At 36.0% G+C, this 71,058-nt stretch overlaps 6 protein-coding genes and 2 long non-coding RNA genes across 13 annotated transcripts; 6 read left to right on the forward strand and 2 right to left on the reverse strand.

Annotated features, from left to right (window-relative positions):
- Window positions 1-6,409: 6,409 nt before the first annotated feature.
- LOC103965198 (nuclear pore complex protein NUP58) lies at window positions 6,410-10,515 on the forward strand. Of its 2 annotated transcripts, none has more exons than XM_048571384.1 (6): window positions 6,410-7,017; window positions 7,354-7,468; window positions 7,744-8,214; window positions 8,390-8,860; window positions 9,651-9,691; window positions 9,952-10,515. In XM_048571384.1, exons 1-5 carry the CDS (start codon window positions 6,698-6,700, stop codon window positions 9,669-9,671), a joined length of 1,398 nt encoding a protein of 465 aa, XP_048427341.1. In that variant the 5' UTR covers window positions 6,410-6,697; the 3' UTR covers window positions 9,672-9,691; window positions 9,952-10,515. The 2 variants fall into 2 exon arrangements, with proteins under 2 accessions (XP_048427341.1, XP_009376485.2); XM_009378210.3 differs by having other exon boundaries at window positions 6,416-7,017; window positions 8,350-8,860.
- A 9,028-nt stretch (window positions 10,516-19,543) lies between these two features.
- Window positions 19,544-21,787, forward strand: LOC103965199 (salicylic acid-binding protein 2). The gene is made up of 3 exons (XM_009378211.3): window positions 19,544-20,019; window positions 20,647-20,781; window positions 21,316-21,787. Exons 1-3 carry the CDS (start codon window positions 19,645-19,647, stop codon window positions 21,589-21,591), a joined length of 786 nt encoding a protein of 261 aa, XP_009376486.1. The 5' UTR covers window positions 19,544-19,644; the 3' UTR covers window positions 21,592-21,787.
- Window positions 21,788-27,796: 6,009 nt separating this feature from the next.
- LOC103965200 (salicylic acid-binding protein 2) lies at window positions 27,797-29,769 on the forward strand. Of its 2 annotated transcripts, XM_048571314.1 has the most exons (4): window positions 27,797-27,913; window positions 28,336-28,706; window positions 28,906-29,043; window positions 29,220-29,769. In XM_048571314.1, the coding sequence occupies exons 1-4, from the start codon at window positions 27,898-27,900 to the stop codon at window positions 29,499-29,501; spliced, it is 807 nt and encodes a 268-aa protein (XP_048427271.1). In that variant the 5' UTR covers window positions 27,797-27,897; the 3' UTR covers window positions 29,502-29,769. The 2 variants fall into 2 exon arrangements, with proteins under 2 accessions (XP_048427271.1, XP_009376487.2); XM_009378212.3 differs by lacking the exon at window positions 27,797-27,913 and having other exon boundaries at window positions 27,920-28,706.
- Window positions 29,770-31,195: 1,426 nt separating this feature from the next.
- LOC103965201 (ethylene receptor) lies at window positions 31,196-36,536 on the forward strand. Its single transcript, XM_048571401.1, is given in 9 exon segments — window positions 31,196-31,297; window positions 31,299-31,422; window positions 31,425-31,488; window positions 32,126-33,065; window positions 33,594-33,962; window positions 34,067-34,333; window positions 34,429-34,556; window positions 35,086-35,283; window positions 35,841-36,536. Coding segments are annotated over 9 exon segments (2,535 nt in total). The 5' UTR covers window positions 31,196-31,210; the 3' UTR covers window positions 36,199-36,536.
- A 552-nt stretch (window positions 36,537-37,088) lies between these two features.
- LOC103965202 (pentatricopeptide repeat-containing protein At3g50420-like) lies at window positions 37,089-39,268 on the reverse strand. The gene has a single exon (XM_009378214.3). It carries the CDS (start codon window positions 39,248-39,250, stop codon window positions 37,133-37,135), a length of 2,118 nt encoding a protein of 705 aa, XP_009376489.2. The 5' UTR covers window positions 39,251-39,268; the 3' UTR covers window positions 37,089-37,132.
- A 2-nt stretch (window positions 39,269-39,270) lies between these two features.
- Window positions 39,271-43,961, forward strand: LOC103965203. Of its 4 annotated transcripts, none has more exons than XM_009378217.2 (11): window positions 39,271-39,482; window positions 39,562-39,672; window positions 39,733-39,819; window positions 39,947-40,033; window positions 40,128-40,718; window positions 41,336-41,815; window positions 41,983-42,044; window positions 42,130-42,235; window positions 42,383-42,462; window positions 43,206-43,448; window positions 43,590-43,961. In XM_009378217.2, exons 1-11 carry the CDS (start codon window positions 39,417-39,419, stop codon window positions 43,630-43,632), a joined length of 1,956 nt encoding a protein of 651 aa, XP_009376492.2. In that variant the 5' UTR covers window positions 39,271-39,416; the 3' UTR covers window positions 43,633-43,961. The 4 variants fall into 4 exon arrangements, with proteins under 4 accessions (XP_009376492.2, XP_009376493.2, XP_009376494.2 ...); XM_009378218.2 differs by having other exon boundaries at window positions 39,754-39,819; XM_009378219.2 differs by lacking the exon at window positions 39,733-39,819.
- A 3,183-nt stretch (window positions 43,962-47,144) lies between these two features.
- LOC125471205 lies at window positions 47,145-47,503 on the forward strand. The gene is made up of 2 exons (XR_007253515.1): window positions 47,145-47,205; window positions 47,346-47,503. It is a non-coding gene; the product is annotated as an uncharacterized LOC125471205 (long non-coding RNA).
- An 11,801-nt stretch (window positions 47,504-59,304) lies between these two features.
- LOC125471204 lies at window positions 59,305-60,562 on the reverse strand. The gene is made up of 2 exons (XR_007253514.1): window positions 60,262-60,562; window positions 59,305-59,585 (listed from the first exon to the last, which is right to left on the reverse strand). It is a non-coding gene; the product is annotated as an uncharacterized LOC125471204 (long non-coding RNA).
- Window positions 60,563-71,058: the final 10,496 nt, after the last annotated feature.

The raw sequence follows: 71,058 nt of genomic DNA on the forward strand, positions 1-71,058 counted from the left end.
GTTTTTCATTTTCATTTTTTGTTTTTTTTTTTGTTTTTTGTTTTAAGTTAAAAGTAGTTACCAAATAAATTTAAACAAAAAAAAATAAAAGGAAAATTAAAAACTTTCAAACTGAACAGCTCTACGCTACATGGTTTCCTACTCCAAAGGGAAGGCAAAATAACGTTGATTAATATAAGTAAACAATAATGATATAGGATTCTTCTAGACTTCTGATGCAGGAATCCAATTGTGCAATTATTGATTAATATAAGATTACCGCAAATTAACTCCAATCTAAAATCTTTTTGCACACCACGGAACAAATTAATTATGGTTTCCTGTTTTCTTGTTTACAAATTGCATACTTTTACTATATATAAAAAAAAACTCAAAGTTTCATACGTCCCCTTAAGTATTAGGCTTAGCTACGTCTCCTAGAATTTGATTTTAAGTTCATTTTGTCCTCTGTAACTCAAAAGTCGCAACTTTATTATGTGAAACTCAAAATTTGCTCCAATTCGTCCCCTGGAACTCGATTTTTATGCCCCCCTGAATCTCAAAAGTCTCCATATTACGCTATAAAACCCAAAATCCACTCCACAGTCCCTTAATTCTATTAATTCTGCTATACGGATTTGATTTCGGTGTACTAGGCTAATCAATTTCTTTTTATTTTTTCCATCTTTGCAAATCATGCACAGCAACCCAAAAAATTCCAATTCTTAATTTCTTCTTTTACACTTAATATTTTTTTTTATTGTCAAATGTTAATGCACAGTGGAGATTTATAATCAAATTCATTAGCACATATGTTCCTGGGGCCGACTTTTGAGTTTCAAAGAGAAGAGAGAGTCCACAAGTCAAAGTGAAACAAATTTTGAATTTTAGAAAGTGAAGTGATGACTTTTAAATCACATGAAGCAAAATGAGATCAAAATCGAGTTCCAAGGAGGAACTAAAAATAACCCTAAGTATTAGTTGTTTTAGTATTGTGGTTGGTGGTCTCCTATTTTTCTTCAAACGCAGTACTACATCTTCAACTTTGCAATAGCTTTTAGCTTCTTGTCATTGAGTTCCAGAGCTATGCTGGTAAATACTTCCTCCTTATATATAATTTTTGATGTAAAAACAATATAAATAATATACATATATATACACACATAAACTCACACGCATATATTTACGTATACAAAGCTATGTCAGATTTAATGTCAAGTTGCAGGAGCTCAAGGAGTTGGAGTTAACCCGCCGGACAAGGTGATCGAGTTATGCAAGTCCAGGAACATTTAGAGAATTTATCTATTAGTGACCTGCTTGAAAAGAATGGGCGGGCACTCTCGTATTTCAACCCCACACGATTCATAGTTGTGGAGCCGTCCAAGACATATACCACAACATGGAGGTCGACCTAATTCATGTGACGCACGTGAACAAAAGGTTTGTTAACAAGATGTTCTGCAGGCACTGAAAGGGTCAGGAATACAAGTCCTTTTAGGCACGCTCAACGCAGATGTCCCAACACTAGCCAATGATCCAGCGTTTGCTAACGTTTGGCTCCAAACCAACGTCATTCCCTTCGCTTCATCCGTGAATCTTTGATGTATTTCCGTTGGAAATGAAATGGTTCCAAGTGAGAATGCTACCATCGTAGTCCCTGCCATGCGAAACCTCAGAGCATCTCCAATGGGAGTCCCTGCTTGGGGACTTCCACCACCACCTTTGAGGACTCATTTCTGAGTTTTAAAGGAATATTCGAGTCCCTAAGAGAATATTGTCTACAATGAAAATTCCTTATAGTATAATCATTAAATATAGAGACTAAAATATTAAAAAAATTATTATTCATTTCATTGAAATATTTGTAACCATTGATAAAAATAAAAAACTATCTCTACCTTTGATTTTTCAAGAATTAAAAAACAAAAGGCAAATGAGAAGTTGTCCCACTTGGGTGGGTTCAAAAATACAAGGAAAAGAAACATAAAAAGCAGCACCATTACCACTCAAAATTAATGTAGAGTCCACTATTTGAGTCCTTATATGTAGTCCTTATATTTGAGAATTCTTTTGAGGTATCCGGCGAGTCCCTATGTATTAAGATACTTTGAGAACTTCAATTCCGGCCCATTGGAAGCCATTTGTCCTTATACTTAGGGACTATATGATTGTAGGAACTCCATTTAAGGCCTCCGTAGGAAATGCTCTGAGAAATGCCCTAATTGCAGCCGGCCAACCCGGATATTCCTCTATCCACTGCATTGTTCCAAAATGTACTGGCATCACCATATATATCCGGCTTCTGCCAGAGTATGGCATCCTGATGCAGCCTCAATAATGGTTCCTCTAGCATTTGCAAACCCCACCCACCCCTCCCCCTCTTTCTCTTCAACGAATATTCATATTTCCTACCAATCACCCGCAAGACATCAGGTTAGACTATGCATTGATGAATGCCAGAGGTTATATGTTGTACAAGATGGAGCATTAGGGCACACGAGAAAGTAGGGGCACAAAATGTTGAGGTTGTCGTTGGTGAAACAGGTTGGCCTTCACAAGGAGAAGGAGAAGAGCCTGCAAATATTGAGAATGCTGAAGACATATATTAGCAATCTGATAAAGCATAGACAAGTTGGGACACCAAAGAGACCAGGAAAGGGATTGGAGGCTTCCATTTTTGCTTTCTCCAAGGAGGATCTCAAGCCCAAGGGAAGTGATCAACATTGGGGATTGTTTAATCCTGATATGACTGAGGTTTACCATGTTTACTTTTTATTTTGATTTTTCATCTGAGGTTACTCCATTAGCAAAAACATAATTACATAATTAGGGGTCCAAATACAATATCCACACAAACAAAACATAGCTTTGGCCGCAGCATAAAAAACTTTCTTCCAGCTCTTCCGCCGATATCGCCGAAGCGGCAACCCCGACGATCTCGAACCGCCACCACCAACTTTTACCAGGAACCAACACCTCAGAGGATCTGCAGGGATCGAGAGATTGGTGATAGTTAGGGGTGAAAAGGCTACGGAAAAAACAGGAAGAAAAGCAGGGGAAAAGAACAAAAAAAGAAAAGAATAAGGACGTAGAGGGAAAGGCCATCGACCCTAATCGGAATTAGGGTCGGCAACAAAAGGAAAACTCTAGGCTTTGTTACTGCTCTTACTCACGGAGAGAATAACTCTCATTCTCTCTCAGAGATGGGCTCTCACTCACGTCGAGAAAATTTCTGCGAACCCCACTCTTTTCAGTTTTTTTGACTTTTTATTTAGGGATGTAATATTTGTTGGTAGTGTATCATTTAGGAAGAAGAATTGTTACTTTGCTAATGGAAAATTTATATAATTTAATGGGAGAGTTTGGATGCAGTCCCTGATTGTTAATTTAATGTTCTTTGATCGAAATCTTGATTTTTATTTTTTAATCGAAATCTTTGACATTAATGTAATCCTTAACATTAATATAATAATATTTTCTGTGTAGGTTTTATACTTTTAAATTAAAAATTGAAATTTATAGTTATTTATATTAATGAGATTTAAATAAAACCTATAGTTTGTGAGATTAAAAATATTAAAGGATGAATTTTACTCTCCAGTATATTGTGTGTATATAAACATGAATACATTCATCAAAATTAACAAAAATATTATTGTACCAAAACATGGTTACACTTTCCAAAACCACAAAAAAAAAAAATTGCCCTAATACCATTATTAAGTTTCTTCGTTTAAACTTGACATGGATATATTTTCAAATCAAAGAAAAAGAATGTACCTATATAATTTAAAAAATAGATTAGAAAATTTTGAACTAATTTATATAAAAAATAGGTACATTTAATATTTAAAAAAAAAGGTACATTTTACATATAACAAATTTGTATATTTAAGAATGGGTACATTTATGATTATAAAAAATTGAAAAATGCTATGAAAGGGTACATTTAAAAATTAAAAAATTGAAATTTTTTTACACAAAAAAATAATGTGTACAAACTTATTCTAATTTTTTTTTTTTTTTGCAATTTTTGAATTGAAAATAAATTAGGAGTTTAATAAGGATTGAGTTTTAAAGCTCTAAATCAATTACTATTTTTTATTTTAAAATTATGTAACTAACATGTAAAATCATTAATACATTAATGTTAGAGAATTCGATCAAAATTTAAAAACTTATAAGATCTCAACCAATGAACATTAGTAATTAGAAGCCATATACTAATTTTTCCTAATTTAATTGTTATTAGCTCCAAGTTAATTATGAAATCATATATTGTTTGTTAACTAGAAAATGGCCGTAGTACAAAATCTTGCAAATAAGAATTTTATGTTACTAGATTTCTAATGGGGTTGCCATCGTCATACTAAATACGCATTTTCTATTAATAGTGCAATAGTATAAAATGAGATTTCTCCCGACATTATTCAAGACGTCTTCTTTCATGATCTCATTTGTATTTGAAATTCAAGTTGAATGTCATCGCTTTTGCATCACAAAAAAAGGCCGAAGTACAAAGTCTTGGTGTCAAATTGGAGCAATTCTCGTGTCCACCTCCTGGACCACATCATTAATACATTCACACATCAATGTAGGCGTACTTTGTATACTAAGTTATCAGTTTAATTATTTACTTCTAATCATGAATAAAATAGTAGTTACGTATTAATTAAACTTACCGACGATCTATTTCCATTTTAAAAATAACTACTTCCTACTTTATGCGCAGACTTCAATCTAATTTTTCATTTTTCTTTGAGGAAAAACATTTTTCTTTTTCCTCCTAACATTTTTCTTTTTACTTTACAGGTATGCCTAATCACATTATATCTTGCTTTAAGTGTCCTCATAAACTAACTAGTCAATTGAATAAAGACTATAGACAGTTTTTCTAGGGTAATGCCAATAAATGTAATCCAGTGAGTTGGAAAAATGTTTGTAGACCTAAACAAGCTGGAGGTTTAGGTATCAAAAACATTGAAAATTTCAATAGGGCTTGTCTTGCTAAGCTGGGATGGAAAGTTTTGTTTGATAAGGATAACTGGTGGGCTAATATAGTTAGAAGGAAATATCTTAGAATTGATTCCTTTATGGAGTCTAGAGCAAAGCAAAACCACTCAGCTGCTTGGAAAGGCATTCTAGGATCCAAGGATATTCTAAGGGTATGAGGTGGGTGGTCGGTGATGGCAAGGAAATTTTGTTCTAGACCCACAACTAGGTTTTTCCTTACCCCCTCTTTCACCTCATACCAGAAAACCAAACTCATCATATCCAGTGGGATAGCAAGGTTGCTGAGTTTATTGTTGACGGTTAGTGGGATAGAAACAAACTAACTCATGTAATGGATAGTGACATTGTTAACAAAATCTATGACATCCATCTCCCTCTCGTTGGCTCCATGGACACTGTAGTTTGGGGCCCAAGTAACAATGGCAAATTCTCGGTTAAATCTGCAACTTGGCTTCAAATGGAGGACTTGGGTTCCTCTTCATCACAAAAGCTTTTGAATAAGATTTGGAAGCAAGTAGTACCGCCAAAAATTAAGTTGTTTGCCTAGAGTCTTGTTAAGGGTAAATTACAAACTAGAAAGAGACTTAGCAAGTTTGTAACAAACTTAAATAACCAATGTCCGTTGTGTAACAACCATGAGGAGGATCATGATCACCTTTTTCTCCATTGTTCGTATGCTAAACAGGTTTGGAACTGCTCAAATGATAATTTATTTTCAAATATGGACAATAACCTCAAGGTGAGTGAATGGTTGGGTGGCTTGCCACACCGCGATAGGAATATAGTGAGTAGTTTAAGCAAAGCTTTAGTAATTTGTTGGCAAATTTGGAATGATAGAAATGCAAGTATTTTCAAGAATAAGAAACCCTTTCATTACAGATCTTTTACTCGAGCCATGACTATGGTTAATGATTATTTCAAGGATAATTCAGGTCACTTAGAGGAAGCAAGAGCAATTGCAAAAGAAAACTTGATTAAGTGGCAATGCCCAACGTCCCCTTATGTTAAAATTAACTTTGATGGCTCATTTTCAAACTTTGTGGCTGTCGGAGGTTTTGTTGTTAGAAATTGGGATAGCAAACCTATCCTCACGGGAGCTTTGAACCCGGGCTTTATGACCATCAATGTTGCCGAGGCTCTTACTTTACGGGAAGCGTTGATCTGGGCTAGGAGGAGGAACTTGAAATACGTGGTTGTGGAGAATGATTCCAAGTTTGTCATTGATGCGGTTCGTGGCGCTTGTGATGTGCCTTAGAACCTAAGATCCATCATTGAAGACATCATGTGGTAGGCTACAAATTTCCATGATATTAAGTGGAGGCATATCTTTAGGGAATCAAATTTTGTTACGGATGCAATTGCATCTGTTGGGCTTAAGAGAAAGGATCTGTGTATTCGGGATGCTTGTCTCCCAATGGAAGCTAATATGGCCCTTCTTTTCGATTGTAATGGCACTGGCTGTGTTCTTCTCTTTAATATATTCATTTTTCTAACCAAAAAAAAAAACATTATTTATAAGTTGTGACGAGAAAAATTGGAGGCAAAAATAAGATTTCATTCAATTTTTCACTCCAAGTCCAACACTGCACAAAGGACGGGTCTTTTTTCACGATCTTTTTCCCTCTCTAGGGTTTTGAAACGGGTCTCTTCGTCTTCCCCAATTTTACGACCCCCAATTCCAAAACGGCCCACAAAACCCACAACAATGGCGTTCTCGTCATTATTCTCCACGGCGCAGCCCCAACAGCAGCAGCAGCAATCGCTGTTTCAAACTCAACAGGCCTCGCAGCCTTTTCAGCAAAGCAGCTCCTTTTTCTCCCAACAACCACTGCAGCAGCAGCCGCCGCTGTTCCCACAGCCGCAATTTCAGCAGCAGCAACAACAGCAGCAGCCACTGTTTCAACAGCCTCAATTTCAGCAGCAGCAGCAATTGTACTTGTTTACGAACGAGAAGACTCCGGCGAGTTATGGTACCAAGTGGGCGGATCTCCATCCGGATTCCCAGAAAGTTCTTCTGCAAATTGAGTACGTTTTCGGAATTTCTGTGAAGAAATTTTTAGCCTTTTTCTTGATTCGCCATTGTGATTTTTTAGGGGTGTTTGGCTTGATTGGTTGCTGAGAAAATGCAGGGAAAGAAAGTGAAATTTTGAGTTTGTTGTGTCAAGTAGTATTAAGAAAAATTGCTGCATTAGATTCCAAAAAGCGAATTATTTTTTTCACTATATTTGTTGGGTTTTAATTAAGTTCAAAACTTGGGTCTAGTTTGTATTGAGTTCCATAAGATTAGTGTATAGTTCACAACTTGAGTTTTCTTTCTTACTTTTATAATTATCAGCTGAGATAACTATTTGTTGCTTGCAGGGAACGGATACTGGGATACAGGGATGAAAGCCTGCGGCTGGATCAGTGTAGTCGCCTCTACGATTCATCAGTTTCGAATGATGCTTTTGAGCATGACGCAAGTCGTATTCTCCAGGTTTGTTTCTTGAACTGATCAAATTTTCTAATAGCGATTACTGTTTGTTTTTTCTCTGGTTGCAATCTTGTTATTGTGAGTTGTTCATTGCAAGCAAACTGCCTTAGTTTTAGTGGATTTAGTACTCTTGTTTATATACGACAACATATACTGCGGGGCTCAAATTAAGATTGATTTGTGATTTCTGCAAGAACATTTAGAGTCCTGGTAATGACAACAGCTGCTATCAAAATTCGCCTGTACAGGATTTTCAAATTCTTATGTTATCTTTACAGGAACTTGGGGGTATTGGTACTTCCATGGACCGAGAGAAAGCTGTTCTGCACGAGCTGATGGCTATTGTGAAAGATATGTTGCGGAACAGCGAGGTTGCTGTTCGTTCTTTCATGATTCTACGCCCAAGGTTTCTTCATCCAAATGCAGGAGGTACTTCAAATGCTACTGCCCCATCACAAGCTCCTGGAGCAACAGTACCACCAGGTTCAAGTAGTCAACCAACAACTACTTCTATAGTGCCAGTTTTTGATTTTTACAACGGGATTCCAAGGAAACCATCCCCCTTCCTACAGCAAACAATTGCAAGATTTGAGAAGTATCTTGTTGAGTGTAGCCAGTGGATTGAAGAATTAGAGCAGCTGCTTCTGGACTCAGAGAGGAACTCTGCCAATGATAGATCCTCATTGTTGCAGTCTCTTCCAAATGTTATGAAAAATGTGCATGATTTTTTTGTTCACGTGGCAGCTAAGGTGAACAAAATGAATGATATTTTGTTTAGTTAACGTTATTCATACAGTTATGCAGTAAAATGTACTTCATCATGGATTTTGTCAGCTAAAACCTGCAAGTATGATTACTAATCAATGATATGATATGTTTTTTAGGTGGAGAGTATTCATCAATACGTTGTGTCCATGAAAACAGCTTATCTTGTTAACCAGCGCCGCCAAGGGGATGGGAATGATCCATTTCTCGAGGCTGATCGGCGGGAAACTGCTAGGCAAGAAGCTGCTGCTAAGAGGGCGCATCCAACTTTGCATTTATCTGCAACTTCGCAACCATCAACCCAAGTTGCTGGGTTGTTTGCCAGTTCAGGAACTCCTGGGACATCGACTGCCCCACAGACATCTGCGGCTACCATTACAGCTTCATCTGGGAGTGGACTTTTCAGTACCCCTTCTGCTCCATCTGCTTCCACGTCTTCCTCTCTGTTTGCTACACCACCCACTTCGGGTCCTACATCTTCTCTTTTTTCAACACCGTCTGCTACACCCCAGGCATCACTGTTTAGTTCTTCATCAGCGTTTGGACCTGCTTCAACTCCCTCTCTGTTTTCCAATCCTACTCCAGGCTTCAGTTCTACTACTCCTATTGGAAGTTCATTATTTACTTCAGGTTTCTTCTGATTCTTCTTAAACCTACTTCAGGACTTCTACATTTAATGAAAAAAAATTATTATTCCTTATAATTTTCTAATTTGAGAACAGAAAGATGGTTTTGAGGCATTGAATGCGTTAAAGGGAAATCTCTCTTTATGATAGTGTATGCTAGAACGAATGCATGCAGAAGTCTTTTGGTATAAAAATTTATGATTTTACATTGTTCCCAAGATTGTCATGGTTCTATTTTTGTGTGCGGAGGTGAAAACTTACCAAGGAGCATTTTGTATGGGATTAGTAGTTGAAATTGCATTATGTATAAGCAGTGTCCAAGACAGCATGCATCTCCTTGGTTTGTTATTGTAAATTTATTAGTGGCCACCATATAGTTCTCAACTGTGCACACTGTTTTGAGCTATACAGTTTGGGAGATTCAGTTGTTTGCCCAGTAGTTTATATAGACTGAGGAATTCTTCTGATTGGTACCTATACTTTATTTGGACTTGTTCTCATTCACATGACATAGACGTAGGTGAGTTGTTTTTAAATATCATTTACAATATAAGCATGAAAACTTTGATATAATTCACCATACACAATTATACAATTTTGTTTACCATAAAAGATTCTACAATTATACAATTTTGCTTACCATTAAAGATTCTACAGTGTTGTAAATATGTAAAATTGTACATCTTGTATCTTGACGTAACTCAGTTAACTCTGCTGGTAATAGTTGTTGGCACATTTGTGAATCTTTTGTCCTAATTTAGGCTTGATTGACCAATGTTTTAATCACTTTACAGGTAGTGCTGGATCAGGGCTGAATTCTAGCTTTACTTCAACGGTGAGTGAATTTTCTTTCAGCTCTCTCAGTTCAGACACATTGCACTTGATGTAACTCAAAATTTGCTCCCTAAACAAACATGAGCTTCGAAGTTATGAAGCTAATGCTTGCTAATTAAGTTTTTAGTTATTATGTTCATGTACAACAATAGCTCTATACTGCAGATGGAATTAATTTTCCATCTCTAGTAATATAGTTTACTTGATGCTGCCGCATACATCTGCTGAATATCTTTCTTCTCCGTATTCTAACTATTGCAGAAATCAGCACGGCCGAGAAGTCGGACTGGTGGCCGCCGTTAGCCACAGCTGTTTCAGGGTCATGAAATCTGGAGGAAAGCAGCCAATTATTTGTATTTTAAGTGTCGACAATTGTTCTCTTTGCGCAATGCGCGACTTGCATGCGGCTTCTTTTGCTGTGGAGTTCATGGATGTCGATAATTTTCACTGAATCCACGTCCTAAGAGAATCAAAATTTCGTTTGAAATACTGCTCCGGCATGTCATCTGCATACTCGGCTCCTTGCTGCAATTGTCTTCTCCTGTTGGAAGCTGACAGGCCCTCGCTGTTTTGTGATGTTGCAACGTGAGGTTAGAACATCTGTCCGGCTCACTGTAAAATTTAGGGTAGAATATTGTTTCCGTTTTTTCGTAAATGTGTTGACAAGAAAATTGCAGAGTCAAATCCTTCGTTATTGCGAGAGACATTGTTTACTTGTGGTGTCAAATGAACACACTCGATTGCCCGAACTCATGAGTGATCAAGTTGATATGACCCCCATTGTTCGACAATTTTTACCATTATGTATTTGTATCTTGTATTGTCCATGATTTTGTTGGGATAACAATTCTTCTCGTGAGGATCGTGTAAGCAGCGTGCTTGAGGAATGAGAAAATATACGCACACAGCGGTTTTTTAATCTAGGGGTAGAGTCGTGTGCTCCAGCCTCTGCACTTAAGTTCGTATCTCTTTTTCGTGAAAATTTAGTGTAGTTATTCTATTGTTTGTCATAAAGAACTTTAATGTGAAATCGTTAATAATATTAATAAAAAGTTACAATATTAATAATATATCATTAATATTATGTTAATTATAAATAAGTTAATTATGTATTGTGATACTTAAATATATTTAAGATAAACAAAAATTACAAAATTTGCCATTACAGCTGGCATCCACTTAAAATGACACTCTTTTTTCATATTTTTTATATTTTAGAATAAGTTAATACGGATTTAGACATTGCAATGCTATGTCTCTTTTATGCTTTTGGTTTTATTGGATTTAGACGTTGTGTTGCAGTGTCCATTTTCTAGTTCTATTTTTTTTCATCACTTACACGCCTCTTGTACTTAACACCTCGTGCGGCTCCTAACTTTTGCATTTGAATTCAAACATTGCAACACGCTGTTCGTTTACTGTTTCTGTTTTTTATATTTGGATTCAAACATTATAATGCAGTGCTTGTTTTCTTGTTCTGTTTTTTAATGTTGATTCAGACATTGCAATGCAATTTCTAGTTCAATTTTTTAAAATTATTTATTTATTTTTTTAATTCAGCCACCGCGTTGAATACTAATGGTGTTGTAGTTTTGGCATTTGGTTGTCATCTGATGGAGAAAATGACATCTTAGCAAGTTTGAAGACTAGAATAATGATATTTCTTTAATTATATGGATGCCCATAACCAAATCTGACCCGAATCGTATAATCAAACAAGAACATAAAACTAAAGCCGCTGTCCCCTACATTATGATACCAATCCAACCCATATAGTTGAATTTCTGTGCGTTGAACATGCACCTTTTTAAGAATAAATCAAATCTGTAAATTACGATTATTTAGACCAAATACTTGGTATACATCATGATGAAGCGATAATTATTTCGGAAATTATGAAAAAAAGAATAGTTAATGAGTAAATTATCGTCTGGGTCTTTCATTTTAAAGTTTTGAAATTAACATTTGCCGAAATAAGAAAAAAGATGGTATTCCACACTTTTTTTTTTTTTCTTGTTTTGATAAATGTTGGCTTCGGTACTTTAAAGTGAAAAAGCCAACTAACATAGATCACGTGAATTTTGATAACACATTGGACACTTAGCAATTGTAGAAATTAAATTAATTAATGATATATGTATATATATAATGACAACCCGTCCCTAATTTTACGATTTTATAAATTTAAAAAGTGTGAATTGACTAAAATGCTCCTTTAGGCGAATTGCTGACTTTCGTTGACCGCCTTTTCTTGACATGTACGAGTTACTATTTTATCGTATTCTCGAAGTACTCGATGGTACGAACGCGTAAGCGTAAGCGGAATTAAAACCAGAGTTATGATTAAATTTTTGCGGACTTACGATGTTCAAGGGCATTTTGGTAAATCAATAATTCTAGATAAATACCCTTTATTATTTTAATAATTTTTGTAGGATTTTTTGCATGGTGGGACCCACCCATGTGTGTAACATCCCACATCGCCTAGGGGAGTGGATCTTGTAAGCCTTATATGTATATTCTCATCTCTACCTAGCAAGAGGCCTTTTGGGAGCTCATTGGCTTCGGGTTCCATCAGAACTTCGAAGTTAAGCAAGTTCGGGCTGCAGCAATCCCAAGATGGGTGACCCACTGGGAAGTTCTCGTGTGAGTTCCCAGAAACAAAATCGTGAGGGCGTGGTCGGGGCCTAAAGCGGACAATATCGTGCTACGGTGGAGTCGAGTCCAAGATGTGGTAGGGGCCTTGGCCGAGATGTGACAATTTGGTATCAGAGTCAACCCCTGATCGAAAGTGTGTCGACGAGGACGTCGGGCCCCTAAGGGGGGTGGATTGTAACATCCCACATTGCTCAGGGAAGTGGATCCTGTAAGCCTTATATGTATATTCCCATCTCTACCTAGCACGAGGCCTTTTGGAAGCTCACTGGCTTCGGGTTCCATCAGAACTCCGAAGTTAAGCGAGTTCAGGCGAAAGCATTCCCAGGATGGGTGACCCATTGGAAAGTTCTTGTGTGAGTTCCCATAAACAAAACTGTGAGGGCGTGGTTGGGGCCCAAAGCGGACAATATCGTGCTACGGTGGAGTTGAGCCCGGGATATGGTAGAGGCCCGGGCCGAGATATAATAATGTGAGTCTCCTATCCCTCTTGTCCTCGTGTCCTTCATTCCCGTTATCCCAGTTATCTCTCTCATATTTTTTTTTCAATCTTTCTCTCTCACTAAGACTCTCTTCCTTTCTCTCTCGTATTTCATTCCCCCTTTTTCCCTAATTTCTTTGTTTTTGCAAAGACCAACAAAACACAACCACTCGCCACTCCAGCGAGATCCCTATCACGAAACTAACATCGACGATAGCCACAAGTTGTTCCCCATCTTAAACTATCTAAAACTCTCTCATCTAAAACTCTCTTTGCACTCCCCGTGCACAGTAACACCTAACCACCACCACACGACTACTTTGGCAAGTTAGACCATCAGACCACCACCACACCTTGTCCTTCCTTATCTCGGTTAAGCTTAAACCCTGAACATCCAACCCAAGCGTGGAGCTTGCACTGCACAGTGGCCATTGCCACTGTTCATCATCTTCTCCGATGAGTTCTTGTCGATTCCGACCAAGGTAGGCCTCGGGAACACTCTCTTTCCCTTCATTTTCTATGTTTGTGGAAGATCTTAGGGTTTTAAACTTGTTTTGCTAGGGTTTGGTGACTGAAAAGACAAAATGAAGTTTTTCCAATTTTTTGGAATTTGAACCGTGGCTATCCGACCACTTTTCCGGCGAACTCCGACTATGACACGACCTCACATGGGTTCAGATTTATTCCCTGCATTCCTAACCTTATTTAGGTTTTTGAATCACATATTTTGGTTGAGAAATGAGCTCGTTTAGAGATTTGAAAGTAAGGCCTGCAACCTACAAAAACTGCCGGTTTCGGGAAAAAGGCGCGTGGGAAGCCACAACGTGGTGGCGTGTGCAGCGATGGGAGGAACCCGAGGTCCCTCCTTAGGTTTCTCAACGTGCCGAATTTGAATCCGCCCTTCGTTTTTCGAAATTCGACAATTTTAAAATAGTTCTTTTATTAGCCGTACTTTGTATGAAAAACGCGTTTATACACTAGTACGTCATATATTTATGTTAATGGTTTCGTTTCTAGGTGAAACGCATTGTAAGGATCTTTGAAACCCGCGAGGCTGATTCGACCTGACGACATGATATGTGAGTGGGTCTTTTCTTTGATATATATGTATATTTATTTAGTTTCCATATATACATATAAATGATCTAATAATGAATTTTCTATACAACTGTCGTAATTAAATTAACATTTATAGGAAATGATGTAACGATGAGAATTATGAAATCACTATAAATCTTACGGGATGCCTTAATTAAGTTTACGGCTATGAATAATATTATGTTGGCTAGAATTATCGAATCACTATGGCATGACTACATTTATGTTATCTACTCATCGTTTGCTGCACCAGTGTTAGTACTTACCCGGGCCAGGGTCAGTCTTTCACATGTATGTGCACATCGCATCGTATGCTCACTTTGGATCCATTGTAGGTGACAGTCATTTCCTAGATTGCTATAGGTAATTAGGACTCGTATGTGATACGCATAGCGCCAGTCTTCACGTGATTGTAATACTAGAGCGTATATCATTGTTACACCCAGTCCTGTTCATGTTAGAATATCTCTGCATGAACTCGTGTGTCAGTATATGTCGATGAGCACTAGACATGATATGTTTATTTATGCGAGAATATGTGATTACGGATGTCAGGTGTTTATTTACGAAAGTTTGTGACATATTACATTTCTTGAGATACTGCTGGCTCTGGTAAGTATTTTCATACTATACGTAGTATGTATATTTTAGAAATTATACTTATTTTACTGCGAGGGATTATAATGTTGTCAATAAAGTTTTTATAAAACTTTATTTTAGGCCTACTCACCCTTGTTTTTCGCCCCTTTAGGTTTTAGTGGCTGAGCTTTTGTGTCGACGAGGATTTCTGGTAAACTGTCGTCGTGGGAATACTACCAACAGTATAATTCCTCTTTTACCTTTACTATACTTTACTTATACGAAATGGGTTCATTCATGCTCACATGCACACTCTTATATTTAGACATTTTTAAGTTTAAATTTATTCATATTTTCCATATCACTACACTTTATAGCTTCGTCACCCTCCTGGTGTCGACCAGCACAGCTCGATTCGGGACCAAGTGGGCATCCCAGGTTGGAGTATGTCATATATATATATATGAGGAATAAAATAAAATGAATAGAGAATGGTACATAGTTATTTTCTAACTAGCTCAAAGCCTTACACCTATGTGGCATGCTTCATTGTCCTATGCATAATTGTTATAAATATTTTATATATTATTTCTAAAACAAAAATTGGTACATATGGCTAATTAGCAAAGATTTTATTGATCTTTGACTAAATTATAAAAAGTGACATTGTTCATTAATTCCACGTCCAATCTCATTAAACGACTATATTGTTACCTATTGTTATTCATTAGGTGGTGCTATTTATACATTATTTTTTACTTTCTATTCTCTTATTAACTTTTATTTATTGATCTTTATTAATTCATTTAATTTGATAGATAAAAATTAAAAAAAAATGTTTGAAAGATAAAAATAATTGGACAGCTAGCACTGACCTACTCATTATTATAGTACGTAAATTGCAGAACTATATTTGACACATGTTACAGTGTGATTGTCAGATTGCAGAACTGTATTTGATACATCAATATTATGTAACAGTATGAGTGTCAGTCTGTCTTATTCAAGAATCCCATCGGAAAGAAAGGAGGGAAAGAGAGAGAGCCAAAGCAAAACTGCCTTTCTTTTTTTTCGTTTTTGTTTTTGCGTTAAAGCCTTGATTTGAAATGATACAGCTGAGCAATTGGCCCTGCTTTTGCCGTACGTGCACTTATTTCGTCTTCTAAGGAAAGGGATCATTCATCAAATTCATGTAATTATTTAATTTAAATTTTTGAAATTTGATTCAATAGATAAAATTATTATAACTTTTAAAAGAACAATTTGTTTGTAACTGTTGAATCAATTTTCAAGAGTTCAGATTAATTGATTGAGTGTATTTGGTGGAAGGGGTCCGAAGAGGATCCCTTCCAGTCTTACAAAATAAATTATGTTTCACATAAAAACCACAAAAAATCTGCACATTTAATTGTTATTGTGCTTCTGGAACACAAATGGGTATATATGTAACAAAATTTGGGTAATGTTATTCATATTTTTTTATCTCTTATACACTTTATTAATTTGTATTTATTAACATTCTTTAATTCATTTGTTTTGATGATTAAAAAATAAAAATTTGTGTGGAAAAAAAAAATATGTAAACAACATCACCCGCAAAATTCAAGTGAATATCTCGTAAGATAGACCATCTGCTACGAGATAAACGACATGTACATCACTATCATCACATTGAGTCTTCGTGGATGGTGGACTATCGCGTCCATTAATGGTTCCTAATCCAGATTTTGTACAGATTCTTTTTTCTTCAATAATTCTCGCATGTTATGAACGACTGAACGTCCATTTCTGGGCCCCCGTTAATTGACGCACGCCATTGCAATTGTAACAATTTGAGAGGACGTTTTGTTTCTAGTTGTAATAAAAAAAAATATATGATCCATTTATTTAAATCTCGTCCGTTTATTCTATGGTCCATTTAATACAAATTGGTATTGACACGATTAAACTTTGACACATGCCTTAATTAGTTTTGGGATAACACTTGCATCCTCCTATGTGGTGATGCACATATTTTTATATTTACGAATAACTTATTTTGATTGAATAAAAACAACGATTAGAATTATTTAGTTTTTTAATCTTTGTTTGAAAATCATTTCTATGAAACATTATTCGAATTGGAGATCATTTAATCATTAAAATGTGTCAAATAAATGAACGACTTATCGTGAATATGTTACTTGATACCTATAATGTCTGTTTGTTTTATATATTTGAATGACTAAATGGTCTTTAATTAAAAAGATTTTTTATATGGGTAATCTATAAATGAAGATTAAGAAATTGAACGATTTTGATTATGAAATTCGAACTGTTAAGATACGTTATTCGCAAAGGAAAAAAGAGCTCATTCCCTAGGGGGTGCAAGTATTATCCTTAACTTTGAGTCTAAAATTGAGAGTGGGTTTAAGTTCTTTTAGTTTTCTGGCCAACGCCTATATCTGAATATCAACATTTAAAATTTGGTTTTAACATTATGTCTAATAGAAAAGAATATAGTGGAGTCAAAGCTCAAATCTTATAAGTTTAATAACATTTTTTCTGTCAGTGTGGATTTCACTTTGAACTTAAATTTTTGTTGACGCTCAAATGTAAATTTCAGCATGACAAAAAAAATTATATATAGGATTTAACTTTCTAATGCGTTAGGTAAATAAAAAGGTTATATTTAAATTCAAATATAAGATTTGAGTTCAAATTTTCTGGCACATTTGAAATGACCTTATCATTTTTATCTTCGTTAGTTAACAATGTACAAACTAAAGTTGACGTTGTTAGAAATTTCTCGGAAAATTTGAATTGATAGAAAGTGAGTCATATTATGTTAACAAGACTAACAAGGTTGGGCAAATTAATACACAGAAACATAACTTTTAAACTCGTGATCTCATAAAACCACAAGTTGTAAGCCTCTCAATTCAAATTTCAAAGTAGGCCAGAATATTCAGTTTAATTCTAATTTCATTAGAATCAAATAGAATCAAACTCTTATAGTGGGTAACCATGGGAACAAATTAAATGCCAAAAAATTTGAGTTTTAAAGAGTAATTATAATTTTAGATTTCAATATATTGAATTTGTAAGTAAAATCAAACTCAAGGTATTTGATTCTTATATATAGAAATCAAATTCACGCCACTTAGTACTACGGTCTAGTGGTATTCTTCTTCACTTGTAAGTGAGCGATCTTAGGTTCTATTTTCGCCAAAGGCGAATTTAAATCACATTATTGCTAGGCGATTGTGAAGCTAAGCTAACCCTCCTCCTCATTAGTGTAGATAATATCGTTAGTTAAAAAAAAAAAAAATTTAAATTCACTTAAATTACTGTGGAAGATCTTACAAGAAACATTAGACCAACAATGTACATGAGAGCAATGGCACCCATTGCCTTTGGGGAAGGGCAATGGTTACTCTCAATTGTCCAAAACAAGGAAAAAGTGCCTCCACCGGTCCCGAAGGAGGGCAAGTGGTAGACCACACGAAGTCCGACCCAAAACCAGTGCAATTTTCACTTCTGCCTGTTGGCTGACGTCAACCATGTTTTTTTTTTGTCTAGCGCTTGCAATTTACACACAAAGAGGGAGAGCGAATAAACATGAGAAGCTGTTGTGGAGACCCTAGTGGTCAAATTCTGAAATCTACACCTCATGAGGTTGAATTTCAAATTCTTTTGTGCCTGACAACCTAAATTATGACTTAAAATTTATGGCTTTTTATTTAAAATGGTCTCTGAGATTTGCATAAATCTTCATTTTGGTCCCTGAGATTTGAAATCAATATAAGGTTCTAAAAGGCTCTAGACACTAGTCGGACGGCGAGTTGGGATCTAGCGTCTAGGCGGGGCTTAGGCGGGCACCTAGGCTTACTAGGCGAATTTAAGTAAATCTATTATATTTTGTGTAAATAAGTGTATTTATACTTAATATATATATATATATATATATATAATTTCATTTTAAACTACAAAATAGAATGACATATATATTATGAAATATTGGAACATAATTAAAACATAAGGAACATGCATATAATGTGTATTCATTTAAGCATTCAACAAGTCTTTTACAATTTATTGAAAAAATTAAAATGCAAAATGAAAGTTATATTGCAACCTAGGCGGCGCCTCAGCAGCTCTGGGCGTCATTTCTTAATTTTCAAACGCCTAGGTATTAATCGAGGCGGTGACCAACCGCCTAGCGCCTAGGCGGTGCTAGGCGGGGATTTTTAGAACAATGAGAATTGGTCCCTGAGCTACCATAAATTATTTTGGTTATTTCGTAAAAAATCTTCATTAAATAAGGATAAAATAACAAAAATACCCTTAATTTTTGTCAAATCATTTTGTTTTATCGTTTATTAAATTGAGGTTAGTTTCATCATTTTAATCTTTATTTAACATAACTATTCACGGAATGATCAGAATGATTGATGGTGAACAATTAGAGAAAACAATAATGAATAAGAAAAAAATCAATAACATATCGTTAAAAATATTTTCTTTTCAATTCCATATTTGACATTCGTATGAATAGTGTTTACAAAGATATTTTAAACAATTTTTAAGGTTGTACTTCATTTTAATATGCATTTAAAAAATAAATATATAAATATATTTTTATGAATAGTAATCGTTCTTACTCTTGTTCAACATGTAAAGTTGCATAAAGATAATTTCTTTTTAAAGTGAATAGTAATTTGCAGGTGGTTATTTACTACAGTGGTGGAAATAAGTTCAGCGCTTGCATGACGGCATGATTTGGGTGACTAATCTAACAACAATTCTAATAAAATATATCGTTGGACAAAAATAAAGTGAATGGTAACTTCGAGTGGGCTGCCCTTGCCCTTGCTCAATATTCAACATGTGAAATTGCTCTCAAGTAAAATATATAATTAAAAAAAAAAAAGACAACGTAAATAAGCTAATAATAGAATGACTAAAATGACATTTCACCTTAGAACAATCCTTTAAAACTCACGAGTTTAAATTCTTTCTCTGCTGTTAATGTAACTTAAGTAGAATATCATTTTTAATAAAAAATAAAATAAAATTCACCAAATCGCATTAATTTTTGTTGGCGATCTTTATATATATCCCCCAGTATTCCAGATGATAGCGAATAACCAAAGAAGAAAATGGCAGCTGCACCAAAAGAAGAGAAACATTTTGTTCTAGTTCATGGGGCGTGCCATGGCGCTTGGTGCTGGTACAAGCTCAAACCGAAGCTCGAGTCCGCCGGTCACAAGGTCACAGCGCTGGACCTTGCAGCTTCCGGCGTGGACGCAAGGGCCATCGCAGATGTTCGCTCATTGGCAGAGTACTCCGAGCCTTTGTTGCACTTCATCGAATCACTCGGTCCGAAAGAGGAGGTGATTCTTGTAGGTCATAGCCTTGGAGGCATGAACTTGGCCCTTGCCATGGAAAGGTTCCCGCACAAAATTACTGCTGCTGTTTTCTTGACTGCCTTTCTGCCAGATACCATTCACCAGCCTTCATATGTTTTGAATAAGGTATGTATTACGGGAACCAAATCCTGGGGATCTAGAGATCCGTACCCTTGAAATTTGATCTAATAGCTACAATTATTATAACTTTTAAAAGTACCTCCTGTTTGTTTGTAGTCGTTAGATCAAATTTTAAAAATCCGAATTTCTTGAACTGTAGAATTTAGTAGAAGAGGTCCGGATGAGATCTCTTCCCATGTATTACCATGATCAGGTAGCTAATTAGCCAATAATAATAATTGTCTTTTCTAATCACATAGGCATTGTCCTTCAACTTGCGTTTTACCAACTGAAGATCAGTGTCTGATTTCATGTGTCGGATTTTAGTATTATTCAACAAGCCGAAAGTGGGGTTTTTTATTTTTATAATTTTTATTTATCAAAAATAGTATTTAATAAAAAAGTTTTTTGTTTTTATTTGAATAATATCTAACTTCCACGAATCTGGCAGTAGGTGGGCTATGCACGTTTCTTCTTTTCCATACAGTAACAAATTAAATTAGTTCTAAATACCATTGAAGAAAAATTGTTAATTTTCATTTCAAATATTATTGCAAGTTGTTTACTTATTTGAAAAACAATTAGATTTCAGAACTTTGTTTTTAAATTTACTTTCTGTATACATGCGAATAGTTCACGCATAAGATGCCCGCGGAAGCATGGTTGGACACCCAGTTTGCAAATTACGGAAGTGCCGAAGAACCTTTAACATCAATGCATTTTGGTCCAATGTTCTTAACGAGGCTCTATGAACTCAGTCCCATTGAGGTATATATCCTTCTCACCCTCACACAATTGAACTGCAACTGTAAATGGGTTGATCATAAACAAACTCAAAATGCAACCCCAAAGTTAATATAAATTAGAAAACAAAACGATTTTCTTGACTATGTTGCACATATATATATATATATGCGCTTAATTATGGTGTTAAACAATGAATCTGGACCGCACATTTAAAGAAAAATGAACTTATTAGTGGTTAAGATCCACGACCAGTAAACAAAACATATTTTGAGAAGTGATTTTTGCACTCTCTTTCCTCCTCTTTTACTACTACAATTTATTTTAGCATTTGAATTATATTATTGAAGAATCAAGAGATACAAACACGTAAATAAATGCAAAAAATGAAGACGAGAGTGAAAATCGCTTTCTTGATTTTTTTGCAAAAATTAAAGAAAGCTTGTTTTGTCTAATCTGTGGAAAAACGGTTGGTCTTAAAAAGTGGCTTGAATAAAATGAAGTCATTACAAGTATTAGTTAATTTAGTGCATCTGATGAATGTTGCATTATTCAAAGGATCTGGAACGTGCCAAATCCTTAGCGAGGACAAGTTCACTATTTCTTGAAGACTTGTCAAAGATGAATAATTTCTCGAACGAAGGATTTGGGTCGGTCACTCGAGTTTACATGGTCTGTAACGAAGATATTGCAATACCAGCTGAATTTCAACGGTGGATGATCGAAAACAGTGGTGTTACAAATGTGGTGGAGATTAAGGGTGCTGATCATATGCCAATGTTTTCCAAGCCCCAAGAACTTTGCAATTCTCTGTTGGAGATAGGAAATAAGTAAAAGCATCTGCTATGCTTATTTATGTATTTTCGATTATCTGGGAGTCGTCAAACTTGTTTATCATATAATGTATCGATACGTCCGTTCGTATCTTACTTGTTCAAAATAAAGAAGATTGTGGATGCGCCTATATTTAAGTAAAGGCTGCTAATAAAAAAGTTCATTCAAAGTTCCATTAGAACCATATATTCAAACATATAGATAGCCACTATTTACTTGAAATGTGAATATTTTGGTGGTCATGTATATGCCTTAGTGACGTACTAGTCAAGTATTTAGGGTTGCGGATTGAGAACATGAGAGATTGGAAAATGAAATCACAATAGAGCTAGAGTGAGAGAGATTCTCTCTCTCTATAGTGTTAGCTCAGTTTCTCACAACTTACACTTAAGATTACGACATTTATATACCAACCGCTCGCACCATTTTCCATTTATTAGTTTTTTTTTCTCTTAATGTAACCAAGGGCGTGAAAATTTTAGAATAAGTCAATGAATCAACCATAATAATTTGATATTAAACTGGTTAATTACATCAAACACTTTTAACTTACAAGTGAAATGAATATCAATAAATCATACCATTGAGTTGCTCGGCATGTACAAATTTAATAATTGAGGAGTTCACAATTCTCAAATCGGTAACGATCAATAATTGAGAAGTTCACATGTCCCATATCGATCATGATCTCAGGAAGAAGTTTCCTGAGCTAACGAAGAAGTTCTGGTGGAGTTTTTGAGCAGATGCAGAAGGATGAGACGATGAAGAAGGGACGATTTAGGTCTATGATTAGGGGTATTTTGGTGTTTCCGAAATCGTGTGTCGGTATTTCGGGTACAACAAACTCGACATTGTTTCATTCTCGACCAATCCGAGCTTGCCTCTTCGGATTTCGATTCCGTTAATACAGTAATCGGACTCCTGGTTGCGAGTCCCGCACTGATTTTCTTCCTCATGGGAATCAAAGGACTAATCCAAAATGAGAACGACTTCCTTTCCACCCTTTCCCTTTCTGGCTCATTCATTTAGTATCCTCTCTTTGACTAGTAGGATTGAAACGTAGGAATGAAGACCACACAAGTTTATTCTGCATATGCCAAACTGGCACATGCCTATCTTGTCAAACTACTGACTCACGAAGCACTAATTTATCCCCAAGCCTTCAATTTTATTTAGGTTTTTTAATAGTTGGTGTAATTTTTTTTATTAGTCGGACTACTAAAGTAATGCAACCAAATGAGTGATTAAGATTAAATTTTGGATTTTTATCACAAGTGTTTCTTGAAATTGATCAAACTCATCATTTTGGTCACTCGCTTTCAAAATCAATTAATTTTGTCCCTAACATTCACTACCGCACATCAATTTGGTCATTCTGTTAAGATTCCGTCAACTATTTTGTTAGTTTGTATGTGGAACCCACAAATCCAATGAAATTGTGACACTTGGATTACACAAAATAACGGTTTTTAACGCAAATGGTCCCGGACAATGATCCAACTCCTTATTTTGGTCCCTGAGTTTAAAAAATCGATAAATTTGGTCCCTAACTTTCAATACTACACGTCAATTTAATCATTCCGTTAAAGTTTCGTAATATTTTTTTGTCCCACTAATCCAATCGTACGGCGCCACGTGGATTAACTACAAGAAAATATTTTTTTGAAGATTTAAAACTAAAAGTAAAATAAGAAACAAAAAACCAGAACTAAAAGAAAAAAAGTCATTGTCTTCTTCATCAGGGTATGCTCAAAAAGAGTTTCTTATAGTTAATCTATGTGAAGCCATATGGTTGGATTAGTGGGATCACATTAGCACACAAATGAAAAATATTGATGAAATTTTAAACGGAATGACTAAATTGATGTGCGGTAGTGAAACATGGACCAAATTTATCGATTTTTGAAACTCAGGGAACAAAATGAGGAATTGGATCAATATCAGAGACTATTTACGATAAAAACCCATATTTTGTGTAATCCACGTGTCACAATTTCAATGGATTTAGTAATGGAGCCAAGGTGGGCGCAATGGGATTCCTTGACCCCAATAACCTTGTGGCCCAATTGAAAGGCCTAGTATTAAATTTGAGATTGAAAAATGTTTTATTGATGTGCGCAATGCTGCAAATGGAGCAGCTATTATATACATATACATATACATACAACACACATGCAATAATCAAATATAAAACAAAAGGCATCCTTGTTGCCCATGATGCAGCTGCCACGCCTATGATGTGCATCCACCACGTGCAAACCCTTGCTGACCAGGATGTGGTATCCATATGCACCTGTTCAAACTGTCCAGAATGTGCATCCACTTGCTACATTCCTTCTGTCCACTTTTGTACAGCTTGAGTGATTTCTTTTCCCTTAACACCTAAAGCCTTTTCGGTGCCGACAACCCTAAACAAGAAGAAGAAGGAGCTGCTGCTCCATTTGTTAGCCATCACTCCATCAACGCCTCTTCTTCCCCTGCTAAATATTCCCACCATCGTGACTACTAGTCTACTGCTACTCTCATTCACTTTTCCCACATTTTCTCTTTTTTAATTTTAGCCTATAAAAAAAACATCTAATCTTAACCAATTCAATCATTTCAGCATTTTTCTCAGCGATTTCCCAAATCGGACTTTTGTTTTTGGGTAATTCATCCGTCTCCAATTCAATATGTCAAAGGTACTTACAGTTTCCCTTTCGGCCACTCTTTTCTTTGTTTCAGGGGGCTTCATTTGTATTCAATGCTCGTTCTTTTATTTCAGCTTAATTCACAGAAATAATACCGAAAAGAAGTGTGATCTATTACTCAAAGAAGGTGACATACTTGGTGTGGCCAGAACTATACTATCAAAGATGACAACACTTTTCTCAGGAGAGCCATCCATGACCCTCAAGGTAATGACAAACAAAACATTAAGGCAATGTTAGAATTCATAATTGCTTGCTTTGCGTGATTAGTAATAGAAGCTCAACTTTTGACCCAATTGTCTTAAATTCCTGGCTCCACCACTGATTGGGTTTATGGATCCCACATTCAAACTAACATAATAGTTGGCGGAATCTTAACGGAAGGACCAAATTGATGTGGGGTAGTGAATGTTAGGGACTATTTGTGATAAAAATCCTTAAATTTTATATTATTTTCCACTTACTTGCCAATCTATTAACTATGAAGCAGACTATTGAATAGTTCGGAATATTAAGGACTTACCCTAGTTAGTGGTGGGGTTTCTAAGTTGATAATTATAAAGCAGATTGAAATTAATTTTATTGGAAGAAGATGGAAGCCCTTGAAATCATGGCTCTATTATCTTGGATTGTTTGTGACGTCTAGCGATCTGTTTGATATCAATTTTGTTTTTTATTTTTGTTTTTACTTTTTGTGCTAGTGATAGAATGAAAATACACAGGATAAAGAAGGATGATGAGTAAATAAAGGATGGTGGGATAAATGTAAGAGAGAGGCTCAAGAAAAGACACAAAAGAAAACTAAAAACTCAAAGTTTCAAACTATAAAGCAGTTTGATAATCATTATTGTTAGCTTTTAGTATACATTTTTTGACAGGGTGGTGATTTCATCACACCTTTTATTACTTTGTGCACACTTTCTATTAATGTTGACCGTTGATTTTACTTTAATTGTTCAATCTAACAGCTACGAAGCTACATGAGTGTGTATAAGGTGAGAAATGGTATGTCAAAATCATTTCTCTTTTTGAAAACTTCAAATTGAAAACATGGGTGTCTTCGATTGAGATTTTGAGAGATTTTAATTCTTTTAATAAATTTGTTACTTAGTTTTACGGTCAAGTGGTGTTTCCCTTCACTTGTAAGTAAGATGTCGTAGGTTCGATTCTTACCAAAGGCAAATTTGAACCGCATTATTTATATCCATTGTGAGGTGAGGCCCACCCCCTTCCTTTTACTGTGATAATATCGTTCGTAAATAAATACACACACACAAAGAAGAAAGGAGTAGAACTCCATTGATTCGTAGCTTCCATCTCCTTCTTGGTCGATGAGGTCTGCAACTTCTGGCACCTCAACGCCCTCATCGTCATTGTCGTCCTCTCTGCCATCGCATCCATCTTCTTCCTCACATCAAGAAAGTACAGGAGCGGCTCAATGAAAAAAACAGAGCAAAGTATGCTCCTCATAAATAGCCACAAAAGAAAACAAAGCTCAAGGCAATGAGGAAAACTATGTTCTGATAAGAGTTTATATTGATAGACAGTTTTTCAAACAAGTAATTTTGGAAATAATCATCGGCAAAAAGGAAGATGGAGGCTACGAATCAATGAAGTTTTATTCTTTTTTGGTTTACATGCTTTTCTTCCATTTTAATTTTATTTTTAATTCATTCCAGATTTTATTCCTTTTCATCTTATTTTTATTTTTAATATTAGTTTTATTTATTTATAATTTTTTTATATTTTAATATTAGTTAAAATTTATATAAGCATCCATATCATTTAATGAATAAATAAGGATCCTTGAAAGGCTTAAAAAGAGTGTAAAAATATTTGTTCATTGATCCTATCCCATATTTAAAATTAAAAATAAAATACAAAAAAACCTTGTCCCCACTTCCACTCCCACGTTCTCTCTCCTGCACATTTTAATAACAAAAATAAAAAATGTTTACACACATAAAGTGTGTAGACATATGCTAGTACATATATAAAGAGGAAGTGAACGGGAGAAGAGAAGAGAGAAAGAAAGGAGGGGAAACATATTTAAGTTTTTTTTAATTATTATGTTAAACTTTTGTGATTCATTAAAATTCAAGTCATTTTTATTAAATAAAGTTACTTTTGTTTTTTATTTTTTTTATTTTTTAAAACAAATAATATTATCTATACTAAAGGAGAGGTGGTGTTAAACCTCACAATTGGCTAGTAGTAATGTGATTTAAATTCACATTTGATGAAAATTGAACCTAAAACCTCTCACTTACAAGTGAAGAAGACTACTGCTAGATCGAAGTATTAAATGGCATGATACTTTTCGTTAAGATTCAAAGTTTTGAAGTCATTTTCATTAGTTTTAAGTCCTTCAAAATATGGATGTATTTAATTAGAATATTAAAAATGATTATAAAATATTTCAGGTGTATTCAATTATGAATTAATTTTAAAAAAAATTAAAAAGTTGAGGAAGTTAAGGGAATTGAAGAGATTTCTTGGTATATTTTAAACACTTACAAATCTCACATCTTCCATTGAGATTTCAAGAGAATTGAATCAAAATTTTACATAAATCTTTATAAATCAATTAAACCCCATCAAAATATATGAATTTATAAATACATTAAAATCCCTCAAAATCCCAATTGAATAAATTGTTAACTACCTTTTGTTTTCAGTTTTGACAAAAGAAAATGCTATAGAGACTACATTTTTGCTACTTTTGAGTTTTGTATACCACATGATGTGACAAACTAGTCTCTATTAAATGAAGACAGAAGTCATAGCCACTAAAAATTAGTTACTTTACACTTTTTAGTCTTAGCCTCTCTCATCATTAGAACAACAAAATTACTCACGTAACGCAAATTGATAAGGCTTTCACTGTTTATTTACTTTGTGCTCATTTTAATAATTTAAGTCCTTTTGAATAAGGCAAAATAGCCGGGTCAAACGCTATAGGCATTTTAAAAGGTCAAATTGAGTGTGTAAAAATGTTTTAAAAATTAAAAATAATAATTTATTATAGGTATATGGCTGGCGGATCCGGCAAATATTACTGGGAGGAAGGTCAACAGGAATAGCGTGCGTAGCGTTCAATTTTTTTTATTTTATTTTTTTTATTTTTACAGAAATAACATGCAAATCGTTATTTTATCGAGTCTTGGTAGACCGAAGTCGCCTATTGCACACATGTTAAGGTTTCATTTATGTGGGTAAGTAATATGTTATAAGATTACTCCTACATGAATGCTTGATAAAGAAACACATTTACGTTGAACACACTAACGAATTGATTGATACGGGTTGTTATCAAGAGGATAAATTTGTACCATACAAATTGTTCTTCCATCATAGAAGATGATTTTGCTGACCACGTGCAAACACATTTGCCAAGTGACTTGACAAGTAGTCCCTCCAAGTCGGCTAGTGGTAGAGCCACTTGAAGATCAAAGCACGAATGATGTGACATATACGAGTCATGAAATGCCAAGTGTGATGTCATACACATGTAAGTAAATTCCTCCGATGTCTGCGTCCATGAGAGATTCTCGGGTGGAGAAACCGGACTGGAGTTTGTGAGAGAGAAGGTGTGACTAAAGTAAGATAGGGTAGCATGACAAATTATGAAGGTGGGGTATATGATGTTTTCTTGAATAGGGAGTAGTGCGATTTGCTTTTGAATTTTCCTCTTTTTCTCTTCACATTCGATATTTTTCATCACTGCACAAAGAGCGATACGCAGTTTTTGAATTTTCTTTGATTTGCCATTTTTTACTACCAGATTTCGGATCGGATACACAATTTGAATTTTAATGCATTGGACATATTTTCTTAATTATCTGCACATTGAGCTAGTCTTTTAGGAGATTAGGTTAATAGTTTATCTTATATTCTTTTGGTTACTCTAGTTTCTCTCTTATCTACTACTACACACTTATCAGATGCAAATGTCCCGTAATGTTACCGCGGCGTTGAAAAGTTAGTACATGCTTTAGCCATCTTTGTATGCAGTTGTAGAGTGGTAGTTCATACCCAACAGAGGAAATGGCAGGATCCAACGGAGAACGGAAGGCGCATTTTGTTCTAGTACACGGCGCGGGTCATGGGGCTTGGTGCTGGTACAAGATCAAACCCAAGCTCGAGTCCGGTGGTCACAGAGTCACCGTGCTTAACCTCTCAGCATCGGGCATCAACATGAAGGCCATACAAGATGTTCACTCACTTACTGAGTACTCTGAGCCCTTGTTAGAGTTGATAGAATCGCTCGCTCCAAACGAAAAGGTGATCCTCGTAGGACATAGTCTTGGAGGCATGAACTTGTCCCTTGCCATGGAAAAGTTCCCACACAAAATCTCTGCTGCTGTTTTCTTGACTGCGTTTCTGCCCGACACAACTCACCAGCCGTCTTATGTTATGGATCAGGTATCTGCATCTTCTTTTTTTGACGCATTGATATATTTACACTGAGGGTGGCAGAATAAATGAGTATCGAACTCGTTATTCATGAGATTCGAACCTAAGACCTTTCACTTACAATTTGTATCTGCATGTTCTTTGCTTTATTATAAATTTATAAAAGCAAGCAAAGTTTACTCGAAAAACTTTTTTTCTGTGGGAAAAGTTCTTGGAAAAGAAACCGGCAGATTCATGGTTGGATACTCGGTTTGAGAAATTTGGAAGCCCCGAACAACCCTTGACATCGATTTTCTTTGGTCCCAAGTGCCTACAAGAGATTCTCTATCAACTTAGCCCGATCGAGGTATCGTTCTCACAAGCACTCAAAGAGAACTGCAATTATATCTTGGAAAATGCTTTAGCATGATTCTATTTCCCCCCCAGTATTTGTCTATGGCATAATATTTATCTTAAACTTGTAGTGTATATATGTATTTATAATTTCCTGAACTGATGTAATTACATTGTCCGTGTTTGAAGGATTTGGAACTTGCCAAGAGCTTAGTAAGGAAGAGTTCGTTCTTTCGTGAAGAAGTGGCTAAGATGAAGAAATTCTCGAATGAGGAATACGGTTCAGTTACACGAGTTTATGTGGTTTGTGACAAAGATTTGATAATAACTGAGGAATTTCAACGATGGATGATTGCAAACAGCGGGGTTAAAAATGTGGTCGAGATTAAGGGTTCTGATCATATGCCGATGTTTTCAAAGCCACAAGAACTATCCAATTCTCTTATGGAGATTGCCCAGAAGTATGCTTGAAATGTCAGTGAGCTACATTTTAGGCCAGTTGTAAGGAGAATAATTTTGGTCACCATGACTGTAATGTTCCTACTCCAACTTAAACGTGCGTACTGCGTGTTTCTCTGTGAATTTGCTCACAGTTTTAACTTGGCCTTTGTATTTTGAATTTGCAACGTCTTAATCCTTGTAATGTTTAAACTTTTCTAGTTTTAACTCTGAAAGCAGCCAAGAGTTTGTATCAGTTCCAAAACCTTTTCAACGAAAAAGCTGCGTTGATGCTATGTAATGAATCATGCTTCAAGATTCTGAAACTTATGACGTAGAATAAATCGATTCTTAAAATTGATCGGTTTGTGATCTTAGCATGCTTCCTTGTAGCCAATGCAGCGCAGATTGGGGTTCAGCTACCTCTTGCTCTGATTCAGTCCCGTTTAGTCCAGGATCCTTTTTCGAGTTCAGTACTCTATTCTTTCTCTTCATGTCAACAGCACTAGATGTCAGTTGCACTATCTTGTGAGTCTAAACTTAAAACCTGCTCTATTACACAAGCTTCGTAACGCTCTCCACAATTCAAGATTATTTCCACAAAACGGTTAACTGATAACAAGTTCCTCTGCCTCATCCAACAATCGAGCTCGACTTAACAAACTAACCATGCAAGGGTAGTGCTAAGGGCCGGGTGTGATACCGTTATCCTCCATACATTTCCACAAAAAATTCCCTACTTTAACCAAACCACTGTTGTTGCAAGCAGAGACTGGACAGTAATGTTACTTGGTCCGGTCTCAAACCATGTTTTTCTATCTCGAAATAGCTTCAAGCACTCCAAACTCCTGGAACATTAATTTCATAAAAGAACGTAAATTCACTCTCCCCAATCTCCAAAAACTCATGATCTCATGATCATCTCAGTCGATAGAACATCTTTCCTTCTCTAAGATGGACTGAAACACTTTCCGATCTTCATCAGTTTCACCATTTTTGAAGTACATAGACACTAGTCCTCAACATGCTTTCAAAGAGATGAACCACCTTCCATTGTCTCATCATTCTTCACATGGCCCAAAGCTCCTAGACTTACAGGGCACAACATCTTCATCAACCATCCCGCTCGCTAAAAACTTTTTTCGTTGATTCCACCTCCCCATGGTTGAAGTACATCAAAAGTAGAGCAGCTTGAACAAAAATCACTCAAGAATTCAAATTTAATTGAACAAGTTGGGCATGAATCAAAGAGCGAAGTCCTCAAGTGTATAATATGCCTGCATTACGCTCGTGAAAGCGGAACCATTTGGACTACGACATTGAATTCCCATTTTTTTAAGTAGCTACTTGGCCAAAAATGCACTGTTTGAATCTCGCTAACATGCTACAAAGAACGCATTGAATGAAACCAGATATCATTGTGGCATTTTGTCGGACACCTTCATGATATCACCAAGTGAATGAGATTGCGTATGCATGGAAATGCCAGTGAGTGCGAGCCGACAGCGGTGGTGGTAAGGAGGAGAGCACGGAGTTGCCGCGCTTGTTTTATGGAGGTGCATTTTTTGTATCAGAGCGCTGCGAAGAAAGAGATCTCATGAAGAGGTGCATTTTTTACGTAAACTAGTTCAAGGCTTCAAGCCTCTTACCCGCCAAAACATGAGCGGTTCACATTTCAAGTTGACCAAATTTAATATATCAAAACCGTCCATCCTCTCATTTTGGAAATACAATAAATTGCAATGATATCACAACGCAGCGTTTTGAATCTGCGTGACAGTGAATTATATCAATGCAATGGAGTACGGATATCTCCATCCCCAATTTTCAAAAACCCTAGTCCGCCCGACGTCTCCTCTCCCACCCTCTCTTCTCCTCGGCTGGATCGTCGCACTGTGTTTGCTAGCGATATCAGTTCACCGGCGCCGACTTGACCTGCCGCCGCGGACGGCCGGGGATTCTGCGACAGTCAATTGTCAGTCCACCCCCTCGCTTTCTGTGCTCATTTCTCACTTGTCAGGTGGGTTTTCACTTTCATTGAGCTGAAATCTTAGAACTTCACTTCAGTGCATGTAGGCAGATTAGAAACTTGAGTAAGCAGATTATGGCTTAAATTTTTTTGAAGATTGAGAAGTGGGATTCATTTGAAACTTTTTGAATCAGAGTTGAGACTTTAGGGATTTATGGATTGGTATTTGGTAGTGAATTGCTGGATGTGTGGCAGGATCCTTGCTCTTTCTTTTGGTCAATGGATCCCAAGGCATAAATAATAAATGTGGTTTTCCATTTGTGCTTATGTATTCATTCCTGATGATCACGGTTTATGGTTGTATTTTCTTCTTCGTTTTTTTATACTATCGGTTGGATTTTGAAAGGGTTGAGTTGTTGGGTACAGGTTCTAGACAGAAATTTTCGTTGTTGTTTAATTGAAATTTTATATTTAAATTGCGTTGCTCTAAATGATCAAATGTTGAAAGATCAATGGAGCCTAGTTTGCACTTGCGTAATGCGAACTTGTTATATCATAATTTTCTTTTGTAATTACTAATTAGTACTATTGGGTGATTAGATTATTGCTGTTTTTTCCCTTTCATTTTTCTGTTTTTTTTTTATTTGCTTCAGTTTTGACGGTATAATATGTTGTAGGCATGTAACAGACCAAGTAATATCCGTTTAAGTGGCTCAATCATCATGTTGGCATGCAACTGTATTGAGCCACAATGGCCGGCTGATGAATTGCTGATGAAATATCAGTACATTTCAGATTTCTTTATTGCGCTTGCTTATTTCTCCATCCCGCTAGAGTTGATCTACTTTGTCAAGAAGTCTGCAGTGTTTCCATACAGATGGGTCCTCGTACAATTTGGTGCTTTCATTGTACTGTGTGGGGCGACTCATCTTATCAACTTATGGACGTTCAGCATGCATTCAAGAACTGTGGCCATAGTAATGACCACGGCAAAGGTTTTAACTGCGGTGGTGTCATGCGCAACTGCCCTTATGCTTGTACATATTATACCTGATTTATTGAGTGTTAAAACTAGAGAACTATTCTTGAAGAACAAGGCTGCAGAGCTCGATAGAGAAATGGGCCTTATCCGCACACAGGAGGAAACAGGTCGACATGTCAGGATGTTGACCCATGAAATCAGAAGCACTCTTGATAGACATACTATACTTAAAACTACACTTGTCGAGTTAGGTAGAACTTTGGCATTGGAAGAGTGTGCCTTGTGGATGCCAACGCGTACTGGATTAGAGCTTCAACTATCCTATACACTCCGTCAGCAGAATCAAGTAGGATATACTGTACCCATTCATCTTCCTGTGATCAATCAAGTATTTAGTAGCAACCGTGCAGTAAAAATATCACCAAATTCTCCAGTGGCAAGACTGAGGCAACTTGCAGGAAGGCACATTCCTGGGGAAGTTGTTGCAGTTCGTGTGCCCCTTTTACATCTCTCTAACTTCCAAATTAATGACTGGCCTGAGCTCTCAACAAAACGCTATGCTTTGATGGTCTTGATGCTTCCCTCAGATAGTGCCAGGCAATGGCACGTTCATGAGTTAGAATTGGTAGAAGTGGTTGCTGATCAGGTAAAAAACCACAATCTGTATCTTTTTAAGTACAATCTTTATGACAATGGTAATAAATCTCTCCACAACCAAATCCCAAAAGGAAATTTAAAATACAGTTTCTTTTGGTTGCTCAGATCCACATTTGAAGAGGTTAAGTAGTACCTATGATGTCCTATGAAAAAAATGTTTGTTTATGGAAAGGTTCATTCTTTTGTCGATGTTTTACGGTCCATCTAATCCTTTTACTATAACCCTTTGTGTAACGTGAAATTACATCAAATCTCAGGAACCTATTATACAAGTTGTAGTTGATTGATTCTCAGAAATGAAATGCATTTTTTTAAATGCTGTATTACTTGGCATATAGAAAGGTTTATTTAACCGAAAAACATCTTATAAAAGAGAGAATAAATAAAAAGTGCAGATTGCCTATCTAAAGATGTTCTTTCCCTGTTTCTTGCTTTCTTAAAAATATACACCTGCTCATATATTATTATATAACGAAGCATTCATTTATTAGTTCTTATTGTTGAGTCGTTGACACAGGTTGCGGTTGCTCTGTCACATGCTGCAATATTAGAAGAGTCAATGAGGGCAAGGGATCTCCTTATGGAGCAGAATATTGCGCTCGATTTAGCCAGGAGAGAAGCGGAGACTGCAATTCGTGCTCGCAATGATTTCTTGGCTGTTATGAACCATGAGATGAGAACTCCCATGCATGCAATTATTGCTCTTTCTTCTTTGCTACAGGAAACTGAGCTCACACCTGAGCAGCGTCTCATGGTTGAAACGATATTAAGGAGCAGCAACCTATTGGCTACCCTCGTAAATGATGTTTTGGATCTTTCAAGGCTTGAAGATGGCAGCCTTCAACTTGAAATAGCAACTTTTAACCTCCATTCCGTATTTAGAGAGGTATGGTTATGTGTTCCTGCCACTTATGAGTTATTTTGGATTACATGATTTCCATTGATTCTGTGGCAGTTTGCATCAGTAAAATGGTTTTTTTTTCGTTGCAGGTTCATAATATGATTAAGCCTGTTGCATCTATCAAAAGGTTGTCAGTTACATTGAATATAGCTGCAGATTTGCCAATGTATGCCATAGGTGATGAAAAGCGTCTTATGCAAACTATTCTAAATGTTGTTGGGAATGCTGTGAAGTTCTCAAAAGAAGGGAGCATCTCAATCACAGCTTTCGTTGCAAAATCAGAATCTTTACGAGATTTCCGGGCTCCTGATTTCTTTCCAGTGCAAAGTGATAATCACTTTTATCTGCGCGTACAGGTTTGTTTCTTCAAATACTTGTTTGAATCTGAGGGAAGACTATTCTGTTCATTTGAAGTTATTATGGTATATTACATTCTCTTTTTCTGGCGTAGGTCAAAGATTCAGGATCTGGAATCAATCCTCAGGATATCCCAAAGCTATTTACCAAATTTGCACAAACTCAGACTTTAGCCACCCGAAATTCTGGTGGTAGTGGACTTGGCCTGGCAATTTGTAAGAGGTATTTATTTTTTTGTTTTGCCATATTGTGCTTGATTTAGTTCCGAAAGTCCACCTAAACCACAATAGATAAAGGGTGAATTATAATTATGTACTACATAGTTTATAATCTTTATTTTGGTCCTCAATTCACTATATCCAAATCCCTATATCTCTAGTGTAGTTATGTGTAATAGCATGGTGGATTATAACTAAGCTCTAAAGTTTTTAACACACATACACGTGTGTCATGTGCAGATTCCGTCTCCGTAATTGTTATAAATCTGAAATGTATTTAATTGCTAGCATTCACAAAACCGTAAGGATGCCAAAATAAAACTAGAGGGGCCGTAGCGGAAAGTGGCATAAAGTATTGGACTGAAATTATCGTTTTCGCAAAATGAAAGAAAAAGAAAACTATGCATTGAGCTTGTATGACTATCCACCTGTTTTTTTAGCATTTCAAGTTTTGTGAAGGTTTGAATCAATATTACTAGGAGATATATTTATATGCAGTTGTAATGCAATCTTGGTTTCTATGATGTGATCAGATTTGTAAATCTTATGGAAGGGCATATTTGGATTGAAAGTGAAGGTCTTGGCAAGGGATGCACAGCCACTTTCATTGTGAAACTCAGATTTCCAGAGCGTTCGAATGAGTCTAAGCTGCCTTTTGGACCCAAGCTGCAAGCAAATCATGTTCAAACTAACTTTCCAGGGTTGAAAGTCCTTGTCATGGATGATAATGGGTCAGTAACTAGCCACCTTTCCTACCCAGTTAATTTTTTGGTGCGTTGTTTCCTCCAGCAGTATTTATTTTATAAAATAGGGAATGAGTATATACATTATAAACAAGCTAAATTTGTTATGAAATACTATACCATTATCAATTTGAGCGGTGATAATAGATTTGGCTTGGGAGTGAGGTCTGGAATTAGTGAGTGCATTCATTAGTTATTTGGTGGTTTTTGACTTGATGTTTTTTAATTGCCGAGTCAGTATTTGGATAAAAGGAATAGCAGTTCTAGGTTATCGTACGATTATTTCATCCATTCGGAAACATCATGTTATAAACTGCCAAATAACTCTGTCAAGGTGTGGAAACAATTTTTAACTTGTGATCTTAGTGGGTGCATATTGGTGCAACACTTTTAAATGAGCAGCAGATGCAAGTATAGTTATATGTGTGAATTTTATGAGATTCAAGGTGTAATGGCTGGTTGTTCTTTTATTTTTACGGCTTGTGAACAATATTCTACTTGTTCTCACTGAGCTCCGTTTTCTTCCCATTCTTTTAATCGTTCAGGGTCAGCAGGTCAGTGACAAAGGGACTCCTTGCGCACCTAGGATGTGATGTAACAGCTGTAAGCTTAATCGATGAGTCATTGCATGTTATTTCACAAGAGCACAAGGTGGTGTTCATGGATGTGAGCATGCCAGGAATCGATGGTTATGAACTTGCTGTCCGTATACATGAAAAGTTCACAAAACGTCATGAGCGGCCGGCATTAGTGGCACTTACCGGAAGCATAGACAAGATTACAAAGGAGAACTGCATGAGGGTTGGTGTGGATGGTGTTATACTAAAACCGGTTTCAGTTGATAAAATGAGGAGTGTTTTATCAGAATTATTAGAGCATCGAGTCCTATTCGAGGCCATGTAAAAGACACAGCAACATTACTCCAGCAGAGGAAAGATTTCAAGGGAAAAGGATATTGAAAGCTTCCTCTAGCGATTGTGGTATCGCATACACAGAATGAGAAGTTGCATACAATAAAGCTAGAGCAATTTGGGATGATGGCACTGGCCTGTGAAGAGCAGTCTCGGTGTACCCTCGTTGTGCAATCGTCACACGAGAAGCTAAGTTAACAATAACTGATTTGTGTAAATTGGCAACGCTAACTTTTCTCTATCTATCGCTCTACATAGTTTGCAAGTTATGTGTAGTTTCTCTGTTGCTAAATTTGGTTGGTATTATATTCGACCTCTGGCATTACCCCATTTCTTGCCGGCTTTTTCTCCCAGATTTCTAGTTACCTTCTCACCTAGAATAAGGGGGCAAATCTGCTTTCTGTCAAACACACCCTTGAGAATTTCAAACTCATTTGCCAATGTTTTCTGCATAAATTCTAGGGTGTTCCCGGGTATTTTAACCGTTAGATCTTTATTTTTGTACGTTTAAACAAAGACCTGGCGGTTATAACATTTGGAGTATCCCGTAGTCCTGAGTACCAAAGAAAATCCCTGTTTTATGAGCCTCAACATCTTTTCAGTTCTCTACGTGTCTACTGTGTTGCACCGTGAATTTGCTGAAGATTTTAGTTTGGTCTTTCGATTTCCAGTCTGAACAGAGATCATCCTTGGAATTTCTAAGTTTACATCGGTCACTTTATTCGTCGGTTTCGAGTTTTAATTTTTCAGTTCATGTCAAACTTATTTTTCCCTCGAATTCTGCTGAACATCACTTCGGCTCAAGCAAACTGAAAGTGTTAGGATGAACGCCCTGTCGGTTGGTTACTCAGTAGTGCTAGAGGTACTTAAAGCTCGAAAGAGTTGTATTGTTTCAATAAACTTCCAAGTAATGATGTTTCAAAGTCCTACATTTCATGTAAATTATAAATCGGTTCATCAAATTCATCTGTTTGTAATCTTACCATGCTTCCTTGTAACGAATGTAATGCAGCTTCGGCTTCACCTACCTCCTGTTCTGATCGAACGCCGGAACAGAATACCTGAATATTACTCCTATCTTCAATCCAGCTTAGTCCAGGATCCTTTTCTGACGTCAGTACCCTAATCTTTCTCCTTGTTTCGACAACACTATCCCATTTTCCTGCAGCAGCATAGAGATTTGACAGCAAAATATGCGTTGCACTGTCTTCTGAGTCCAAACTTAAAACCTGCTGTGCTGCATGAACTCCTGTTTTCAAATTTTTATTGACGACGCACGAGCTCAGCAAAGTTCTCCACAGTTCAAGATTTTCATTAAACGGTGAACTGATGATAAGCTCCTCTGCCTCATCCAACAACCGAGCTCGGCTTAACAAACTCACCATACAAGAGTAGTGCTTAGGCCCAGGTGTGATACCGTTTTCCTTCATGCATCTCCACAAAAACTTTCCTACTTCAGTCAAACCACTGTGGTTGCAAGCTGAGAGTAGAGACAGAAATGTTACTTGGTCTGGTCTCAGACCGTGTTTTTCTATCTTGAAAAACAGCTTCAATGCTTCCTCTGCCATGCCGTGATGACTATATCCTCCGAGCATTGAGTTCCAGCATTTCAAATCAGGGTCCGAAACTTGGGAAAATATAGAACAAGCAGCTTCAAGGCTACCATTTTTTGCATACATATCTACAAGACTCCCGCAAACTGACATTTCAACATCGTGCCCAGTTTTTACGGCCCATGAGTGAATCATCTCACCTTGTTTTAGCATGGCAAGGTCGGAACAAGCACTCAACACTCCACTGAGAGCAAAGCTGTCAATCTCATAGCCTTCCTGGCACATTTCATAAAAGAACTTAATTGCACTCTCCCCATCAGCCAATCTCGAAAAACCCATGATCATCTCAGTCCATAGAACAACATCCTTCTTATTGATGGAATAAAGCACCTTCTGAGCATCATCTGATTCAGCCTTTCGAAAATACATAGACACTAGTGTAGTTCCTACAAAAATGCTCTTCTCAAATCCTGCTTTTGTGACCTGTCCGTGAAGTGACTTGCCATAGTTGGAAACTAGATCTGTGCCTGTTGCGGATATGATGGCTGCAAAAGTATACTCATCTGGTTTAAGAAACGACGTTTTCTTCAACTGGACAAATAAATTCATGGCCTTCTCACCATCACCATGTTCCGAACACCCAGAAATCATTGTGTTCCAAGAGACCAAATCCGGGTTGCACATTCCCTTAAACACGCCAAATGCTACTCGGGTGTCACCAGAATTGCAATACATATCAAGCAAGGAATTCTGCAAAGCTAAATCAGCTAGCGTTTTTGAAACTATGACTCTGGCATGGATGAGTTTCCCCAGATAAAAATATCTAAATCTGCTGCAAGCAGTCAAGACCATTGAATATGTGAATTGAGTAGGAACAATTCCAGTCCTCAACATGCCATCAAAGAGAGAAAGCCCTTCCGCTGTCTCATCATTCTTCAAATTCCCAAAAATCATTGAATTCCAAGCAACAACATCTTTATCAACCATCCCGCCAAAAACTTTCCTCGCGGATTCCAAATCCCTACAGTTGGAGTACATCCCAAGTAAAGCAGTTTGAAGACAAACATCACTCAAGAACCCAAACTTCAGAACTTGGGCATGAATCAAAGAGCCAACCAACCAATCCTCAAGAGTATAAAACGCCTGCAGTAAGCTCGTGAAAGTCGAACCATTTGGCCTAAGACATTCAACTCCCATTTCGTTAAATAGCTCACAAGCCAAAATCGCACTGTTTGAGTCCCGGGAATAGGCCGCAATGAGCGTATTGAATGAAACCAGATTTCGTTGAGGCATTTTGTCAAACACCTTCCGCGAGTCCCCAAGCGATCCACATCGCCAGTACATGGATATGACATTGTTGTACAGGTACGGCGAGCGCGAGCCGACGGTGGTCGTGGTAAGGAGGAGAGCGTGGAGCTGCCGCGCTTGTTTCGGCGAGGTTACGGAGGTGCATTTTTGTATCAGAGCTGCTATCTCATACGACGGTGGCATATAAATTAGTTCAACACTTTTACCCGCCAAAAAATGAGCGGCTTGGATCTGAAGCAGAACAATTGCAATATATCACAACTGTCCCTGACGTTTCCCAATATATCAGCGAACACCCCAACCAGCCTTCTAAACGCTGCGTTTCGTGTCCTCCAGACTCTCCGACGCGATGTGCGGTGATTCGAAGCTCTCGCGGCTGTGCCGTTTGGACGACGATTTTCTCCGTCCGTACACCGTCAGTTCCGTCCACACTGCCGTATTAGGGTTTCGTTTCATTGGTGTTTCAGAAGCTCATTTCTCTGTTCCTTTTGCAGGAATCCGGCGTCGTTTTGGTAGCCCAAGAGAGGGAAGTTCTGGTCACTCTCTCTCAGGTTCTTCGACAAGTCAAGCTCTGGACCCAAGCACTTGATTCCGACTCTGAAAATGTCAGTTTCTCTATCTCTCTCATTCTAGAGACTGCAAATTTGACTTGCTCTGATAAAAAGGCTCAAACTTTCCTTGATCAGGGAGTGGCGATAGGATTGGATTGTGAGAGTGATTGTATGTGTCTGACTAAAATCGTAACTCACTTGGTAATTTCCTATATGTATGTATATGTGCGTGTATATATATTTCATATGAATGAATCATATGTGCTCATTTTTCTGTTTGTAAACTTTGTATACGTTGGAGCTTCAAATTGTGCTGTTTTTCAAGCAGATGGTTTTGCTGACGGTGGAGAGTCAATATGTCAAGCATCTGGCGTGCAATGTTCTTGTTGCTGTGTCGAAATTCCTTGTTGATTCGGTATTTTACAACTTCCCTAACTCGTACAAATGTAATTATAGATGGGATTTTACTGGGTTTTGTGTTTCATTTGTTAGTTCTACGTGTTTTTTAGGGGAGCAACTGGGAGGGTTTTATCCGTTTGTTGTGTGTTTGTATGAATTTGGCGATCACTGTGGCGGTGTCTTGTTCTTCATCATGGTCAGTGGATGGAGCTGATGATCTTCATTCTTGTTCGTCGAGGTTGATTCTTGCGTTAAAGCCTAAGCTGGAAAATGCTGACTGGTCTATTGCGGCTGCTGTTGTTCGGGTTTTACGTGATATAAGGAAATATTTGAAGTCAGAAGACGATGATGAACTTATTGAAGCGTTCTTTGATTCTATCAATTCCGTTCTTCCAACTGTGCCATGGAATTTGCTAGATGAGATTCATGTTGGTGCAAACCCTGATGCTCAGAAAGGGTCCAGAGCTGATGCTTTGTTTCAAAGATCCTTGTTTCTAGGAAATTTGATTCAGTTTCTCTGTTCCATGGTTGAGCAAAGTGGTTCTGCGGAAGCTTCAGGTGGATCTATAGACAAACATCACCCAGTTTTTTCTACACTCATCACCCTTGTTCCGCAGCTTTTATGTTGGTGCCTTGGTGAGCAAGCACATTGCATTAATTTCAACAAGTGCATCTCTCAATACTTTAGACACAAGTTATTGGTATGTGTTTGCCTGAGTCCTTTCTTGAAGATAACTATTGATGTTTAGAAGATTTTAGGGATGTTGGTTGTGTATCTATGCAGAAAACCTAAGCATGACACAAAAGTTTGATGTCACAAAGCATGGATAACTGTCTTGCATCTGCAGTTTGAAAATAGCTTAAGCAGCAGGCTTAGGTTTTCCCGTTTCTAATGTTAAGTTCCTGTAAAAATAAAAAAGCTTAGTTGAGTTGGATTCAGTAGTACCTAGACTTCTAGATACTTCAATCTTCCCGCCAATACCTTCTGTATAAGTCTCAAGTTGTTGTGTACGTATGATGCTGGTGTGGTATAGGCCTTTACTAAAGAGATGCTAGTCAATATCTGTTTCTTCTTTTGGAAACAATAATATCTCCTATAACATTTTCCTTTGTATTTATATGAGAATTAACATGTTCTTTTGGTGCGTTACTGTTGTAGTTTTATAATGACATTTATATAAATCTACAGAACATAATATGTTATATGCATATTTTCCTGGAAACACGCTTCTTGACTTAGTTTATTAGATTATTACTTATGCTTGTGTTAAATCCCTACAGTATAATTTGATTGCAAGTACATGATGCAAACCTACAGGTGCTGATGATCAGGCTCATTTTCCGAACCTACTCTCAGCAGTCAGTTCTTGTTTCATGGTTGCAACTTGTCCATGATTACTTTGGAGAGCTTCTGCGACAACCCATTACTCCTCTTGAATATCAGGATGATTGCCTGGAAGGGTCTCCATTTCTATCCAGTGTTTCTGATACAGAAGTAAACAGTCTGTCTTCCCACCATCTGCAAAGACAGGCTATTTTCCTCTTTCTGAGGTGTTCTTTTGGTTTGATTAGCTCGAAAGAAGGAACTAACAACAAATGTGCTTGTGCGATTTGGAACTTATGCTTGACATGTGACTCAAAAACAGAGCTGGAATGTTGTGGACGAAAGAAAGGTCTATTGGAGCTTTATAGCTGGCTTCAAGGGCATCTTCCAACTGATATGTCAGTGGACCATGAAATGTATTTTGAAAAATGTGTTGACTTTGCTAAATCATTCCTCCAACTATACATTAAAGAGGTGTGACTTTTTATTTCCTCAGAACTTGTTGCATAGTTAATTAAATTGTACTATATGTGCATCGAAGTTCTTAATGTATTTGGCTCGTGTCTATTGCTTTGAAGGATTGCGTTATTCGTTGATTTGTACTCAAAATTTTCATTTCTTGGCCCTGTCTTGAACTGTAGGATGATGTATTATTCAAAGTTCTCCTGCAATTGCTCTCTGTACCTTTTTGTGCCGAAGAACAGTAAGGAATAAATATCCTACTTTTTTCATTTTTCTGAATAGTATTTTCACGGATTCTTTTTTAACAATTTTTGTGTTTAATGTAGGTTGGAAAAGGAAAAGGGAGCATTTCAGGATTCAGAGGGCAATACGTTTTTTCGTGTCTCGGATATTTTCAATCCTGTGCTCTTATTCCATCTATTTCTGTTAGAGGCAAGATGCTCATTATTTGATATTTATATAGCTACCCATTTTTACCTTGGCATGTTTCTATTTTTTAATTTGAGGTCGGTGGTCTTGGGGGGGAGGGGGGAAAGGAATCCTTGACGGTATGACAGTTTACATCTTTTCAATTTGCAGTTGAGCTATGACCATCAGGTGCTCCTTGATTACCTTATTTCGAAAGATACCGGAATCAGCTGCGCAGAATATCTTTTAAGGTCTTTATTCTAATAGTTATATTCTACTTCTCTAAACTTGAGAAAGCTAGGGGCCCATTTGAATCAAACAGTTTGATAACCATTTCATTTTTTGTTTTTAGTTTTCACGTTTTGGTTAGACATAAAGAGGAAATAAGGAAGAAAGGAGAGATGGATAAGGATAGAGGAAGGGTGGTGGGAAGAATGTGGAATAAATGAATATAGAATGATACACAACACGAAAACCAAACCAAAAACTCTGGAGAAATTTAAGTAGGTTTTCTCTTTCTAGTTTTTGGTTTTTATTTTGTTGTTCCATGCACATTCCTCCGTTCTACCTTCTACCACACTTTCTCCACATTTTTGTTTCATTCATCATTCCATCTACTTTGCCTCTTTGTTTAGTATGAAGAAATGAAAACTACAAACGAAATGGTTATCAAATGGACCTTGAATTGCACTTTGCTACTTTTGCTTGTTTCAAATTCAACCCTTAAGCTTGTTTGCTGTTCTGGTGATTGTTACCTACTTTAAGCCTTATTATGGTTTTATTCTTTGATTTTTTGAATTATTCGTTAACCATGAATAGAAATGGTGAATTACGATATGAGGCATGAACCCTCTACTCCTGAATGACCTCTCTTAACTGATTAGCAACAAAGGAGAAAGAAAACAAATGTAGTTGACCCTAGAGATTCGCATTTGATTCCAGTAATTGTATTTTTTCAGTTTCTTCTTACTGTGCTCAATGCATTCTTTCATAGGTGCTTGCGTAAAGTGTTTGATTCATGGAGCTTATTTGTGGAGTTCTCAATGTGTCGACAAGCTACAAATCAATCATCTAAGAGAAGAAAAGTTGCATCGGAAGTGTGGAGTTGCAAGGGCACTCAAAATGGAGGAAAGTATTTTAAAGAAGCCAAAGGGTGCTTACTTACGTTGAAAAATTCAATTGAAAGTCTACACCGAAAGAATCTGTTTCCTTACAATCCTAATGTTCTTCTGAACCGGTATGTCTTTGAACTGAGTTCCATTATGCTTCCCGGTAAATTATTGAGTACTTTTACGATACAGGGTTTAATTTTACTTTCTAAACTTATTACATGTATTTTGGCCGTTTATGCACTGAACTTCTGGCTCTTCGACTGCAGCTTAACGCGATTTCAGGAACTCTGTTTTGAGGAAAAGAAGTAAAACTTCTAAAGGACTGAGTGGTTCGAGCTCTTCACGATTCTTTCCAGCATATATAAAGATGCTTTTTCGAAGAAGTGAACGAGTAGAAGAAAAAACCTTGTATTTGAGGTAATTTGGATTTGTTGTACATAAATACTCATTTCTCAAATTTTCCGCCAACAAGGAGAGAAGCAAAGAGGTTTAATTTGTAGAAACAATTATACACGAAATCTGAGTGATTTGTGCGCACTATGTGTTAAGGGTGGGTTCAAAAAACTGAAAACCCAAAAATTGGGGACCGAACACCGAATCGAATCAAACCGAACCGAATCGAATCCCTTTACACTTTATGAATGTATGCTCATTTTTGTGAAACTTTGTTGCCAAGTTTGAAACTAAGCCTAGGGCTTTTTCAAGGAGCATATTTGGTTCAATTAGGGAGGATATTTCATTGGTTATAGAGGAAAGTTTTGGAAGGCCTTGGAACTTGGAAGAACTTCTCTATTTGTTTACTTTTTGATTGGATACGATGATCATTTTTCTTTGCAATTGAGGTTGTTGATAGCATGGATTGGTTTATATGATCTTGTATATGTACAACTACCTTCCCACTTTCCCACTTTTCCTATTTTCTTATTATTAGTCTAATAATACAAGCCTCTTTTCTAAATTGCATATTAAAAAATGATCAAGTTTTATAAAAGGGAAATTTTATTTAGACCCATTTATCCTCTTTCTACACCCAAAAAAAAAAAAAGAACAAAAAAAAAAAAAAAATAATAATAATAATTCTAGCACTAGAAAACTCTACCCACCCTTCCTCTCCTGACCCCAACCACCCCCAGTTTCTACTCTTCCCCGACCCCACCGCCACCTTCTCTATAATCCACAATGAAAACCCCAAAGATCTCAGCTATCACTCACTCTAACTTGTTGTTCAAGAACTGGATAGTTAGACAAAAGGTACTTGAGAATGTCATCACTCACTTAACTTGTCGCAAGTGAAGAACATTGAGGGACTTGAAAATAGGAGTGTGTCCACAACAGTGTAGACTTGTATTGTCAAAACTCATTAAGTTCTCCCATGCAAAATGCAAGAACCACTTCAGCGTACCCTTATTTGCATTGGTATCGATACCTAATACCTTGCAGGCAAATGCATAATCTTTTGGAAGCAAACTGTCAACGAAAAACTCCACCTCAAGTGTTTGAACTCTCTTTTGTAATGCAAACTAAATCTAGCTATCAATGCGAACTATTTTTGGGTTTTATTGGGATTAGTTGATTAATCCTTTTTCTTATCAAATTGTGTTCAATGATCGATGGCTATAATTTGAAGTTTTGAACTTAACAATTTTCAACTTCCAATCCTACTTCTACTATAGTGTTAGATTTGAATGGTCGGCTATTTCAGAGAATTCAGATTGTTAGAAGGATTGCGTGGAAGATTGGGAGAGAGGTAGTGATGGTTGAGATCTTTGGGGTTTTCACTGTGGGTGGTAAGGAAGGTGGCAGTGTGGGGTTGGGAGGGTAGAAATTGAGGGTGTCGAGATTTAGAGAGATGAGGTGGCTGGAGTTTTCTAGTGCTGGAATTTTATTTTTTATTTTTTGTTCATTTTCAATTTGAGTGCAAAGAATTTTAAGAAAAATAATGGTAAGTTGGGTGTAAAAAGAGGATAAATGGGTCTAAATAAAATTTCCCTTTATAAAATAAAAAAGAACCAAAACTGTACCCAAACCGAACTGAATAAAAGCAAATCGAAAAAAAAAACTGAATTGAAAAAACCAAAAGGAAATTGAACCGAACTGAACCAAAGTTTTGGTTCGGTTTCAATTTTGGCAAAAAACTGAACCGAATGAAACCGAACCCACCCATACTATGTGTTGACAATCTTTTTGCTAATGCTAAAAGGAGAAGTAATTACTAATGCTCATAAATTTGAGTAACATAGAGGACTTCATTTTCTGCAAATCCAAGAAAAAATGACCAAAGTCTTGGCCATGAAGCACAAGGATACTATAAATACCCATTTTTTCGTTAAGTAACTATCATGGCACGCGTTGTACCCTAATATAATGGTAAAATGTCATGTTAAAATGAAATTTGCAAGTCGGATGATTGGCACAAAAAGTTGTAGTGGTGGTGTTTGGACCTAGATTTGTCATGCTGGTTCAAGTCAAGCAAACGCACTTACAAGTCGGCTCGTTTGAGGTGTTTACTTCCCTTTCGAGGTTCAAGGTCGAACACCCGCACTTCCCAAACACCCCGAACGCACTTCCAGTTCGAGGTTGAACACATCCAATTCACCAAATGCATTAAGTTGTATTGAAATAAAATTCCTTGATAATCATGCACCATGGCAAAAAAATCCATCGGAATTAATCCCAGAGGCAACGGATTAGTTTCCAAACTATTGAAATTGAATATCTCGTGAACTTAGTAATGTACTCGCTTTTAACATTTAAAACTGGTAATCAGTAGAAATAATGTTGTTTAGATGAAGGTAGATAACATAATAGTTCTGGAATTAATTCCATAAAATAGTTAATGAAAACATCTCAATAAGGCAATTACATCATTTTATTTATTTATTTAATAAACGGTATTATCTACACTAAAGAGGTTTACGTGTGAAAGTAAAGTGCTATCATGCGAGACTTTTCGTTAGTTTTCCTATAAAATAATAGGATTGTTAAAAAATTTCTCAATAAACTAAGATTACAGTCAATTTAAAACCTAATTAATAAGTTGATAATGAAACCAAGGGCATTAGAGGGTTAAAATGGGAAAGAAAAAAATTATAGCGTTGTGAGTTTTCTCAAAATTTTCTACCGAGCATTCCCTTTCATTCTATTCTACAAGAGCAATTCCAATGGAGTAAGGTGCTTCTAGGCAATAAGTAATTCAATCTCTTTAAATAAATAGTAGAGTAACTGCTAAGTGTATTATTACCTCTAAACTGAATAGTCCAAGCAATTCCTATTAAAATATTAGCATTTTTATTTTATAAAATAAATAAAAAATAATTTTATTTTTAATTTCAGATATGATTTTTAATCAATCTCGTCACGTCATGTGTCATTATCTGAAAGTACAATTTTTGTGGATAGATTTTTGAATAGATTTTTAACCAATTATGTCGCGTCACATGTCACTATCTGTTTATAATTGTTGAGGATAGATTTTTGATAAGATTTTTAACCAATCTCGTCATGTCACGTGTCATTACCTGTTTAGAATCTTTGAGGATATATTTCAATAAGATTTTTAACCAATCACGACGTATCACGTGGTATTATTTACAACCTTATCCTTTCTTTTTTTCTCTATATAACCCACTATCTATCCTAAGAAATCTCCCACTAAAATAAAAAATATCTCTGAATCATTCTTGGCCAATATGTAGGGCAAATTCGTGCCTGGCCCAATGGGCCGAATTGTCATCTTTTGTGGCCCAACTCGCCTCCCCCGCTTCTGCTTGTGAGTACAAATAAATCGATCATCCGTGTCAAATAAATCGATTTTCTGTGTGCTCCCCGTTTTATTAGGGTTTCGAATGGAGACACAGAGAGCAGCGCCGAGAGAAGTTGCAGGTACCTTCTTCAATCTATTGTTCTCACTCTTACTTTTTGACTTTTTTTTTTATTCAATCTTGATGCATTTTTCTTATTATATATACGTGAACTGTGAATTATTACATAACGTAATTTACTTATCTCTTGCTTGCTTCAAGACTCTCTTAGATTTTATCATACCCTGATGCTGATGGATGCATTTTCAATAACACGAACACGGTCCAAGTCGAATTGCTGCTGCTACAACCATGCTTAGATGGAAGCTTGCTTAATTTATGAACAAAAAAAAAATGTTAATAGTTAAATTATTAATATATACATCCATTATATATCCAACCATGCTCAATTAGTTCATTTCACATCTATTATCTGTACTTTTTCTAATTAAACTAGTCTAATTAAATTTCAAATACATGTCTTTTTCTCTTTATTCAACGTCTTCAATATTAAAGAGTTAAACTGTTAATATATACATATTGGATGGGCATTATGACATTATAAATATATATATATATATATATATATAATTGAACATATGTGTTGTGTGTGTCTATATATATATATATATATTTTTTTTTTGTTTTTGGGAGACGAGAACTTTCCAGTGCCCGACCCAGGCGGAACCACTTCCCGGGTCCGACTCCACCGTAGCACGATATTGTCCGCTTTGGGCCCCCAGCACACCCTCACGATTTTGTTTCTGGGAACTCACACGAGAACTTCCCAGTGGGTCACCCATCATGGGAGTGTTCTCGCGCGCTACTCGCTTAACTTCAGAGTTCCAATGGAACTCGAAGCCAGTGAGCTCCCAAAAGGCCTTGTGCTAGGTAGAGATGAGAATATACGTATAAGGATCACTTCCCTGAACGATGTGGGATGTCACACTTCTTATCATTCCCCGAGCATTGTAAAGCTTAACTTGTTCAAAGTCAATGCATTTTAGATTTGATGTAATCACAACCTGCAAGTATACAAGTCTCCAAAAGTTTTTTCCGCATAAATCTTTAGTATAATACATAAGTTTTTCGATTTAGTAACGTCGCGATTACATGCAAACGTCGAGTTTGTTAATATGGAATAAGTTAAGCATTACAGTGTTCGGGGAATGATGAGAATGCATAAGATTACACTATAGCAATTGGCTAGAATTAGGTGGGCAAATTGGAAATGGGATCGGAAAGAACACTACAACTTATGAAAAAAAGATTATTTTCATATGAGAAAATTATAATGTATTTACATATTAAACTGTGTATGATCTCTAGTTTAATATGTCTCAATGATGTTTATGCTATAAGACGTATGAAAGGAACTTCAAAATCAGCAACATTAATATCTTTGGATTCTAGGACCATAATTGAAGGAGAAAATTGTAAGCTTTAGGGATACAGATGAGAATTGGTCGAGGTTGAGAAGCTATCTGTTACAAGAAGAGAAAGCGGGGACTGCGTGATGATCATCCGAAGGGAGAAGGAATCAGGAACCTTTTTTTTTTTTTTTTTTTTTTGTGAAGTTGTGCATTTGTGTCTTATGTAATTTTACTTTTGCACCGTCGGCGCCTCCACCTTTCTTCATATAATTTCATCTAACACAATGCGCAATACATATATATTTATGGGTAATTATTTTTTTTTTGCCAAATTACGGTACCAGTCTTACTATACCTAATTTATGTCGAAACTTAGTTCCAGTTGATAATGGGTACGGTATTTATATTGAACCATACACTTTTAGTGCAGTAATGATACCCAAAACCTTTATCGGTAGTATACTGTACCAAACCGATATTATTAATATTATGTTATATATCTGTTAATTTATATATATATATATAATTACTAGCAAATGCCACACACTTTTTGTATGAGAAATATAATTTTTATTTTTGTCAAATATTGTTTTTAAAATAAAAAGGGGGAGAGAGAGAGAGAGAGAGAGAGAGAGAGATTTAATTTTTAATTTGATTTTTTTAATTAGAATATGTTAGAATCACATGTAGGTGAGGTTTTAAAAAAAAACCGCAGAATTTTGGTTGTGCGAAATTACATTTCTGCCCTGGTTTCTTATTCATGTTCAGCTTCAGTTAGAGGGTGTTTGTACCATACGTGACCAATCACGAAACTACCAAGCACCGGTCAATTTCATACCTTCAAGGCTGAGGGGTTCATGCTGAGGTACCCCTGCCAAAGTGCAAGAGTTTTCCTCCCACCAAGAGGCCAATCACTGCACGACACATGTTAATGTCAGAATAAAGCTCATAGAGTCTCACTTCGACCACGGACAAAGTCTGAAGACTCTACTCAACTATAAAAGAATACCATTCTCCTACAATTAATCCCTAATGTCATTATTGTACTTAAACTAGTCATTAAAACCCATAAATGATGGTTATGCTTGAACCTATGTATTTGTGTAAACCCTTCACTTTTAATGAGAACTCCTCTATCCCGTGGACATAGCCAAACTTAGAGTGAACCACGTACATCTTGTGTTTCTTTCCGTATCTCTATCTCTTTACACATTATCAACACTAGGTGACCGGAACAACTGAGCAAAGGTCACAAACTTGACATTCTACGTTGTTCCAAAATCTCATCGATTTTGTGCATCAACAGAGGGTTAAAATGGTAATTCACAAGATTTTGGATGACAATTAGGGGGTGTTTGTTTGACCTTCTTAGGTGGGACTGGACTAGACTAGACTAATAGTCTGATGTTTGGTATGCACAAGGATTAGGTTTAATGGGATTAAATCCGACTCGTTAGGATTAAACCCTTCGCTAGGAGTTCTTAACGAATGACCCTAAACACCCCCGGACTCATAAGACCTCATGCACTTCTGCGAGAGAGAACCTTGCTCATCCTAAGAGAGAGAGAGCGTCGTCACACATCTTTCGATCCTTACCCTGCTCCCTCCTTGCCCTGCTCCCTCATCGTCCTCCTCCTCATCCTCATCTCTGCGTCCTGCTCGCCCTCAGCTGCATCCTGCTCGCCCTCATTTGCTCCTCTTGTTTGGTAAACTTCTAATCCGACATTATTTCTTCGATTTTTTTTGCAGATCGTGATATTACTGGGCTTTATTTGATTTAGGTGTTTTGGGTTTGAGAAATTTTCAATAATAGACCTCTACACTTGAACAATTTAGGGTTTTGATTTTTAGGGTCAAATTGAGATTAGAATTTGGGATTTTCACATTTTATGCCATTTTCAGTACCAAAATGATGATAATCATCATGAAATTGTTGCTGTAAGGGTGGATGCAAAGTTAAATTTGTAATTTAGGTCTAGTTTCAACGGATTTTGGTATCAGGTTGGACTAGAGTTTTTGGTATCAGGTTGGACTAGAGTTTCAAGTTTTTTTTTTTGTCTTATGAACTAATCTTTGCATATGCTTACTTTTTGGTGTGGTGGTGGTGGTGAGGATTTTCTTCTTAAAAGTGAATCTGAAATTTTTCGATTACCATGCTCGCCATTTGGAGGCATGTATTCATACATGTTCCTCACAACGTGTATATTAGCACATCAACTTGTTAATATGAAAGTGGTTATATATGGAGATATCTACACTGCCTTAATGTGATCAAGGTGAAGTTTTATTTTCATAAATATCAGAATTTACGTTCTAGGTGTACAACTAAAGATATCTAGCATCGAGTGCCTTAATATACATCTTACAAAAAGTTAGGTTTGTTCCAGGACCTCGCCATCTTCAACCTTTTTTAACCATATCGTATGCATATCTCCTTCAGATAAAGGCACCAATATTGGACTTTAGCTTCACTTGTATTCTGATTGGTTCTTTATTGTTTTTGCAGTTACAAATTCACAAAACAGAACTTGGTTTGTGAAAAGAAGATTTCATTCTTATCTATTTCTTTGTTCAGTTTTCATTTTATTAGTTTTCTTTTATTGATGCGCTCACATGCCTACACTACATGTATGCATCACTCCTATATAAAAGTGCATTTAAGACACAAACTTGATGTCCCTTGAGTACAAACAAATGCTCCATCCATGCATCCCTTGAGCATAAACTTGATGTCTCGTATTATGTCATTGTCAGTACACAAACTTGATGTCCCTTATTATGTCATTGTCAGTAACTTGCAACCTTGTGATCCAGTTGCTTTGTATCATGAATTCTTTTGATCTAATTCAATTGATATCATAATTACTTCTATTCCATCACCTTTAATAACAATGATATTACATATATCATGTCCTCATTTTTTTTTTCCTTTTTTTTTTTAGTTTGGATAGATATGGATAGAAATAAATTTTTATTGATCTTATTGTTACAGATGTCTCATTTAGAGACAATTTGCATTTGTACGATTCTTGTGTTGCTAATGCTCAGGGCCAAACAAAGACATGTTGAACAACGCACTTTGACTAACTGTTCACTTGTTAGACAACATATTAGTTTTTGTTATCTAAATGGTATAATAGGGAATACTGATATTGAATGTGTCAACGAATTGAGAATGGATAGAAGGACTTTTGGCATATTATGTGACTTCCTTCGTCAAGATGGGAGGTAAAAGATGATTGTTTAGTGTCTCTAGAGGAGCAGGTGTGTATTACTTTACAAATACTAGCACATCATACTAGGAATCGTAGTATTCATGGTAGATTTTATAGGTTGGGAGAAACTATAAGTAGGTATTTCAATAGTGTATTGCAAGGAATTTTGCGATTACAAGGATCATACTAAAAGTCTCTCAGCCTGTGCCTATTGATTCTACAGATCATAGGTGGCGGTGTTTTAAGGTATGTTGATAATTTTTCAATTTTCCCTAAGCTTTAACTAGATATTCCCTTTGTATAAATTAACAAAAGCTTATTTTTTGTTTAGAATTGCTTGGGAGCATTAGATAGAACCCACATTTATGTGCATGTACCTGAAATTAACAAACCTAGATACAGAACAAGAAAGGGTAAGTCGCAACTAATGTGTTAGGTGTTTGTTTAGGGGATATGCAATTCATCTATGTGTTTCCGTGGTGGGAGGGCTCTGCATTAGACTCTAGAGTGCTACATAATGCAATTACTAGGCCTAATAATTTAAAGGTTCCAGCGATGAAGACTATTAGTTAGTCTCAAATTTGTAAGTTAGATCTAGTTTTGTTTGTGAACTACAAAATACTAATAGGGTCTTTATTATTATTATTATTATTATTATTATTAGTTATTATTACCTTGTAGATGGTGGTTATACAAATGGTGAAGGATTCCTTGCACCCTATAGATGAATACCTTATCATTTATCTAAATGGGAGGGACGAACACCTTCCAATAAGGAAGAATATTTTAACATGAAGCATTCTAAGGCAAGGAATGTAATTGAACGCTATTTTTGCTTGCTAAAAGGAAGGTGGGTGATATTAAGGAGTTCATCTTTCTATCCGATAAGGACACATGGTTGAATAATTACCACTTGTTGCCTACTACACAATCTTATTAGGTAAGAGATGTTTGCAGATCCAATGGAGAATTTGCCAATAATAGAAGATGGACAAAATACGGAAGAAGGTGAATATGTTGGTAGTGTTGGAACATCTGATCAGTGGACTGCAAAGAGAAATGCCATGGCTCAGAAAATGTATAATGAGTGGAGAGCAATTAGGAGCTAGCAACCGAACTAGCTATGTGTGTTAATGATAACATTTTATTTTAGTTTTCCTTTTTATCATGCATATGTTGTATATTAGTAAAATGATTAGATTGCTCATCATTGAATGTAATTCGATTTATTGATTGGATAGTATGCAAATTGATTCTTTGTATTGTACTTTAGTACATTCAAATATTTTTTGTTTAGGTATGGATAACGAGACTAATTTGAATGATGCTCAAGAGCCAAAAGGAAGGAGGTGTAAATGGGAAGCATTTGAGGAAGAAGCATTACTATCTGTTCTTGAGGATTTTGTTGCTCGGAGGCAACGATGTGACACATGTGCTTTCAAACTATGAACTTTGATTGAAGTAGCGAAAGTTGTCAATGTTTTATTCAAATATAAAGGCAACTCCACATATTGAGTCAAAGTTGAAGAAATGGAAAAAAAACATATTGTTTGGTCCTTGACATGATAAACACAAGTGGATTTGCATGGAATGATGTCAAAAAGTGCATTGAAGTTGACAGTGATGACGCATGGCAAACTTATGTGCAGGTTTATATCCTATTTTATTTATACAGTAGTTATATTCTTGTAACTATATTTGTTACGCATGCTAAATTTTAGTATTGCTATGTTGATATAATCTTAGAAAATAAAGAAGCCGATGGATGGAGAAGTAAACCTTTTCCACTGTATGATAGATTTGCATATATATATTTGGAAAGGATTGGGCACGGGTAAAGTAGCCGAAACCCGTGCTGAAATGATGGAAGAACAAAGTCATAATCAGGTTGATGCAAGTGATATTGGAGTTGAAAATAATGTTTGTCCAGTGAACCAGAAAAGCCAACAAAGCAACCAACCTGCAAATAGCCAAAGAAAGAGAAAAAGAGCTACGGGAAGTTCAAGCAATGGAATTGAGGCAATTATCAATGGACTGAAAGAATTTTGTGTTGAAAGTGAGAAAAGGATGCAAATGGTAAATAAAGCTATAGTTCAAGGTATTGCAGATCATAGTGACATAGCTAACAAACTTAAAGTAATGAGTCTTTCTCCTATGGATCAAATTCATGGATTGACTCTTATTTTGGAAAAACCACAAATTGTAGGAGTGTTCAGGTTAATAGATTCAGAACTCAAGAAAGTGTTCGTCCAAAGGCTTTTAAGTTACAAAGCAAGCGGATGCTTATATTATGTGGTGCCTTTTGACATGGATCTATTTTGTTAATCGTACAATCTTAGGTTATGAGTTCTAACTTAGCCTTGCATTGTGAAATATTTTGGCTAATGTTAACTAGGATTTTGTAAATTATGGGGATCTACTTTGGAATGCTATACTATAGTTAACTAGCATTTTGTAAAATATCCTAGCGGAAAGTTTAGTGAATGATGTTTTAGAGAGTCAGTCAATGACAAAGATTGACTTGTGCAATGAAATGAAATGATGAAGTAATTGCTCCTTTCTTTTTTTATATTTTTGCATATTATTAATAGAGGATGTTGTATAATTACTAGTATATATATGTATATATGCGCTTAATTAAACAAAACAAAAATTCCATACGCATGATTATTGTTATTACTAGCTTAGGAATGCATAAATTGTTCATGATCTCTTCCTTTTGCATGTTGTTACTAGTTTTCTTCAAACTAGTTGGAGCAAGCTAATTTACGTGCTAGGAATCCAAATGTAGCAATGATCAATGCACAACTATCCATTTGTCATTGTGCCTCACATCATTGTGGTCTTGGGATTGAATGCAATTGTCATGGTATAGACTGAAATTGGCTTATACATACAAGAGCAATTCCAAGTAATTATTTCACAATTGAGTAAAAAATTGAACTTGTCAGACATCAATTTTCGTTCTACTCAAATACAAGTATAAACCAACACCTTTAACTTTAATCTATAAAACCAAGGGTGAATAATTAAGAAAAGCATCCTTAACCCTGTCGATTGTTGGGAGAACACTTTGTTATATTGATGTTTGGAACAATGCTACTCTTGAATCATGTATGTTACTTTCATTGGCAAGAAAATTTGGTTTTTGTATTTTTATTGAGTCTTACTCTCATCCAGTATTATTAATTTTAATAATATCTTTATTAAAAAAAAGCAAATAAAATAGAACAATAATGTCGTCTTAGTCTAAGCAAACACCAAACTAGTGACAATACTATTTTCATTATCTTGCTTCTTAGTCTGACACTGCACCAAATGCTTCACTAAGCTAGTCAATCTTAGTCTAGTCTAAGCTAGTCTATCTTAGTCCCTGAAGCTAGTTTGATCCGAAATAATCCGGTGCAACAAACTTACCCTTAAGATTCTATTAGTATGTAGTTTAGATACATTACGTAATTATATTTAATTATTATTCTATATTCCATTTTTTTCCTAGTCCTTAAATAACATCTCATATTTCTTTACTCTTTTTTGTTTATATGTTCGCCGATAAGAAAAGCCCTCATCTTTCTCTCATCATGGCGGTGACTTCATCTCCGTTTCTCCCATTTCCCGCGATTGTCTCTCTTTCTTCGCAGTCTATTTGATCTTCTCCTTCTTCAACTTAGGTTGTCTTCCTCCGTGGCTTTGTCTATTAAGGTAATTTTTGCACAATTTTGAAGAATGTACAGATGAAGTCTAGGAATCTCTTGACTCTTAGGCATGTTTACCAAAGGGGAATGAAATGGTGGGAACGGGAATTGCACATATCCCCGACCATTCCAGCGTTTACCAAACCATCAGGAATCAAAATGATTGTGGGACCCGTATAAAATCAGGAATTCAATTCCTGAAATGGCCGGAGTCCGATTCTTGAGTGGGAGGAGGTATTTGGATTCCTGGAAATGGTTTTCATCAGGAATCCAAATTTTATACCGATAATACCCTCAAACTCCAAAGATGAGAATAATGTCAGTGTTTGCAGCCCTTGCGATGGTGATGGCCGGCCATAGGTGCTGCCTTCAAGCCTTTGTTTGACAAGGCTAGCATTCCCAATGAAGACCAAAGAACATGGAAGATGGTGGTCTCGCAATTAGGGGTGGGTCGGTAGTAGAGAAAGATGGGGAAGAGACGTAGACGAGAGAGATGCCTGGGGAATTTTAGATAGGAGAAGAAAGAGAGGTGCCTGGGAACTTTTAGAAATGGATGGGTCGGCACGGCAGCAGAGAGATGGGGGAGAGAGAGGACAGGAAGTAAATTTTTTTTTTTTTTTTTTAGGGTTTGTTTTATGTTGGTAACTGGTAAGGAGCAATGAAAGAATAAAGGTTACTAGAAAATAAAAAAAATAGTTATTCTCGCTACTTAAAAATGAAAAAATATAAATTTTACTAAAAATAATTAGATATAAAATAAATTAGTTACAATAGGGGTATTTTAGTAATCACATTAATTTTCATTCTGATTTATGTGAATTAGTAAACAGTTTATATAAATCAATATCATTTGTACTCCGATTCCAGCCTATTTTAGTAAACAATTTTAACAGGAATTTGATTTTGATTTCACCTCGTTTCAATTTCTTTTCAATCCAATTTCTCCTCAATTCAATGTCTCTCAATCTGATTACGGATTAGTAAATGAGCCCTTGGTTTTAGGGATGGTGGGTTTTGGTAGCAGTTTTTCTATCTATTTAATCCTTTTTTGTTAAACGAATATCTATAATTAGATTAAAAAAAAAAGTTTTAGAAACCCTAAATTTATACAATTGGAGATTTAGAAATTGGTTTGTCTTATGATGAATTGAGTGACATTTTGAAATTTAATGAGTCAGTTACATGAAATAATGCAGGTATTGGTGTTGGTGTCTTTTTACTGTCTTCGCTTGCTGCTTGCATGCTTGAATCTTGATTTTTTACTATGAGTTATAGAGTTACTTAACTTCTATCATGAATCTTGATGCATCATTTGACTTATTATATGTACGTGAATTGTGAATTATTACATAGGTTATTTAATTATCTTTTGCTTGCTTCAAGACTCTCTTATATTATATTATACCCTGGTCCTGATGGATGCATTTTCAATAACGCAAACATGGTCCAAGTCGAATCGCTACTGCTGCTGCAACCATGCTTGGATAGAAGCTTGCTTAATTTATGAACAACAAAAAAAATGTAAAAGAGTTAAAACTGTTAATAATTTACTATAAACATCCATTATATATATATATATATATATATATATATATATATATATATATATATAACCATGCTTAGTTTGTTCATTTCGCATCCATTATCCATACTTTTCTAATTAAACTAACACACACACATGAAACATAGAAAAACAATTTGTTTTCTCACCTATGATTCTTTCCATCCTTTCTGCAGTGATTGAGAATCTGTAGGATGTGTGGGATACTAATCTGCAGGACCTATAGTCCTTTCCGTCATTTCCCTTCAAACGATAATCATATACAGTTTTTGCTTTTTTCTTTTTGTTCTTGATTGGCTTCTCCTTCCTGACCATTTCTTCATTTACATCCCCAAACCTTCCAATTTCCTAAACTACTATATAAACTCAAGATCAATGTCGCCAATCTTGATATATTTTTCATACATCATATAAATTAAACAACATTGAGACATCGAATTGGAGATCATACACAATTTGATATGTAAAGTATAAAATATTTTCTTAAATTTATCTTAAATAACCGCATTTTCACAAGTTGTTTTCTTTTCAATCTCCTTTTCAATATGTAGATTTAGTTCTTCGCACCCAATTGCTATAGTCTATTTCATATGCCTTCGCATGAGCTTAACTTTCTCCAAATAACGCACTTCAGGTTTAGCATGTAATCCAAACCTGAAAGTATACAAGTCTCCAAAATCTTTTTATGTGTAAATCATTCGTATAATTTTACTTAATTACTCACTAAATCGGAGAACTTACAATTTGCACAACTCTCATGGTCTAGATTAAGATAAATAAATAATTTTAAAAAATATATAAAAAAAAAAGTATCAGCTTCTAGATTAAGATTATAGATAATTTAAAAATAAAAAAATATAAAAAAAAATTAAATTTTCTGTTTAGAGATAAGGTTTTACATTTTCACATCTAGATGCGATGTAATCGGTATCAGACACAATAAATTTTATAATCCCCGCCCAATTAGATGCACCAATTTTGCATCCGCTTCAAATGGTGCCACGATCTTACATTCATATACTTTTATCACGTAAATTTTATTTTATAAAAATTTCAGTAATCAATAGTCATTACAAAATTATTCATTTTTTTAACGGTTACCTTAACTACAACTGCCCTGTTAGTTATGAAAAAGTACTTTGGTATCACGGACGAGAGAAGTACAGTTTCACCATTTTAGTACAAAACTACGTTGATGAAAACATAAAATATTAAAATTTTATTTTAAAAGTGAAAAAAAAAATATACGATAAGCAACTTATTTTGCGGTCTTCCGTGAGGTGACACTTCCATCAAATACGAAATATGTCTTTTGAATACTTAATTCTTATTTTAAGCATAAACCATAAAATTTTGTACCAGTATTAGATTTTCACGAGTTGCAGAGGATTGTGATTAGCCATCTTGTGACATTAATTTCCATTGACTACCACTCAAACTTAAATGAGTGCATTTTTACTTATCATCATTTAGTGTGGTATATACGTACTATCTTATTTATCATCTTTAAATAATTTTGAATTTTAAAATTTGTGTCTATCTACTACATGAATCTCGAAATTCAAATTCATCTAATGATAATAAATAGAATGATGAACATACACCACACTAAATGGGGATGAGCAAAAATGCTCCCAACTTAAATTACTGAGATTCTTGGAGGGGAATTTTAGTTCTCGTAATATTTGTCTGATTCTTATCTTATATTGAGGCTCCTGTAACTAATAATAAAACACATTAATTCAGGTTTCCTATCCGCATTGTTACAAATTTTATATGGGCATCATTGAAATTTGCCATTTGCCCACGTGCCAGATTTCATGTTGTGAAAACCTGAATAAATATGTATTTTTTTGTTAGCTACTAGTGTCTTAATATGGGAGTAGGACAGTGAAAATTTATGTCAGAATATGGCTGTCAAAATTAGGGTTGGTTTGGTATGGGATCACATACCAAAATCCTTGTCCTGATTCTCAAACCGCAATTTTTGGGAATTCCAATTTCAATACCGATCTCAAACCAAATTTTCGGAAATCCCGAAATGGTTTTGGACTTTTGGATAAAAATTTGACATATTATGTTTTTGGGCTAAAATTCAACCTTTTATATTGAAAAATTGACATATAGGCAGGCCCAATCTACCTATTTGTTTCTACTAATCTGCCAATTTGCACAATCTGCCTATTCAAAAGCAATGTGCCAATCTGACAACTTTCCTGCAAGAAATTTCCATGTATTGCTGAGTACGAGTAGGATGAAAGTCTCAAGAACCAATATCTGCTCTTTAAACAGAACAAATAACAGAAAAAGATAACTCTCTAGACTTGATGCAGTAGATAGATGCCCACGAAGAAGACTAGATTCAAATTCTATTCTATAAACAACCCAGCTCCTCAATGGAAACAACCTTGAAACACTCATATTCTCTGTAATTGTCGTTGAAGCACAACTTCAGATGTCAATAATTAATAAAGTACCACTTATTGAACAATTTCTATAAACTACCAGATGTTAAAGAATAAAATCAAACGAATATGCAAAACTCACAATCTCAACTTAACCAAATATGCCTGAGGATGCCTGAGGTGGGTTGTGGAAGGCCAAGGAAGAAGTGAACTCTGCAAACAAAATTAATTCCAAACCCTAAATTAAATTTCAAAAGGAAGACAGAAATTAGATTTCAAAACACTAAATTAAATTAATTACCAAATTAGATTTCATAACGAATTGTTCAAATCAAGGTTTCTTTTCTTGTTCTAAATAGTAAAAGAAATCATGATTTCACACCATGAAGGATAAATCATACGCAATTCATATTGGAGATGCATTCGCATAGCCTATAAGAATATATACATAACCATAATCGGTTGAAAAGAACGAATGGGGTACCTCGCTAAAATCCATATAAATGAATTCAAGTAGACAATCAAGATAATTGATTTCTATAAAGAGAAACCATCAAAGCTCACAACTAAATGGTAGAAGACAAGGATCTTAAACACGGTAAAAAGAAGGAAAACGTTTTACAAGGAACAAAGAAACAAAAGTAAAAAAGCTCTGATTGCAGAAGGTATTTTAGAAAACATTTATGTCAGGCTCCCTGCCCCCCTTTAACCTCTCATTCCCTCTACAATCTCTCCGTCGATTCAAAATCCCTAATTCCAAAAGCCCTAATTCAGAAACCCTAATTTCAGAAATTCCTAATTCAGAAACCCAAATTCAAAATCCCTAATTGAATTTGGAATCAAACAATTTGTATGAACTTTGGTTGAGTTTATTGCAGGAATTTCTTACCTTTTGCAGTGAGAAGGAGTGTGGACTGAGACCGAGAGCTTGATTCAGGAGCCGGATTCGGGTGGGTAGATTCAGGTGAAGGCGCGATTCAGGTGAGGAGTGAGGACTGAGAGGAATAAGGACTGGTGGTGTGGGTAGATTCGGGATTCAGGCGACAGATGTGGGAGGAGGAGAGACAAATCGCAAATCGGCAAAAAGAGTGGTGAAGTTTGAGTCTGAGGTGAGGACCTGAGGTGAGTGTCAAGAGACTGAGAGAGAGTCAGAAACTTTGATAACTTTGATTTATATTCAACGGTTGAGATTAAATCTCAACAGAATCCAATGACTATTAAAATTCTAAATATATATTTAAAAATTAAATAATATATATATATATATATATATATTTCGGTTTGGTTTGGGATTACCGAAATCCCAAAAACTTGAGACCGATTCCCATACCGAAATTTCGGGATCAATTCAGTATTGGGTACTGAAATTTTCGTGAATTTCGATTTGGTTTCGAGAATTTTTTGATTCGGTTTGGGATTTTTCGAATTTTATTCCAGCCCTAGTCAAAATCCATTGAAACTCGGAAAAACTTAAGTCTTGCACAAAGTTTTATAGTTTATTTTAAAACAAGAATTGAGTTACTCATGAGGCATGCAAGAGGATCATATCTCGTGTTTGTCTTCACGGGGGATTGTAATGTAAGTTGCTTTTTTTTTTTTTTAAAGAAAAAAATATATATTTTCTGTTTTCGTGAAGATAATTGTTATTTGCACTTTAAAAATCTTATTTGACACTCCAAATTTTTTATGATTAGGAAAAACATACACTTGCAAGGAGTATAGAATGAGATTTTTGAAGTGCTAATAACAGTTCCCTTCGTGAACATAGTTATATACTAAAGAAAGATGGTGTGCCTCTGTAGTTTTACTTTGTCGTACCTAAGCATATAGACCTAATAATTTCTTACACGACTCGTTAACACGACACGAAAATAACGGGTTTTGGATCAACACGATAACTAATCGGGTCATTATCTGGTCACACGATAATAACCTCAACGCTTAGACGATGGTTACATCCTCAACACTGAGACGATGGTTACATGATCATTTAGATTTTTAAAACCCTCCAAATCACATGAACATTGGTTTTTACATTGAGTGCAAAATTAATAATAATTATTGTAGAATGTGAAAAATGTAATCACTCGTAATATTAACAGGTTGATTTCGGATCGGATCATATTACTCATTTACTTTAACAGGTATTACACGATACGACCCGTTAAGCTATTGGGTATGACATGAAAACGACACAAACACGAAAAACACGACAAGAATGACAGGTTTACCTAAGCATTGTTTTGTAAGTTAAGGTAATAGTTAAAAATAAATTTAAATTTTCATATTGATTATTGGAAGTTTTTAAGTGGTTAGAGGATTAGAGTATAAAGAGTTATCGTGTGTCATTTGAATCGGATGCACAATTGGTGCATGTTATGGAAAGGAGATTATACAGTTTATTGTGTCTATTGATATCGATTTTGTCGTATATGGATCTGAAAGTGAAGAGTCATTGTCTTTAAACAGAAAATTTAATTTTGAAGTTATCTATATTTTCAATCCAGAAGTTGAGACTTTAATTTTTTTTTTTTTTTTTTTTCAAATTATCTATTATTTTATCTAGAAGATGAGACTGGTAAAAACTTTAAGTTCTTTGATCTAATGGGTAATATAGTGAGAGATATAGGAAGGATATACGCTGAAGAGATTTTGGAGTCTTATATATTTTAATGTTTTGATTACATGCCAGACTTGATACGCGTTGAAACTTTTATGATAAGAAGTCATATAAAATACACTACAACAATTGGTGAAAACAATTTTTTTCCTTGACATACGAAACTGTGTATGATCCCCAATCTGATATGCCTCAACGTGGTTTAAGTTATTTAATGCATGAAAAATACATCAAAATGGACCAACATTAATCTTGAGCTTATAGAACGACAATTGAAAGTAGTTAGGGAAGTTGCATGGTTTAGGGATATAAATAAGGAAATGGAGGAGGAGCCAATTGGCTACAAGAACAATAAGAGTAAGCGGAGAGTTTGTACTGTGATCGTCTGAAGATAGAAGGAAACCAACTTTTTCTGTCAAGATGTGCATTTGATGATCGTATCGTGTTTCAATTGCTTGGTTGCTCTATATGCAACGGAAATTACGCCAGTACTCACCAATGAAACCATTAATTATTTGGCTTGTCGTATTAGACGTGGGGTCTTGATCAACTTAATAATTAGGTTTTAAATTGAGATTTGTTGTAGGTCTAATTTACTGAACTATAAGGTATAGAGAGAAAGAGAGAGATGTGTAATTGTGAGGTATATTATCTCACCCCATTGTGCCTTTATTTATAGTAGTAAGGAAGGTAAATTCCTTACCCCAATAGGATTACTACTCTAATAGGATATTATATAGTCTAAGAGATATGGTAGAATCTCATAAGGATATACCAGATATGATAGGATTTACACGATCACATTCTTAATCTAATATGATTGCAACACTTCCCCTTGAGTGTGTAAATACTTAAACAAATGGCATATCAAGTCTTCAGCAATGAAGTAAGTACAGTTGATGAAGTCGTTGGCACAATGAGCGAATGCAAGTCTCAAATCAACGGAAGAATGCATAAAAGGTAAAACTCACAAAACCTCACTATGGTAAAACCCAAGGTGGGAGAAAAACTCATAAACTTAGGAGAAAAGTGAGAAGTTGCATTAAGTCAAAACTATACGTTTTCCGGATGCAATTAGAAGAGCTCACAAGGGTATGATCAACCTAGGATGGGTGCCTCGTCAAAACCTAGTTAGGTAGCAAAAACCCAGTGGGAAAAATGCTCCTAATCATAGGGAAAGAGTACATTAAGATCAAATGAGTATACTTCTGGATACTCCCCCTGAGTATGACGAAACTTCCAAATGAGAACTACAAGCATTGCATATGAATAGTTAGGCATACTAATTCCTCGAACAAGCTTTTGGAAGGTTGACTTTAGCAGTGACGTTGTGTAAAGGTCGACAAGATTGTCTGGGATCGGCTTGCATGACTTCAACCTTCTGATGCTTTGAAGATGTGGATTTAGACACAATATGTCTTGGCGTTGACTTCGTTGAGGTATCATGTCTTGGTTGGGTTGATACATACGGCATAATCTTCATGGATCGTCGTCAGGACTTAACGATAGATGAAAACAACAAGTACTTCGAACATGCTCAACAAGAGCTCTCAACCATGTCTCATGTGTTGCGTAGTGAAGTGAGGTGAGTCTTGGAACGTTTTGAAGATTTCGCAACTAAGGTCATATCGTGGACCTCTAAGATATTGCGATATCCCTAACGGTAAAGATATAACCATTTAGGGATGTGCCTTGTGCGGGTTTGATAAGTAACCAGTGTTAGCATAACAAACAAGGCAAATATCATTTCGAGGATCAAAGGGGTTAGTTCCACTCAGGATGTGTTGGGATTAGCCTAAATCTGTAGTACCTTCAAGGTAGAGGAAAAACGTCTTTAATACCAATTCAATGGATGCGTGTAGGTGCAATGTTGTATATTTACTAATAAATTAACAGTGAAGGAGATGCTATCTAATACAATGAGCTAAGTACAACAATGTGCAAAGTTGAACTCAGATATGGAACTTCGAATTCCATAACCTCTTCAAGGGTCTCATTTTCATATAGCGTTGGAAGATCATAGGAATAATCAAAAGGTAACACCTTCGATGTGTAGTTAGCCTGGTAGACCAAAGTACCGTCAGAACAATGCTTCAACTTCAGGTCAAGGCATAAACGAGTTTTTCCAAGATCTTTCATCTCAAATTCCATCTTTAGATGCGAGACAATTTTCTCGAGCTCTTCTAAAGTCTTAGAGAGATGCATGTCATCGACAGAACCTGCAACTGTAGCAATTCAAAATATGACTTCATAGTTTAACATGCAATGGCATAATTCATATCCCTAATTGATCAAATAATCATTTAGACGGGTATACCACATCCGCTAGATTGCCTAAATCAGTAAGTGAACGCCTTAAACGAGTTAAGAGGGTGTTTCGTGGTTTGGAACCATTTGAGTCAGTTCATGTAATTCTTCGGGAACTTACTTGTAAATCTCCATATCTATATCCCCATAAAGAAACACTAACCACATTCGTAATACTGCAGTTAGTCACAGGGCGTTTGAGAGAAACCTTATGTCATAAGGTGTGCATTCTATTATCTCATCCAACCAAGTATATTGGACTAAGAACTTCTAGTCTCAAAAGTAATCCAGCTTAATCTTATAAGATGGAAATGATTTGAGATAGCGATCGAGTATGGATTCATTTTGTGCCATAACCTTCCTCTTCTAGGGAAATAAATCCTATAAACCGAGTGATCTGTCGTGCTTCAAGCTAAGACAGATCTTAGCTATTTGCCGATGCATCGGGTCGTCTAACAGGGACGACCAAACCATCATATAGGGGCGGCACACCCTTCAGGGATGTTGATTCGACGTACGTTAAGTACATCTATCCTTGCATGCATGTTTGTAGGTGGTATATGATCTCGTCACTTTAACTAGATTAGAGGAATGCATCTGGAGCAACATTCTGAAAGCTAGAATACATCGCACTGGCTTATCACACTTGTGCGGTACGAAAATCGAGATGAGACACAATGGACAACATTTTCCTTCTAACGGTGGGAAAACTATCTCATTGACGTGATAATCCACGAATGAGTGGTAAAGAGATCGTTTACAAGGGCTCTAAAGAGAACTAATATGAAGGAGAATCATGATTGACAAAGATTCACATCCTTGTTTAAGGACCCATATTAGTATGTTGCAGTGGCGCAACTTGGCACATGGAATGCACACCCAAATGTGTAAGTACGAAATGTCAGGTTGGTACCTAGTAACCAATTGTAATGTCGAAAATGTTTGGTGGTAATGGGCCTCAAGGTGGACTGATATAACTACGTATAAGATTGCATAGCCATAGGCAGAAATCGAAAGCTTGGTGCGTTCACCAAGGTTCAGACGATCATTTAAATTGTGCTTTATGATCACTATGCGAAGCTATTTTGGGGTAAGCATGGGAATTCGATGTCCAATTATAAACCCAAAAGATGTGCAATACTTATAAAAAACCGTCGATATAAACTCTCCGACATTATCCAGTCTTCCAGACTTTATGAGATACTTAGGGTAATGAACCCTGATAATTGGCCAGAAGGTTTAGCAGCAATGTGTGTGGACAAACAGGTGACCAGTTTGTTAATTCATCAACCAAAACCATAAGTATTTATATGGTCATCATGTTGGTTGGATTAGTCCACATATATTCCCTTGAATCCACTATGAAAAAAGGGTCGTTTCATATCTTTGCTAGGGATAATTTAGAAAATCAATTTCCCCAACGAGCAAACTTGGCAAAGTGTGCTTGTGGGCACAATAACCTTACTTCGGGTAAGAAGATGCGTCGTGGCATCATTGTTCTACCTAAGTGAATTGTGCCAAGGCAAGTAAATCGCTTAATCACTAGGCTCTAGGCCAACCACATGTGACGTGTTCCTAGTTGGGAGGCAGCCCATTGGCCCCAAAAAAAAAAACGTTTTAGGCTCATTTTTGGAGGTGGTACAAAGATATTACACTCTATTTTCTTCAGTGGTTTCATTCATGATCATTGTCATCTCGAATATCCTTAAAACTCAACGACGTTCTTCTTGAACGGGGAGAATATAAGGTCTCTTAAATGGTAATTTAGTACCATTCATACAACAAGAAGCATGCCAATACTCTTAATCAGGTTGGATAGACCTGAAGTCATTGCTAGAGATGTGATTTAAGTATAAAGTTAGTGTGCGTAGTTTCATCCAGACAACTAACTTTCCCACAGTCGTACCTAACCACGTGTTTAATTGAATTCGATCACATGTATTAGAAACATGATTTAATTAACTTATATTCAAGGACAATATTGATAAAATTATCCATAACTAAAACAAATACCAAAAGTGAATCCAAGAACATAGGAAAATGTTCACAAAATAAACTAAAATTTACTAAGGGGATTCGGCCAACAAGGCCGTCCATGTCAAAAGTCAACTCTTCTAACGGTGTTCGGTGGAGCAAAATTAGTCTCACATATTGGCTACTAGAATGGTACTCCTTAACGACATTGGTAGGGGCATAAACAGGTGCATAACCAATGATCTATTCCATCAAGACAAAAGTAGATTATGTAGGGTTGTGGTTCAGGAATACTATCCCTTATTCTTGAAGTTTTAGGTCTTAAGTGCCAAGGATCATGATTCGGGCATGATGCCACAACTTGGCGGGCCCTAATTCTACCATATGTTTTAAAAATAAACTCGGAATTGGATTATGAGAAAGACAGACCTAGATGGGCTCGATAAGCTCCAACCGAAGCCCCCGGGGGGGGTCTGTTCAGTAGTCTTCTACCGAAGCAGAGCAATACCATTCAATGTACCTCTGTCGAAGCAGAACATGCATGTCAGTGCATCCTTGCTGAAGCAAGGCACTGCCATTCGGTAAACTTCACCCAAAACTAAGTCTATACCGTTTTCTCACATTTATGATAGTAATCAGATCCAAAAATTTGGTAAACTTCTGCTTTCTACAATGCCATTTCAGGAACGAGTTAAAAACATAAAAGGCGAGAAAAGTATTCTCCAGTTAAAATTTGATCGCATTTATAAACTTCAAAATCGTACTCATTCATGGACGTAATCATAGTGTGCTTCAGGCAATATTTTTCATGATTAAACGGTCTGTAGAGTGAGTCAAAGAGCCATGGAATCCTCATTCGGGAGGTATTTTCGTTTGTAATGCTTTCGGGATAAGTCTTAGAATGAAGATCATGGTGGAGGCTTATTCAGCTTTTCCATGCCATTGTTGGCTTCAATGGTTACTCAACTTGTTGATAGTCAAGTGGAGATGCACTTCTTGTACCCACATAAAGTGGTTTCGGTCAAGAAACGCCCAAATTAGTGAAATCGAACTTGTTACGATTCGAAAATCTACTGAATGGAGGAAACAAGATTGTGAATAGTAGTATAGGAAGTAAAACATCCATAAGCATCATAGTTAGAACATTCGAGTTCTAAGACATGGTTTACATGAAAAACGTTGGGTTTTCATAGGTGTATTGTTTTATGAAAACTTCAGGTTGCAAAAGCACTAAATTCGAAACTACGGGTTTGAGTTTAGTTATGAACTTCCGGTTCATAAAAGGGGGTACCTATAAGAATACGAAATACAATATATAATTAAGTGTAGTGGATTTGGGTTACTTCAGGAACTCAAGTGTCAGTGCTTCGGGACTATGAAAGAAAGTCAGCAGTTCAAAGAAAAGAAATAAAATATTGAATCGTTAATGTCCAAAAGTGAGCTTCAAGCCAATAATTTTGGATGTCTTATCAGATTAATGGATTGCTGGTCACTTTTAATTAATTCAATAGATCGGATGATACATGGTCGATCGTAGAAGCAAAAATAATGTCTAGGCCATTTATGATTTAATGTTGGCTGCATGCCACACAAGAAAAATAAGGCCTAAATTGGGCTCAGGTTAAATGAATAACAAATCCAGATAAAGCTGGGTTGTGGGCTAAGCCAAGAAAATAACCCAATAATAGTTTTTGGGTTATGAGGAACAGAAGCCCAACATCAAGCTAGCTGCGAGCTGAAACAAAAGAGAAACCAGCCCCAGATTGGGTTGAGGGTATTGGGATACTACAGGCCTATATAGGTTGATCCAAGGCAAGCCCAAAACTGGAGGGCCAATCTAGAAAACAATTCCCAAGCCCAAACAGTAGGTTAGGGTTGTAGGTGGGCTGAGCACCGAGAGGCCTAAAGCCTCGATGGGTTGATGCAAACACATCCTGGCGATGTTGGGTGTGTGTAGACCTGGCAAACACATCATGTCGTGTTCGTGTGGTTTTCGTGTAACACCTGTTATCTTAATGGGTCGTATCATGTCAAACCCGTTATCTTAACAGATTCTTAACAGGTCGGGTCACTTTACCCGTTGGGTAAAGTGACTCGACCCGTTAAGAAAAATATTTTTTTTCTTAAATTTGCACATACCACACATTGCCACATAAATATTACTTCAAAACATTAAAACACATGTCGTTTAAGTACTACATCTACACTTGAAAATAAGAGCCTAATAAACAAACATCCATACACTACTAGTCTATTACAAAATATTAAATGTGTAAGGATTAGGGCTGGAAAAAATTCCCAAAAATCCCAAACCAAATTGAAAAAGTCCCGAATCCAAACCGAAATATCCCAAAACCAAAACCATCCCGAAGTTCGGTAATCCCATCTCGAAAAATACCGAAATTTTCAGTATAGGATTGGTTTCCAAATCCCATTTGTTCGATAATCCTGAAATCCCGAAAAATACCTAAGTATTCGGTTTCCTATTGACTTTTGGGTTTCGGTTCCCATTTCCCAACTCAAAAAGTAAAGCCTTTTGGCTCCCACTAACAGAAGGCATAAAATAATATTAATAAAAAAAATAAAAAAAAAAGTAAAGGCACAAAATTCAATTGGCTTTCGGACTTCCCAACTCAAAAGAAAGCTCCCACTTCCCAACTAAAAAAAAATGAGCCGTTTGGCTCCCACTAACAGAAAGAGGAAGGAGCAAAGAGAGGAAGGAGCAGAAAGAGGATGGAGTAGCACTCTTCGTGTTGAGAAGCAGAAAGAGGAATGAGCTATTACTGCCGAAAGCTTTCTCAAATCTTTGAAGCTCTCTCGTCTCTAGTATCGACCCATTTTCTTCTCTATCATCTCTAAAGCTTTCTTTGAATTAGGGTTCGAATGAGGTTTTACAAATTAGAGATTTACGATTTAGAGCTTTTGATTGTTTGGATTTGGATTTCGTGATTAATTTTCTAGGGATTTCTAGATTAATTTTATGTGGATTTGGTTGATTTGGATTTCTGGATTTCCATGGTCAATTTCTGCTTTGCATGTTTGGTTTCTTTTCTGCTTTGCATGTTCGATTTCTTTTCTGCTTTGCATGCTCGATCTGCAGGTTTGAATTGAATTTATCAGCTTCTTCCATTAACAAGAAGCCAAATTTCTGCCCTATTGAAATCCCGAAACCATACCAAAATCCTGAATTTATTTCGGGAATCCTGAAATTCCGTATTACCTAAGGATCGGTTTGGGATCAAGATTTGGATTTTCATCCCAAAAAGGATCGGTTTGGGATTTGGGATCCCATTTTCGAGACGGGATCCCATACTGAACTAGCCCCAGTAAGGATATGCAAAATGAAAGAGTTTTTGTTTTCAAGGTTGTGAAGCCTTTCTCAAAAGTTTAAACCTTACCAATGGAACTCAAAGTTTGCATGTTATTCCTTTTACAAAATCCTCAATTTTCATCGATCATCATGACATAAGATTCTGTGGTGTCCACTAGTGTAAATATTTTAAATTGAAGATCGAATTCATTCATTATATTCATATGTAGCTGTAAAAAAAACATCAAAATCGGAGTTAAAATAACCGTTAAATCGTGATTTTTCGTTGATAACCGTCAAAAAGTTTTGTCCCGTTACTTGATCTTTGAATGTTTGTTTTTTGCGATTTTTTGCTGATGCGATCTTGAAGCATATACAAACAAGTTTGACGGTTGGATCATTGAAATTAGTTTCATAGAATTTGTATCCCATCAAGTTCAATGGTGTATATATATTTATTAAGTAGATTTAAATTTATTTATTTTGTACGTATAACACTTAAAAAATTGAATGGTATGTATATTTAAGCCGATCCAATAGTCACCAATTTTTAATATTTAATTTAATATATATATATATAATTATTATAGTTTTTAGGGGTATAAGATTGTTAAATTAATATATATAATTATTATAGTATTTTTTTTTAGGGTTATAAAATTATAAAATTAATATTTTCCTTATCGTGTATCGTGTTACCCATGTGTATACCTAAACCAACCCATTATCTTAACAGGTGGTTATTGAAGGGAAATCTATGAGATTCGTGTGGGATTTCTAGTGACTAGCATACATATACAATTCAAAATTTATATACGAAAGCAACGGAAGCATGTCATACATTTTATCAAAGCTATAGTCATGCAAATCCCCTTCAAGATGCATAGGTTTATATATGATGCATCAAAAACAATTTATTGAAGAACAAAGTTTAGGAGTAGTTTTATACCTCTTGATCTAGATCTTAGACCAAGGATTGACCACCTCCAAGCTCTTTGCTCCTTGAACTCCTTGAGCCTAGCCTCCCTCCTTGCCTCCTCCACTTTGTTGAGAATGAGTGCTCCTAGGTCCTCTTCAAGTTTCCAAAATTGAAAACCTCTAAAGATCCTCACCCACTAGTGTAGTGAGAAAGATGAAGGAATAACCAAAGGGGTGATAAAATGATTAGCTAAAACTCCCCCATGGTGGCCGGCCCTTGTTGTTAGAGAGAGTTTGATATTCTCTTCTCTTTTGTGTTTTGAATAATCTAAACACACACTCTCTTCTTTCATTATTATGTTCCTTTTATTACATAAAGAAACAAGTCAACAATTGACCTTCTCTCTCCCTCTCTTTGGCCGGCCCTTTGTGTTTGGTTTGGGCTTTTAATTATTTCAAGTCATCCAATGCTTGAATAAAAGCCCAATGGGCCTAATTAAACCCGAACGTTTCTTTAAGCCCAAAACGATCTTTATCGCTTTTATGATTTCTTTAGA

This window comes from the organism of the source record quoted next, unplaced genomic scaffold (assembly GCF_019419815.1).
Source record: "Pyrus x bretschneideri cultivar Hongxiangsu unplaced genomic scaffold, Pyrus_bretschneideri_v1 Contig59, whole genome shotgun sequence".
Classification (NCBI taxonomy): domain Eukaryota; kingdom Viridiplantae; phylum Streptophyta; class Magnoliopsida; order Rosales; family Rosaceae; genus Pyrus; species Pyrus x bretschneideri.

What these genes read in the sequence shown, in the direction of transcription:
- LOC103965198 (XM_009378210.3), top strand. Translation starts at nt 6,698, where the DNA reads ATGGCGTTCTCGTCATTATTCTCCACGGCGCAGCCCCAACAGCAGCAG. An exon ending in ACGCAAGTCGTATTCTCCAG is followed by an intron (nt 7,469 to 7,743) that starts GTTTGTTTCTTG and finishes TTATCTTTACAG; the next exon opens with GAACTTGGGGGTATTGGTAC. An exon ending in ATTCTAGCTTTACTTCAACG is followed by an intron (nt 9,692 to 9,951) that starts GTGAGTGAATTT and finishes TAACTATTGCAG; the next exon opens with AAATCAGCACGGCCGAGAAG.
- LOC103965199 (XM_009378211.3), top strand. Translation starts at nt 19,645, where the DNA reads ATGGCAGCTGCACCAAAAGAAGAGAAACATTTTGTTCTAGTTCATGGG. An exon ending in CTTCATATGTTTTGAATAAG is followed by an intron (nt 20,020 to 20,646) that starts GTATGTATTACG and finishes ACATGCGAATAG; the next exon opens with TTCACGCATAAGATGCCCGC. An exon ending in ATGAACTCAGTCCCATTGAG is followed by an intron (nt 20,782 to 21,315) that starts GTATATATCCTT and finishes CATTATTCAAAG; the next exon opens with GATCTGGAACGTGCCAAATC.
- LOC103965200 (XM_048571314.1), top strand. An exon ending in CGTCTTATGTTATGGATCAG is followed by an intron (nt 28,707 to 28,905) that starts GTATCTGCATCT and finishes CTGTGGGAAAAG; the next exon opens with TTCTTGGAAAAGAAACCGGC. An exon ending in ATCAACTTAGCCCGATCGAG is followed by an intron (nt 29,044 to 29,219) that starts GTATCGTTCTCA and finishes CCGTGTTTGAAG; the next exon opens with GATTTGGAACTTGCCAAGAG.
- LOC103965202 (XM_009378214.3), bottom strand. Translation starts at nt 39,250, where the DNA reads ATGCCACCGTCGTATGAGATAGCAGCTCTGATACAAAAATGCACCTCC.
- LOC103965203 (XM_009378217.2), top strand. Translation starts at nt 39,417, where the DNA reads ATGTGCGGTGATTCGAAGCTCTCGCGGCTGTGCCGTTTGGACGACGAT. An exon ending in CGAAATTCCTTGTTGATTCG is followed by an intron (nt 40,034 to 40,127) that starts GTATTTTACAAC and finishes CGTGTTTTTTAG; the next exon opens with GGGAGCAACTGGGAGGGTTT. An exon ending in TCCATCTATTTCTGTTAGAG is followed by an intron (nt 42,236 to 42,382) that starts GCAAGATGCTCA and finishes TTCAATTTGCAG; the next exon opens with TTGAGCTATGACCATCAGGT.